Here is a 72,089-nt window from a genome sequence, read left to right as displayed (position 1 = left end):
ATAATACTACAGAGAAGTTTCTTATATTTTTATTTTGAAATGCTCATTTTCATAGCTTTGGGCTCGCGCTGCCTCTTGCAATACATCGTTGATTGATACCTTCAACACAGAAAAGTTTGACGCATTCGGAGTTTATTTCGAACGATCAAAATAGCCTTTGATCCGCGTCAGGTTTACTTACAACGTTTGTTGTTAGTTTTATGAAATTTTCAACTTCTGCGCTTTTGGCAACATTAAAATGCGTCGCGCTAACAACATCCGTCGTCGTTGCAGAAAGCGAACGATTTTTTTTTCTTTCTTTTTCCCCAATTTCCTAAATCCCTCGTTTCCCTAATTAGTTTTTTTTTTCTTTTTTTTTCTTATCTGCCTAATTGGTAGCGTTATAATCATGCCGAAATTTCAGTGTACAGTATAGCTTTGAACGTGTCGAAAAGAAGAAAAAAAGAATAGTTGGAACCGCTCGAGATCGATTCTTTGACTCTTTTTTCAGACGATTAAAGCAAACAATCCGGCAGAGCAGAAGCAATATGTGGAGCAGAAAAAATAGTCCCGAATCCGCTGCAGGGTTACTTTTACGTGCACAGAGGAGTATTCCATCCGACAATCAACACAATAGTATAGTTATATCACTAGCTGTCAGGTGGGTAAAATGTGTGAACAGACAAATAGTTTAAAAAATTCCAGAGTTTTTTTTTCAGATCAAAAAGCGTTCTTTTAACAGATGATTAAAGCAACCGATTAGATCACTAGCGGTCATATTGTGGAAACGTGTGATCAGACAAAAAGGTTTAAATTCGATCCAGAGTTTCTTTTTAAGTGCAATAAGTTGTCTTTTTTTATCGGACGACAAAAGCAATCGATTCGATTGCAAAAAACGGATGAAATACGTGAACAGAAAAAAATGTCCTGCATCCTCTCCACAGTTTCTTTTTAGTCTATAAGGTGTTCTTTTACCAGATGATGAAAGCAACCGACTAGATCGCCAGCTGTCAAATGGGTGGCCTAATTTACGAGATTAGATCACAAACTTTCAAATGGGCGAAATTAGTAAAGAAAAAAACAAAAAATTCCTGGATCCGCTACAGAGTGACTTTTTAGTCCATAGACTGCTCTTTTGCGAAATGATAGAAAAAATCGACTAGTTGTCAAATGATTGGCCGAGTTTACGTGATCGCCAAGCAAGGCATTTATGGTGCCATTTAAGTTTATAACTAAGCCTCTCTCGTTATATGCTTATTTATATAAACATATATATATATATATATATATATATATATATATTTGCATTTAATTTTTGTTTCATTTTATTTTTATTTTACATTTTTTTCTACTTGTCATCGGTATTTGCATACAAAAAAATGCAGCCTATATGATAGCTAGAACTTGTCTCCAACAAAAAAAATATAGTCGAGTAAAGTTACTGTAAATGCCAGTTTGATAGCCAAATAAGGTTTTAATAACATTAGACAACTAGTTATTTCTGCATCTGTAATCATTTATCATTATTTTGTTTCTCCCCAACGTGGAAACAAGCTACGTTACGCACCGCAGACAAACTCATCTTTGTCACTAGTGATCATATTTGTGGCAATCGCTTGACAAAAAGAAAAAAACAAAATAAAATAATTGCAAAGGGGTTTTATAAAACTGAGATTTTTTCCAGAGTTTTGCCACTCGTGTCGGTTTGAAAGTTTTGTCTTTCTTTGTCTTCTTTTTTTCGGCTCTAACGTTTAAAAGAGACCTGCAGGCCTTAGTTTAAGTAGCATTAGTCTGTTTCAAAAGCGTCGCTTTTGCTAAGTTGATCTAAAAAAATAAAAAATGGCGAAATAGTTCTAAATACAATGCGTTGATGCTCCAAGTGTTATATTTCATTGTCAGCTAAACGGAATTTAGTGCCATAAGATTTTCGGGTTATTCAAGTTGAACTGTCATATTTTTATATCCCAGTGCCTCACCTACATCCCACCGTGGTACAACACGTTTCCCACAACATCGCGTCAACAATAAAAGAATCACAAAAAACAACTTGTCGTTTGGTCATGTTGAGTTTTTTGTTTGTTTGCTCCTTTTGTGTTGATTATTTTTTATTTATTTATGTATTTTTTTGTGCAAAAAATGTCATTATTTTTTTGATGGCATTTCTCTTTTTACATAAGAAATGCTACATTAAAGTTAACGCGACAGATAGATGTCGAATAAAATCAGAGAGTGAAAAGGCTCGGCTGCTTACTGAAACATCCCTCTAGCAGAATGCTTCGATAAACTTCCAAGCAATTGAGTATCAGCTCAATTTCGAATTAGATGCTACAAAATAATCAGTACGCCACTTACGCACCTTCTCGCGGTGACAAGAAGTTGTAAAAGTACACAGGCACGTGATGCAAGTTTAATCATTTTTCTCACTGTCGCGCGTGTTTGTGTCGCTCGGTACTCTGATGTCTAAGCAGCATCTATAGCTTGGCAAACGTAAAACGTTGGTTTTTCTTCTTCCCGTATTGTTCGTCTATCTTTAGAAGCAAATTTAGTTCGATCAAGGTCAACGTTACTCCAGTTTTCTTTCTACGCGCACGCTAGTTTGCTTTGGCAGAGCACGTTTTTGTCGTTTTGAGCAGCATATCTATTGCTAGCGAAACGCTATCGAACGGAAACGAACGAGTTTGTGGAGCGTCACTATTCTACAGAAGATTTTTTGAAGAAATGCAGTTTCTAGCAGCAGAGCTACGTGAACACTGAACGTCTCCCTGTAGACACGAAAACACAATTTGCAGCTCGACGGAGTAGCTGAAATTTTAGGATAGTCCTCTACAGTCCGCACAAACTCGGCTAGAAAAAGGAAAACAACTTAGCGATGCAGCCATTTCAGAGAAAAATTAAGCAAAGCTGCAAAGTTTGAGTGACAACTAGAAAATGAGTGAAGCCGCATCTCCTAAAAAGATCGCTAAGAAATCGGCTCCAAAAAAGCCTGCCGACCATGCTCCGTTCAAGGCCATGATTGTTGATGCCATCAACTCGCTTAAAGAACGCAAAGGATCGTCCAGACAAGCCATCGCCAAGCACGTCAAAGCCAACAACAAGGTAGGCGATAATGTCGATTCGCAAGTGAAGATTAATCTTAAGCGAATGGTTCTTGCCGGTGAGCTGGTACAAGTGAAAGGTGTTGGCGCATCCGGTTCGTTTAGAGTTGCTGCCAAGCCTAAAGCGGCGAAGAAGAGCCCTGTTGCAACCGTTAAAAAAGCCAAGAAAGAAAGCAAAGAAGTAAAGAAAAGCACGCCGAAAAAGAAAGCCGCTCCTACTAAAAAGGTGACAGCAGCCAAAGAAAAAGCGAAAAAACCGAAAGAAAAGGCAAAGAAGACGCCAGTGAAAAAGAGCGCCCAAAAGCCGTTGGCAGCAAAAAAACCTGCTGCGAAAAAAGCCAAAGCAACTCCAAAGAAGAAAGTCGCAGCGAAGAAGACCGCCGCCAAAGTCGAAAAGAAATAAGTTCGGCTTGCCCCGTTTTCATGTTAAACGGCTATTTTCATAGCCACACATCTTTCTAAAAACACGAGCATAGGCATAGAACGTTTTCATCAAAGACTTGAGTTGAAAATAAAAAAGAATCACCCGAGCCAGGGGGATTCAGACATTTGCAAAAAAAAATCAAAGAGTTTTATCAGCGAAAATGGCTCGTCCTAAAACTTACGTGACATGTGCAAGTTGTGTGTGTCGTACTCGTAACAGAAAATTTTATTAGTCTGATTTTTCTTGATACTTTGTTATGTCTGTTGTATGAACGTTGACATTTTTGCAATGAAAGAGCGCATTTCTAAGTCTATTTTTTCTGGAGTTCAATTACAGTAACTTAAAATTGAGGAAAACCAGGAAAAACAGGTAGCCGATCAGGAAAACCCATATTACAATATTGGCAAACACCCGAGAGTAAGTGCGCTAGCTTGCTAGTCTTCAGCAAAGTCTCTAAATCAAAAGACATAGCTTCGTCTCTTTTTTTTTGTGGTCGTCGCAGAATTATTAACATTGTCAGGGTAAGAGAGCTCTAAAACGCACACTAGAAGTGTGGACCGTTTTTTTTGTTGGACGCATTTGGCTCACTGAAAATACGCACTGGGGTAAGTAGCGTAGACACACACTACCGCGGTCGAAGCCGAATACGTTTTTAACAGATTTGTGGCTATGAAAATAGCCGTTTTGTGAACAAGGAAGTTCTTAAGCTCGCTCTCCTCTGATTCTTCTCGCCAACTGAATGTCCTTGGGCATAATGGTGACACGCTTTGCGTGGATGGCGCACAGGTTGGTGTCTTCGAAGAGGCCGACTAAGTAGGCTTCGGACGCCTCCTGAAGGGCCATGACTGCGGTGCTTTGAAAGCGCAAGTCGGTCTTGAAGTCTTGCGCGATTTCGCGTACCAATCGCTGAAACGGCAGTTTTCTGATGAGGAGCTCAGTTGACTTTTGGTATCTTCGGATTTCCCTGAGAGCTACGGTTTTGCAGTACTGCCTATTGGACAACTTTTAGAAGATGTGCAAGAATCCTGTAATAAAGATTATAAAAAATTTCGCCTTTATCATGCCAGGAAATGTTCTAAATTAGCTTCAAATTAGGACGTATTTCACTCTCTTCTGTACATTTCCGATCCCTATATGACCAGCATTAGAGAACCGTTCAGCAAAAATGTCTAAAAACTCGATGGAAGATATTTTGCAACTTTTGAAAGTTGATATAATTTATTCCATAAAAACTCTATAAAACTTGTTATTAATAAACTATTCTGAATATTGCTATAATAAGCATTTTATAAAGTCTTGAAAGTATATGCCGTTTAATCATGTAAATGTTTAAATATATGCGAATTAATTAATTACACGCAACTATTAAAAAATCAAATTAGTAAAGCAATTAAACCTAACATTAGAGATTAGCTAAAAGCTCGTGTTAGTGTTTTTTTATCGTATATATTTAATAATAATATATTTTCCAAATAAATAAGCATTTTTTGTCGTTTCTAATACTTTTAAAGTTTTTAAATAAAATTAAAAAGAACATGTTTAGTTTAAAGTAAAAAAAAAAATGAAAATTTTGAGGTTTTTGATTTTTATTTACGAGTTTCATATTTAATCTTTTTTTTATAAAAAATAATTCCTTAGAAGCTTCATATACTACTCTACAGCGGTGGCCAAAAATTAAAGACCACTCTTTTTTTTTTCAAAATTTATTTTTAACCTTAGTATAATTTTATTTTGGAAAAAGGTATCAAAAAAAGAAAAACATTTTTAGAAAGAATTTGTATAGTATTTTATATTTATTATAAAAGAATTTATAATTTTTTTACAAAATAATGTTAAAAAATTAAAAAACTGACTAGTAAAAAATATAAATGGGAAAAAAAATTGGACAAAATTTTAAGACCAGTTTCAAAAATATTTCAAAAAGCAATAAAAAAATAATTTAGAACCGTGTTGTTCCTCCATTTGATTTCAAGCACTCTTGTACTCGTTCTGGCATTGAATTCATTAAAGTTTTGATTACTTCATCAGGCACATTTTTCAAATGATGAGAGATAGAAGATTTGAAATCTTCCAAATTGTAAAGTTGTTCTTTACCAAGCTTGTGATCAAGCCACGACCATAAATTCTCTATTGGATTCAAGTCTGGACTATTGGCAGGCCATGGAAGCACTTGAATTTTATTAGAATTGAACTAATCGCTAACAACATGCGCTTTATGACACGATGCATTATCTTGCTGGAAAATAAATCCATCTTGCAACTGCCATAAATCAATGCTAGGAATAAGCGAGTTTTCCAAAATTTCGATGTACCTTTCTTTGTTGAGTCTACCATCGAATAAATGAAAAATGCCAACTCCACAGGCACTCATACAGGCCCAAATGCCTATTGAACCACTGCCTTGTTTTGTTCGTTTCAAAATGCATGATTCATCAAACCGTTCGCTTGGAAGTCTACGCAACATTACGCGACCTTTTCTGTTGTCTACCTCAACGTTCATTTCATCACTAAAGACCACACGGCTCCACTGATCTGTTGACCAATTTTTATGTAGTTTGCACCACTCTTTCCTGGCAAATTTTTGTTTTTTATTTAAGCGTGGTTTTTTTACAGCAGCACGTCATAAATAATTTAAATTGTGGAGGACCCTTAGCACAGTTCTAGGGAGGAGGCTGAATAAGTGCGAATTTCATAAGTGCGAACTGGCATAAGTTCGAATCAATTGCAAAAACTGGCTTAAGTGCGCACTTATGCCAATGTTTGCAAATTCTTTCGGCGCACTTATGCTAATTCGCGCTTGTGCCAGTTCGCACTTATGTCAGTTTTTGCAATTGGTTCGCACTTATGCCAGTTCGCACTTATGCCAGTTCGCACTTATGCCAATGTTTGCAAATTCTTTTGGCGCACTTATGCCAGTTCGCGCTTGTCCTAGTTCGCACTTATGCCAGTTTTTGCAAGTGATTCGCACTTATGCCAGTTCGCGCTTGTGCCAGTTCGCACTTATGCCAGTTCGCACTTATGCCAGTCGCACTTATGCAGATACGCAGTTATAAAATTCGCACTTATTCAGTCGCCCCGTTCTAGGGCTTGCTTTCAGACCATTTGACAGTGTCCATTTTGTAGACAAGTCTGTAGATGATGCTTGTCTGTTTTCTTTCATTAATCTCACTAACGAGCGAACATCACGGTCATTTGAAATTTTGTTGCGTCCAGTCCTATGACGATCATTAATTGACCGGGTCTCTTTGTATCGTTAAATTATGTTAATAATGCAAGAGTGAGACCTTCCGAGCTTTTCTGCTATTTGTCTGATGCTATAGCCTTCTTCTTTTAATACAAGAGCCGCGTATCTGTCGTTTTCTTCGATCTTTGCACGCATTTTTGCAATATTTTTATATCCTTATTGCAATTCAAAAAATAAATGTTTATTTGATATCGAAACTCAGGTTTCGACATTTTATTTTAGAGCCAACGTAATAAGCAATTAAGACAGTTAAAAAAAATAATGGATTATTATTTTTAATAAGTGCAAATTAAAGATTTGAAAGTGGTCGTTAAATTTTGTCCAATTTATTTAAAGAAGGTTTATAAGTACTCAACAGTTTTTTAATAAGTTAAACGCTATTTAATTAGAATTAGATTAAAAAAATTATACCACTTTAATCCGTATGTTTTAATTAACAAGATATTAAAAAAAAAATTAATATGTCAATTAGAATCTTCTTAATTTTAATTTAAAGATTAAGAAACCAACTAAAAAATGGGTGGTCTTTAATTTTTGGCCACCGCTGTACATTTGTTCAAAATGTAGAGTAGTATATGACTGATTTTATTTTGATATAGTGATGCAACTATAGCATAAATTTTACTGTAAATTTTTTAGATAGTTGTGCGTGACCAAATGTACACATTACCAAAAAAAAAAAAAACTTTGTTAAGTTCCTTACTTATACTTCACCTTTTGCAGTATAAATGTCACGACCGCGACTATATGGAATGACCCATTAGTAGTTTCCTTTTTATATTTGTATTTTTTAAATATGTTACATAATTTTAAACAATAATGCGGTAAAAAGAAATCGGTCTATTAAATAAAAACAGAAGTTTAAAAAAAAATTAAAAACATACTAGTTCCACCCGGGCTTGAACCGGGGACCTTTCGCGTGTTAGGCGAACGTGATAACCACTACACTATGGAACTGCTTATCTACTATAAATTTATTTGTAATATAAACTAATTTTTTGACAACAATTATAAAAAATTTTTTTTTTTGTTTCTATTGTATTAAGCGTCTTGAAATGATATAAGGAAGGTGCTTCTAAACTTCTGCAACTGTTTTAAAACGCTGATTTTTTCTATCTTCTCAAAACTTGGTTATATTTAAATTCATTTCAAAATAAAATTTCAATTATTTTTTTTTTCTTTGCGTAGACAAATAAAAAATTATTTTATTACTTCATATTAGTATTGCACTACATTTTACATTCGTAATATTTTACAAATATAATAATATTTTGTAATATAGTACAAAAATATTGGGAATGTTCAAGAGCCATTGTAAGAAAATATCTGGCAAAACAGGACATGAACTGAAAGTGGGGCTTTTGATAACATCAATGGCACCGGGTGCGATGATGAATGAAAAATGGCGCTCCTTTTCAAACCAAGAAATTTCGAAATTATAGTTTTGCTAATCTAGCAATTATCAATTTCTGACACAACATACTGTATTTCTTCATTACTATCAGTGCTCTGGATTAAACAGTTCACCAATCAAAACTGACATTTGAATCAACATATTAGTTTTAAGCTAATAAATGAACGGACAACCAACAAAAACTTGAACGAGAAAGATGAATAAGATGCTTAAAGTTTAAATTATCGAACTTTTCTAGCCAAAATTAAAAATATTTACTTCGAACTCTTTCTTTTGGCTGTCTTGTTTGGAGGCGAGCTGTGTTTGATGCCCCATGGTGAAAGCGCTTCGTTTTACACTTCAAATCCTGGAAAAGCTAAAACCTTTCGGAAAATCTGCAACCAATAGCCTCTAGTCTGTTGAAGATCATTCAGTATCTATCAAATCAAACGTCGTTCGTTTACAATTGTGATTAAGATTAAGATTGTAGAAGACAACTAACGTTGTTAACAACACTGACAGTTTTGTACGAAGCTGTAACCAGCAATACAAACACAAAAATAATATTTTTTTAAGGCTCTCGTTTGGTTGAGCTGCCCACTGGACAGATCCATGGTTTTCTATGGCATGTTTAAGATCTGCCGACTCTTCTCTCGACCTCATGCCAAGTGGTCACGGTCATTTCGATGTTAGGAAAATGCGTATGTTTAGATACGCATTTTCCTTTTGATAGTACCAATGTTCTTAAATCGTTTGATAACGCTCTGCAATGTTCTTAAAGCAATCTACAACTCTTTAGAAGTTGTTTTGTTTGATACACCAGGATTATCAACAAGAAAATGCAAAAATTTTACTCGCTTATTATCTTGATTTGATGACATTTCAACTAAAACTAATTGTTTTGATAACAGCGTTGATTAAATTTTGAATAACACTAATACAATGATATTTTAAAACAATTAGCTATATAAAATGGTGCACGGTTTCCGTAAAAAACACATCAGAGCATGCGCAGATTTTTTCTGGTACATGCCTTAAATAATTATAGCAAAAAATTTAATAAAAATGAGCAAACAACTTGTGAGATTTTTGTGAATTGATTTGCAGATTTTTTTTAGATCAGGTTCCTAAATAGAGGTTTTTAATTTTAGACATCTTTCAAGACGCGACTTTTGTTATTAATGTTACTTTTAATAATGTCTAACAATGCGATGCTATGACTTGCTTTTTTGCTACAAAGGTAAAAATATTACTTGAAAAATTAGCTTTTTATCGATGATATCTGTTTGTTACTAATGTTACTTTTAATGATGTCCATGTTGTTAAATTTCTGCTCACAATAGTATGTTGATTCGAAAACTGCAAAGAGACCAAATTCCACGATTGTTACTCTTAGGAAAACTATTTCGTATGTCAAATATATATATATATGTAGTGATACTATATATATATATATATATATATATATATATATATATATATATATATATATATATATATATATATATATATATATATATATATATATATATATATATATATATATATATATATATATATATATATATATATATAAAATATATATGTATGTATTGAGCGTTTCAAAGTTCTTTCTGTTTATGATTTACTGAGAATTTTTTTATTTCCAAGTTTTCTAATTCTACTTGCAAAAGTTTTTTAATTTCAAATGTATTAACTAAAGTTCAAATCGAGCTTTATTGACCTTTTGGAACGATTTAAAATTCATTCTATTGGTATTTACAGTAAATGGATGGGTCAAAACTGATAAAGCAAATTTTACCTTTCTGATCTCGGTAAAATGATTGCCAAAAGAATTCTTGATTTTTTCGATGGTTAAAACTTTACCATAATGATCTCTTTACCTAGAGATTATCATGGTAAATTTGTCCTAGAAATGACTTATTGAGATGACTTATTGTTAAAATAAGCTGTCATAACCGTAGCATAATAATTTTTTTTGAACCAATAAAAAATGTTTTTCGATACCATGACCAAAACATTTAAGAACACCTCCCTAAACTACCAACGGACATTTTTATACAACAATATATATATCTTTCATTAACTTCATTAAGAAGTAAACAAATTCGCAAAGATTTAATGTTTTTAAGACAATTTTTATTGACTATTTATATGTCCAAATCTTATACATCTTGGAAAGAAGTGTTTAGCAAAAATACAATGTTGTTTCAAAAGATATTCATGGCAGGGTTTAGTAAGATTGATTTCCATTTCTAACAATACAGTTTTCACACTCGTTGTATTTTATATTTAAGTAATGCATTCAAACTTTAATATAGTTCTATAACTTAAGTTCATTATTTCATCGCTTTAAGAAAAACTTTTTGAAAAAAATATAATAACTATAATAAACAAATTTTTTTATTTATTTCTTTAAAATTAAAATGTATATAACTCGGAAATACTGAAGAGCCACACAGTTTTTGTAAAAGAACCTCAGGTTTCCGATCCCTGGTTTAGACAAATAAACTCACCATTTAAAATTAAAAAACTCCCAAAACCACGAAGGCAAAGCAACAAACTATTTCGTTAACTTACATGATGCTAGTATGAAATTCCAAGCATGAAAAAATTAGGCTCTTAAAAATAGCCAAACTAAATTCATATAAGATTAAGATTAAGTCAAAATAACTTTCGCGCTTTTTTTGTTGAAATTTTATTTCAAAGTATGTTTTCATAACTACTACCATGACATCTATGTATATATATATAAAAATTAGGTTATATTTAACAATTGATACAAAACTTTCGAGTTAACGCAGTTCTTTAGAACATCTGGCTGAACTCAAGACAAAATGTACAGAAAACATTTTAGTTTTATTCTCAAATTATTCGAAATTTTAATTCGCCTTGAAAAGATTTACCCACTTGTCCAATTAGGTATCCAATATAATATCATCAAACGCGCGTACTTTTTTTTAACAATGGAGTGATATTAAAAACTTGAGTTCAATTGATTTCAGAATTAGGCGCCTATTATGAACCACGTGACGCATGATATGGAGGGCAAAAATGTAAACAAATATTTTATAAACATAAACCACGTGACGCAATGTTAGGGAGGGCAAAAATGTAAACAAATCTTTTATAAACATAAAAACACACAAGTAAATAATAGAACGAACTAGGTATAAAATTTCAAATATTATATGCATTTACTCACACTAATACAATTTAAATATAAGTTAAGAGAAATTTAGATTTATTATTTAAATAAAATCTTCTCTGTAAATCTTTAAGTAAAATAAAAAAGATTTGAGCATATAGTTAAATTGTACTGATTAAGCGGGTGTTTTTGCAATAAGTTTATTTGATTGTTTATTTATTTTCTTGTTGTTTAAATGACAATTTTGTATAATTTAACTTTGGTTATTCTTATGTAACTCTTAAGAGGGTATTAGTTTTTTTTTTTTAATATTTGTTTTTATGGTGAGTTTATCTTGCATTTAAATTTTGTATACCTCCTCGTGCTTCTAAAGGAATACAAATGTTAAAAGAAAAATTTCAAGAAACATCAAACATTGCTAATGTACGCATTAATGTAGAGCAGGCAATAAAAAGGTAAAACACTTCCGTATTTTAAAAATAACACAGCCATTATTATATCTACCAATCATAAATAACATACTGCGTGTATGTGCTGATATATCAAACTTTAGAAAACCTCTAGTTTCTAAATAGTCTTTTAAAAAAAAAATTTGTTTGCTAAACATTTATTTTCTTAATAATATAATATAACGTTTTTATAAAACAATATAAGGTTCCTCAATGATTATAAGAACTTTTTTTTCTGTTTAAACTACTGTTTACTTAATAATTAATACTAAATTAATGGTTGCTTTTTTTAAAATCATATTTACTTTAAATTGAAAATTTTAACCCAGTTTTTTTTTATTGTAAAAATCATTTAAAAACACAACTTTATGTCAAAAACAAAAAAAAAATTAAAAAAATGATTATATTAATCTAATATGTTTTAGATAAAGGGATTGAATGTAATGACTAATAAGAAAGAGTTCAATGTATTGATTGATTTCGTATGAACATATAACACATATAAAGACATACTCTTAAAGTTTAAAACCTAACACAAAGTAGACATGGAGCACGTGTAATAAATTCAGTCTTGATCTGCTTATAATTCAAAATCATCCTTTTTTAAATTTTGCCAAGAACAGTGGAACTAAGCGCAACATATTTCACACGCTAAATTGTTTAAATTCACTAGCACTGATTTCTGACTCTTTAAGTATTAACTTATCACATTTTCCAGAAAATGTTATAGGTTCTAATAGTAATAATGCTGGAGAAACATGTTTTAAAAAATATATCTAAATTTTTTTTTACCTTATCCTAGAGCTCTTGATCAAATTTGACTAATTTAACATATAAGTCCTTAAGTGTCTAAACAATAAAATATGCTGACCTGCAATTAGTGATTTGCCATTTGGGAATTGATTTGAGTGTAATATTTATGACTTTTATATGCTATTTCATCATTTATTATTGCAAAAAAGTTACAATCACTTGCTTCCTCTTTAATTGTCTTATTAAAAATTATAAAATCCGTCTGGTGAACAAGCGAGACATGGTCTTGCATAAAAATAAAGAGTCCACATTTTTCAACTTTCAAATCAGTGTGTTTTGATACATCCTCTGTAAAGAATTTTTTTATAGCATCTTGCTTGTGTTCTATTCCCCATTTGATAGAAGGCTTGATTTCTTGTGTTATATTCTATATTTCATTGTTTTATCTGTCAATGCCATTTTTTCTAAAAAATATTTTGCATAAAGTTGTTTTATCAGCATTAGGATGGTCAGAAAGTATTTTAAAAGATAATTCCTCAAGATCAGGAATACTTTCAATATTTTTATTAAATGTTTTAACTTTTGATTTGAATATTACAGCGGAAGGCTCGGATATATAAAAAGTTTCAAACAAATGTTTATTAAAGTCACAACGACTTTCATTTCTTGGACCAATTTCTTTCAATGCTTTTATTTGCGTTTTTTCCTTATTATTAATACCATTTGTTTCATTACTTGCTATTCTTTTCTAACAACTAGGTCAGTTATTAAACATGGTTTGATATCTTTTTGAGAGGACTTATTCCAGACACGCTTGTTCAGTACATGTTGGATTACACCAACCATTGTTACATGTTGGATTACACCAACGTTGTTAACATTCTCCACTTTATTAAGGGTGGCATATGATATGGTTGCAAACTTTGAAAGCTCCAGCCATGCACGAACACCAAGCATAAAGTATGTCACACTTACTAAAGGCAATCTAAAGTTTTCTTTTTTCCTTGATTTTTTGCGAACCACTTCAGAATATACAAACAAAATATCTTTTTTGAAACTAAAGCACATAATAGGGCCTACAAAACCACTATCAAAATGAAAATGCTTTTTGGTTCTTGTACTTGCCAATAAATTCCGAATTAAAGTTTTTTTCTTCAGGATATACGAAAAAGTATTTTCCACAGTTATACTAAGCCACTCAGCGACTTAGTCTTTTCTGTTTTCCGTAGGTATAGAGTTTGGGTCAATTAGATCTAAAACTTTAAGTTTTTTTCTCCTAATGTCTCAATAACATCTGACTTTAATTCCATTTGCAGTAAATGCTCTGGCAGCTAACTCGACTTTACATCCATTTGTACTTAACCCACGAAAAGTTAAAAAACTAATAAGCTGCCTGACAGATAAATTTAAACAATCTTCATAACTTTTAAGTGGCATGTTAAAACACGACGTATTTTCAAATAAACTATTTGATTTAAAATAAATAATCAGATAAGTTTTCTCAGAATGTTTTGTTTACAATTTTGACCTCCCGATAAAAACATTATACCACGTGATTGTAATTGCCGCTTAATTACGAATAGGTCTATAGTCACAACTCATTTTTTCAATGATTTCGGTTAAGTGATATTAATAAACAAGTATAAATTAAGATACCTAATCAACCTAATTCAAAATTGTTTTAGAATTATTTGTGTAACTTTTGACCATAGGGATAAGAATATTGGGAAGGAGCTGAAAATTGTGCGTAAAAAAATAGAGTTATAATACGTAAATATTTTTGCGTAAAAAATAAAAAATCATTATCGATAAGAAATTAAGAAAACAAATAATATTACAATAATACATAGCTCTGTACTAATAGCGTAATTAAAATTATGTTAATATTTAACAAATATGATACAAAATTATTTTCTAGTATCTTCAGTTCATTAAAAATTTAAATCCAAATACAAGAAATGAGTAAAAGAAAAGTGATTTAAAAGTAATTATTGATGTATTAACACATCTTGATCTTTGTTTGATGTGTTTAAAGAACTTTTATCAATATCGTTTTTTAATAGGTTTTCATTGACAGTTTTTGGTATATCGCATTGTTTCTCTTCACTAAAAGGAAGAACAGATTTTTCAGAAGATTCAATTTTTTCATCGTTAACATGAACCTTCTGTTTGATTTGAGTAATTTTGGTATAAGGTTGTCCATTAACGGCGTTTCCGTTGACATTCGTTGTGTTAGCATTTGAATGACGCACCATCTTACGATGTTCTCTGGGTTGATTTGATTGATTATTAGTAATACGACCAGCAGGATGATTTTTATTGCGACCATGCTGATCTGAAATATTTTGGTTTTGGGAATGCATCATCTTATTTTGTTGTTGGTGTTGTCCTCGAGGTGAATTTGTATTGAATAGCTTTTTATCGGTACCTTTTTGAATATTTTCATTTTTTTCAAAGTACTTGATCTGTTTATTATGATCGTGATGTTGTTCACCTTCGCTCTTTGTTCTCATACGTGGTTTATTTTCATAATCAACTTGACACTTATCACTTAGTTCTTCTAAATGTGCACGCCAGTTAAGATCGACGTTTGCTAAAACACAAAACTAATTTAACCCATGCGCTATATTATATATATTCTATTCTTTAATTAAACATTTAAGTACTTTTTTGGATCTTAAGACCTTTTGAAAGGAAATCCTAAAATAATCATGAGGCACCACTTCAATCTGTTTCACTTATATAAAAATTATTTGCAAAAAAATCATTACAATTAAAAAGTAGTTAAGTACCCTTCTGAACAAAAGTTTGAGGGAAATGGTGTAAACTCCGTCGGTATTACGTAATATTTGATTTTATAGATAGTTTTTATTTCATTTAAAACTAACAGCAATCATTTTACATTGGGTGATTTAAAGCAATTTGTAAATGCTAAAAAAGAATACGGCGTCGGGTTCTTTTTGGCACCAACCATATATATTTTTAAAACATTGACACAATCAACATACAGTGTAAAGCTATTAAATTAAGCTTAAATATATTACAGTATTATTGTTAACAACGCTGAAAACTAGAAATCCCAACAAACTGTTTTGAAAAAAAGTCTAGAAATGTTTAACCATGTTTTGGCGCTTTTTTTTTTTTTTGGGTGTGGCTGATCATGTTGAAGCATGCAACAAAATTTAGCAAGCATAGAGACGATTTGCTTTTATACCTGCTTACTATTTGTGCAATGTCCTGATAAAACCTTTCATCATGTTTATTCCTCACAACCTCGATAGTCATTAAAAAAAGAAAGGTGGGAATGGAGGTATTCTGACAGAACATTTGGATTTTCAATGCTGTGCTTGTTCTTGCCATTAAAGTCTTCAGTGACAGTTAAATAAAAGTATATCTGCAAAGTGGCCATATTATTCTTTTCATATTGGCACAAAACAAAAGTCCTGGACTAAAACAATTGGATCATTTAGACAAGGAGTCGGAATAATTTATGCAGCAAAAATGAGAAAATTTTACAGTCAAAATTAGGATAGTATAACTTCTTAAAACGTTATGTAATATTTCAGTAATTCTTTTTTAAAGTCAATTCAACACAGATTTAGCAGAAAAAAGTTGCTAAATCTGTGTTGAATTGACTAAGAAAAGTTTAATAGTGCTATTAAGATATGCACGAGGCACCTTTCATACAAAATAAACAAATTAATTACTTTATTTAGTCACAAAAATATAAAAACTGTAAACAATCGCATCTTTATAAATTATAGAAGCTTTATTTAAAAAACCAAATCTAAAAAAATTAAAAAAAAAAAAAAAAATGGAAAAAGACATTCCTGGATAATTAGATAGTTTGATAATAAGTTTGGAATCGCCCATTGATTGCACTCACAATAATATAAAACCCCAGAGAACAAAGTATTTCTCGTCTCTCAGAGACAGAAAAGTCAAAAAAGTTCTTTTGGAGCACTAAACAAAGTGAAAAAAAAAAAGCATACAAAGGAGAGACAGAAGGCAAAATTGCGAAGAACGGAAAGTCTGTTTAAATCAGGTTATTCTAAAAGGTAATTCTTTATTATCTTAAATGATCCAGAAAACACAGATAAAAATATAACTCCCGACAGTAACGATAAAACAACCAAACAAAAAAAGCGCCTGAACTAATTCATTATATCTTGAACTAAGATTTGCTTTAAAGAGAACAAAGACTCAAAAAATAAAACTTTTTTGTTACAATCAAAAAACCAAAAAATAAAATGTTCAATGACAATCAGCCTTAAAGACAATGTGAGAACATTAAACATCAATCAATACTCAATACAGTGTGCATAAGAAAACATTCAAACCAATTCAGGTAATTTGCAACAGGAATTTTCAACAGATGTGTTTTTAATTTTTTATTGGGATGGCAAACTGACAGAGGCTTGACATCTCATGAACATATGGGCTGCCTCTGTCCAAATATTAGGTTTTAGAGTTGTGAAGTTGCCAAAACTTTTATTTGGAACAGGCGAAGTACAAACACCTGCAGCTGTTCAGTGTCTATTGGTGAATTCGTAGGCTTGAGTCAAAAGGCAGTCTACAAGATAAAGCAGAGGTTATCTCCACAATGCTCCACATCAGGGAGTAAAAAAATCATCACTCCACATGTCAAAAGAATTCTCGTCTCTGAATGCTGGACACAAGAAACAGCAAACTACTGCATGTGATGGACCAACATGTCAAGAAAGTTTCTGCAAGCTGCATTTGTCGCCACCTCAAGGTAGTGTATTCAAAGCTGGGTACACTGCCTGCCGACCATACAAGAAGCCATTGCTTAATGAGAAGCAGAAGGACTGCGGTTTACAGTGGGCAGTCCAGCGCAAGAGTTGGAGTGAAGAAGATTAGAAAAAAGTAACCAAGTAATTTTTAATGGATTAGAACTCTTCTAGATATAATTTTTGCTCAAAGAGTTTAAATTATAAAATCAAAAATAAATAGACAATGAATACATTGTTAAATTATCTCTCAGAGTATGATTATGGTGAAACTAGCTGTCTTCCTGTTACCTTTCGGGTAAATTTCATGACTTTTTCTTTCCTATTTATTTATTTATGTGTTTTAGGTTGTCTTCAGTGATGAGTCAACATTCCAAGTCCTTGATAATAAGTGCCAGTACGCTTGACATTGTTCTAGTGAGGAATATTTTCCTGACTATATGGTGAAAACTGTGACACATCCGACATCAGTGATAATATAGTCTATTATTTGCAAGGCTGTATATAATGGAGGACATAATGAGACAGTAACACTATATTAAGGTGTCAGAAAAAAACCCTGTTACCCAAGCTGTTAATTGACTTTCTAACAGGTGGAGCAATATTCTAACAAGACAGTGCATCTTATCACACTTGTTCTGTCAAGTAATATCTGCAACGAAACAACATATTGGATTGACTGGCCTCATCACCTGACATGAATCCTATTAAAAATTTGCGGATGATTGTTATGCACAGAACTGCAATCAGAAAGCCCACAACAAGAGTGGCACTAATCGATGCACTAACACACGTCTGGGTACATGACCAAGAAGTACAGGAAATATGCAAAAGATTTCTGATTTCTGGAATGCCCATAAGAGTTGAAGCACTAGTTAGCGCAAAAGGGGTTCTACTAAATACAGATGGTGGTTTATTTCTAACATTTTAAATAAACAGTGGTTTGATTCTAATACTTTGAATAAAACTGTGAATTAGCGTAAATTTTTTGCTTTGATTCTAATATTTTTAATACCACAGTGTGTGCGTGCGTGTATACATATATATATAAAAAACACAAACATGTGTGTAAACAACTATGCATACGCGCATGAGTATAACATATAATACTTACCTAGACTCTTTTCTTTTTCATTTTCACTGTTTTGTCTTACTCGAGAAGAACGTGTTCCTATACAAGCTCCTCTGCCATTTCCTTTACCACGATTTGTATGAGATTGTTTTTTTGTTTCTTGATTTTCATTTTCTACCTCAAGAATTGTTTGCGGAACACCATCAGGTGAAACTTTTTCGGCCTGAAAAGTTTTAATAATAATATTAAAATAATAATAAAATTAAAGCAATAATAAAAAAGTTATTAGTGTAACTTGTTATTAACAAGCTACATGATAGATTGCCATTTATTACAACGAATTACAAACATGCAAAACAAAGGGTTAGCTAGAAATAAATTTTATATGGTGTTTTTGCAATATTGAGAATTTATATTGTTGTTGTACTTTCTCCTCTCTCCCATTCTACCCCGCTTTCTGATTCCAGTGAAGGCAACTATGGTTGGGCTGCAAAGAGAATTTTTTTTTAGTTTTTTATCTCAAGCATTAAGTTCATGTAATAACAATTATGCATTGTAATAATTATAAAAAGTCTTTGTAATAATTACACTTAGATACTTTTCTAATGACACAACACTTTTCAAAATGTGCTTAGCAACCTATTGCAAATTTAAAGTAGTTGGTTATTTAAAAAAATAGGTTTCTTTGTTGATTGAAAAACATTTTATTAGAAAAATAACTAATACTTATTGAAACCAATTAAAATCTAAAATATCACCAATGGAAAAACAGTAGAAATAAAAAACTTCAAAAATAATATACTTTTTACATTACACACACAAAAAAATTTCAATACACACAAAATCTTCTTTTTAAAGCATAACAAAAGCTAACTGTAAAGAAAGTTTTATTATCAAATAGTCTGCTGTACAAGTTATTTCTTAGAACTGTTTAAATGCAAATCTTGGCATGTGTTGTAAAAACATTTCAATCTCAGATTTACGTTTTTAAAACTTTATTATTATCTTTTAAGTTTAATTTAATCCTTTAATTCTTATTTTAAAACTTGTTAATGAAGTCTCTAAAAAGTACGTTCTATAACAAAGTGTCATTAAAACACTCCTTAAGACCTGTTGCTGCATCAATCATTAACTATATAATAAACTTATTTGATTATAATAAATTTATATAAATAACTTATTTGATTATAAAAAAAATCAAAAAGGTATATTTTGCTAAAATAATGTACATTTATAAATGAGCTTGTGTTTACATTTTAATATACTAACCTCATTTTTTATTATTTTTAACTTATTTTAAAGTAATAATGAGGTCAGCAATAATTTTCCAACCTAGATCTTTAGAGGTCGGCATCAGGTCGGCAAAAAAAAAAAAAATTGATACAAAGGTCTTGCCTTAAAACATTGAAAAGAGGTCAGCAATTTTTGCCAACCTCAAACACTTTGAGGTCAGCAATTTGGTCATCATTACCGAATGCCGACCCTAATTCCAAGGGTTAAACTTGTGTAACAAAATTATTACTATTTATGAATAGCTCACACACAAAGTTTTTATTTTTTTAAACCTCAATCCGGGCAAAAGAAGAGCCAATCTATGGAACTCACAGCAACAAATCCAACTTATATAACTTATATACCACATATTATATATTTCTATTTTTAACTTACGTTACATACACAACAACTATATCAAATATTTGCCTATTTAAACTGTAAATTAAACTTTTAGCTATTTTGTATGAAAGCTGTTAGTCTAAAGCAGTGGTCGGCACCATATTTCCAAAGGGGCCCACTTGCAAAATTCTTGTTTTAGTTGCGGCCCACAGGAATAAATAAATTATATATAAAATAGGTTATATTACCTTTATAACAGAATATAGTATAGAATTAGATTATAGAACTAATAATTGTATCAACACAAAATACATACTTAAGAAAAAAAACACATAAAACACAATTAAAAATTTGGTGAGTATTTTGTTGTTGCAGCTAGCACAAGGTCATTCAAATGAGTGTCAGTCAGTCTTGTTCTGTAAACATTTTTTATTATTTTCATGGCTGAGAATGTTTGTTCGCATTGGTAACTAGTGCCATACATACAGATAAGTCTATTTGCATGTTTTTTAAGAACTGGAAAACGTTCCTTCATGACAGCATGCCAGAAAATAATTAAATTTTCACCAAAAGTGCCATCTTCATCTTTTTTTGGTGCCTTTCTTCTCAACTCGTCGTCACATTGAAAATTAATTAGTTCATCCTCTGCTTTTAAAATATCAGCTTCTTCAAAGTCCTTTAGAATACTAATATCATTAATATCAAAGTCAAATGGATAACACAAAAAAACCATATGCTTTTTTAAGTCTTCAAATTCATTAAATCTGTTTTCAAATTGATCATACAGAGCAGTCACTATTAATGAAAATGACGATAACATTTCCTTTGATGGTTGACATTAATTTAAAGTAGGAAAATGAGTACAACTACCAGATGCAAATTGAGTTTTGTACAAATTAAGTTTTGCCTTCATCACAGTGATGTGGTTGATCAAATCACAAACCAGCACACGGCGGCCTTGTAATCTCTTATTCAGAACATTGAATTGTGCTGTGATGTCGCAAAGGATAGCCAGTTTACACTTAAACTCTTCAATAGAAATTGTAATGAATAAAAATTTTTGAGTTACCATGAACTGCAATTACACTTGGCAAACACTCCCAAAATCTGTTAAAAATATTTCCTCTTGATAGCCACCTAACCTGCAAAAAATAAACAAACATTTATTTTTGATTGTAATGGTAAATTATTTATTTTTTGTCTATATACCTCTGAATGAAGAAGATCACCATGTTCATCTTCATTTTGTTCCATTAGCGCACGAAATTGACGCCGTTTGAGTGCATTGGAACGTATATGATTGATTGTTTTTACTACAGCTGTCATTACATTATCATTTGTCGCAACTTTAGCGCACAGTGCTTCCTGGTGTATCACACAGTGATATGACATAAATTTGTTAGGAAACTCACCACTATTTCTCAGCAAAGTAACAACTCGAATTCTTTTAATCATAACAGGAGCGCCATCTGTGACAACTAAAGATATTTTTTGAAGAGGCACTTTCCTATTTTTTAATATTTTTAACAATATGTCATAAATGTCTTGTCCAGTTGTAGTTGTTTCCAGTGGTTCAATTCCAAGCAGTTCTTCAAATAAACAACAATTCTTAGTGATAAAACGTGCATAAACACAGAGTTGTGCTTTACCGACAAGGTCAGTAGACTCATCGATAGCGATACTCACAAATTCAGCTTCTGACAGATTGCCATTTTTTCAATTTTTCGAGTAACTGTACGCGCGGACAAGTGCATACTTTGAAATTTGTCATGAATTTTTTTATCATTTGGGAAAAGAAATTTTGATGCTTCAATCATGCATTCTTTGATTATTTCACCATAAGTAAATGGTTTCAGGTTTTTTGCTAATATCCATGACACCATATTAGAGGCACGAGTTTCACAATCAACACTGGTAGACATTTCATTTGTTGAAACAAATTTTTATGTTTTTCTAAACAGCTTTTCAATGAGTCATATTTTATTTTTCTGGTTGTTGAATCAAGAGGATATTTAGTATTGTACAATTCATGTTTTGATACGAAATGACGTTCAAGCTTGGTTCCTTTCAGTTCACTCACAGTCTCATTACATATTAAATATAGGTTGGTCCCTCAGTGAAGAAATAAATCAGCTCCCATTTTTCATTCTACTGACATGCATATTTACGCTTTGCTTCATGTTTACCTGGCATATCTTTGCAAGTTAATGTGTGTATTTATCAGAGTTGCAACTTCTGAGTAAAGCATCCAAACTCGATAACCGGTTACTCGATAACTGGTTATACTGGAGTAATTTTTGGTTACTCAATTTCCAAATATTGCGTTTAAAAAAACCGGTTATTTAAAACATTAAAGATTTGCCGACTATTTCTTTTTTAATACTTATTTTGTAAAAAATCTAAACAATGTAGTATTTTTATTCAAGAAAAGTACGAAAAACATTCTAAAGACGATAACTTTTACCACTGGTATATTTGATATGAAATAGTTTTTACAGCGTTAAATTAATTAAATTGTTGTTTGAGTTACTTCATCTGAACAAATTCGAATGTTCTAATTATTTTTGACGTGCTTTTCGAATGTTTTTATTTTTGTAAAGTAATTTTTTAGCATGATTTAACTTTTAAGTATAAGGATCTTATTTGAAGTCTTAAAGTGCTACAGTGTTAGAGTGCATTAAAATTATTTTTTTACTATGTCTAAAATGACAAGATCTGGTGTTAGGGAGTATTTTATAAGGAGGCTTTATAATTTTTACAGCCTGGAAAACAACTAAAAGGCCCACAACTACACTACTTTGTATATTATGGAGTTAGGTGGCTTGGGACCCACAAATTATGTAGCAAAGGCCTACAATTGGGCCCCGGCCCACAATTTGCCGACCTCTGGTCTAAAGAATAAAATAAGCTAAAAAGTTTTGAGTCTGGCCAAATGAGGGCGAAGTTATTGCTAAAAATGCCAATTAACTTATGTTACATGGAAATTAAAGTAAAAACAGAATTGCAAAAGTATTAAACTCATTCATTAAAATAATTAATAAAGGAAAATTTAAAAAACTGGTGGCACTCTTCCTGAATGATTTTTCATAACATTTATGAAAGTTATCAAATCGAAAACAAATTTTACACAAAACCAAGAGCAACTTAAAAAATTATTTTAGAATTACAACTTTATTAATATTTGAGTCATTTAAATAAAAAAGTCTTTGGTTTGTTGAAGTTTTTACTTACAATTCTTAAATTTATGTGTATTGCCTTATTTTCATTAGGTTGAATTTTTAAATTGCTGCAAAGTATTTACATTTAAATCTTTTTAAATTTTTATGACGGAAAAACTGTTATCACCATTTAGAAGGAAGAGGGTATATGTGATCGTTTGTGATAGGAGGGAAGGGGTTAAGAATCGACTAATATAGGGTGATGTACTTCATGGATGACCCCCCCCCCCCCGATAATTGCATATACAAACAATTTGTTTTACGGAAAAAAAAAAAAAAAAAAAAAATAATAAAGGTTATGATTTTTTTATATTAGGAGAATAGCAAATAAATCTTTCTTATTTTTTTTAATGTCTAAATAAAAATATTTATACAATTCTTATTTTTATTTGTTTATGTATATTTATATGTCAACCAAAATAAGAATACATAAACAAAAAAACAAATAATAATATGAATAATTTTAATTAAACATTAAATAAAAGAGAGTTTTGTTTTCTAAATTCTAAATTATATAAAAAGTTTTAATTAGAATTTTGTCGACGTAATAAGAAATTTTGTTAACGAAAAAGCGCCAGAACTTTAGTAAATGCATGTAGTTTGAACTTAGGTTACAAATTTAAAATAAAAATGTGCTTTAACTAAACATTGTTATTAAAAACTTTAAATGCAAAAACATAACATTTAATATTCTTTCGCATATGTTATTAAATTTATTTTTAGAAAAAACAAAACTTTATCATGTTTTTGTTAACTTACGTTAAATGAAAATTGTAAAAGTTCTTTTGTTATTTTCTTGAAATATATATATATTTTTTAAACATCTTCGCTTCCAACAAGGCTGCTAACAGCCACTAATTAAAGTTGGAATTTACTGAAAGAGAAAAGATGAAGATTGTAGAGCAAGATAACTATTGACGGACGACTTAAAGGATTGCAAATTATATGAATCAGGAAAGCAAGATTAAGAAAGCGAATTCCAAAGAACATTACGACGATGTGATAATGGTTGGAGGTTGGCTGCAAGAGCATATCCAACTATGTTTGCAATGCATTTTTGCACCTTGTCTAAAAGAGAAAGGGCATCATTAGAAGATCCGCTCCAGATATAGCAACAGTATTCCATACAAGGCCGGATTTGAGATTTATAGAGATAGAGAATAGAATCCGAAGTAAGAAAGTGACAAACTCGATAAAGAGATGCAACCTTAGCAGATGCTAATTTTGCAACTGATTTGATATATGTTTTCCAAGAAAGATTGGAAGTAAGAGTTAATCCTAGAAGATGAAGAGTAGGTGACTTATCGAGTACATCACCGTTCATAAATATAGGAAGATCTAAATTATTGCGATAACACTTGGCTGAAAAAAATTGAGTTTTATCTGATTTAAAGTTCACCAGCCACTGTGAGCCCCATGCTGTAGCAGAAGTGAGATCCTTTTCAAGCTCAAATGCCCCCTCAAAGCAATCAGAGAGTGTTGGTTTCTTATCACGACAAGAATAAATGGTAGTATCATCAGCAAACAATGCCACCTTAGATGTGAGAATATCTGGAAGATCATTAATGTAAATTAAAAAGAGTATAGGGCCAAAGATAAATCCTTGAGGAACCGCTGAAGTTACAGAATAAGAAGAAGAGTGTTGTCCATCGAGGACAACTTTTATTCTACGATTGGAAAGAAAGGATTCAATAATCTTAAAGATGTTGCCTGATACACCATAAGAAGAAAGCTTATGGAGAAGACCAGCATGCCAAACTTTATCAAAAGCTTTTGACATGTCAAAAGCTTTTGATAAAGTTTGTGATGCTGGAGTGATGGCCTTAACCTATCCACCTTCATCTAATGCACGATAAAACCTGTCAGTTATTACTGTTAGCAAATTAGCTGTAGAACGAGAAGATCGAAATCCATATTGATGGTCAGAAAGTAAGTTATTAGATTCAAGATGAGAAATTAAGTGTTTGTTAATTAAAGATTCAAAAACCTTGCTTATGATAGGAAGAAGAAAGTTTATGGGACGGTAGTTAGACAAATCAGATCGCTCTCCTGAATTTTTGAAGATAGGGATAACAGATGCCGCTTTCCAGCAGGCTGGAAAACAAGACTCTAATAAGCACTTGTTGAATAGTTTTGAGAGTATAGACGACAGCTCCGGAGAACACTTCTGCAAGACAATAACAGGTATGTTGTCCGGGCCCGGGATATGAATGTCAAGCAATGGATCAACCTGTTTGTTGGCAATATCAGGTAGAACGCAACTAGTGGAATCAAGAGATGATATTGATGAAAAGTTTTTAGCAAACAATTCGGCTTTGTCTTTAGTTGAGGTGACAAAGTCTGAACCATACAAGAGAGGTGGAATTATAGATTTACTCTTATTATTAATATTATTAAAGAGCCTCTAGAAGTCACGAGAGCCTAATTTTTGAGATGAGATACGAGATTTCATGACCTGAGGATAGCGGGTTTTGGCGTTAGACAAAACCTTTTTACAATTGTTTCTAGCAGTAATAAACAGACGTCTGTTTTCTGGAGAATTGTTTTGCTGAAAAATGTGGAAGTAACGGTTTTGATTGGCAATCGCAGCAGCACAGTGTGAGGAAAACTATGAAGGAGAGTGAGGCTTGACCTGGAATCGTCGAGAGGGAATAAAAGATTCCATGCCAGCCTAAATTTACGAAGTTATGTAAGAAGCACATTTGTCGACAGGAAGACAAAAGATTTCTACCCAAGGGCCATCACAAAGAAAATCAGGGAAAGAATCCCATCAGCTTAGGGGGATTCAGGTGATGAAGAAGAATGAGATATTAGTTTTAGAGAGATAAAACTGTGATCAGAAGCACCTAAGGGTGAATGTGGAGAAACTGAGCAATGACTAGGATCAGAAACAAGACATAAGTCAAGGAGAGAAGGTAGATGATTCGGGTTGTCAGGAAAGCGAGTTGGAAAGTTAACTATTTGAGTTAGGGATTGAGAAAGGCAAAAGTTGTGGGCTTTAATGCCTGCAGAGTCACAGACACTAGAGCCAAGCCATTCAGAGTGGTGAGCATTCACTGACAACAACTATATTAGCTGATGGATAAAGAGAGAGGGCTTGGTCAATATGATCAGAAATAACGTCAAAACGAGTGCAGTCTTGAGATGAAGGAGAGCGATATAAAACAAAGAGAAAGGTAATAGAGTGAAGTGATGCTAAACGAAAGCACATGAAAGAATAGTCTGTGGATTCAAACCTAGTTTCACGACAAATCGGTGAATTTTTACGAATGTAAATGCCTAGGCCAAGCATGTGACTATTGGAGTCTTTACGAATTAGAGGAAGATAACCGTCAACACTAAGATAGCAAGATGAGACAGCCGAACTCAAATTAGTCTCACAAAGAGCAAGTAGGTCTGGTGAACTTTGCAAGAGATAAGACTCAACAGAAGAAAAGTTATTTTGAAGACCACAAATTTTAGTGAATGATAGGTTTAGAGAACTTGGTGATGATGATGGTTTTTTGTGTTTTATAGCTTTTGGCACTTTATTCATTTTTAAATTAGATTGAAGAACTTGACTCAAAGCCTAGATAGTACTCAGAACTTGACTCAAAGCATAGATAGTACTAAGCCGTAACAAAGGGTTCCAAATGTGGCCTCCACAATGCACACCAAAAGTACAAACAGGGACACCATCCATGCGCAACATGGCACTGTTAATTCTTTGATATTCTTCAGCTGTTGATGGGATCAGCCTCTCTGAGAGCTACCACAGAGTTCGGGAAACCTGACTACCAGCCAGCCTCAGAACCATAAAACTGAGTTTTAGAGCTGTACCCTCATTAGGAGATAATAGAATGAGTTGCCTAGTCATAAAAACAGAGACACAAGCAAAACCCATGCATTGAGTCAAGAAGATCCAGCATTAAAATGTCTTAAAAGTACATCTGCGCTAGCCTAATAGACGAAGAAGGGATGCGAGGCTGGTCAACAGATAGAATCTGTTTACCCCTTAAGTCTTTGCCTAAGAGCCTTCTACAAGACAGCAGCCGAGTGCATTTAACATCTGCCCAAGATGAGTATTTTTATCAAGACACCATCTCTAGCCTTTACTCAACCAAGAGCCCCAAGGCAGGGGGTGTTTTAAATCGAAGTTGGCATCTCCTAGCCTTTGCCTAAAAAGGCGTATCCTACAAGGCAGCAGGACATAAAGCAGATTGTACTGGGTTACATGTTACCAGTAGCAGGATAACCTGATCTGACATTATAAAGTATAAAATCTGATAAACAACAATTTGAACATATTAGCTCCATTTTCACACTAAATTAATTCCGATTATGCAAATGAATTCATGGTTAAAATACAATTTTACAATGGTACTTTTTTTATCATGTGACAATCAGAAAAACCGTAACTTTCTGAAGCATAAAAATGACTTAAATAAATTAATTTTAGTACTAAAGGTATATTTTAAATTAACTTTCATGTGTCTACATCAATACTCATTTGCTAAAATTTGACGAAAAAGAGAATAAAATTTAACTACTTTTTTATTTTCCGTCATGGAATTGCCCATATATATATATATATATATATATATATATATATATATATATATATATATATATATACACACACACACACACACATATACATACATATATGTAAATATATATATGTATATAAAGCTCTCTCAGGAAAGGCGTGCAGTTGCATGCTTTTCCTGAGAAATTTTCACTCGGATGAAACATATGAGCTTCAATTAAGCACACGTCTTCTGATTGACTTTTTTTTGAAAACACTCAACTTTTATGTTTTTAGAAAGAAACCTGATAACACACATTAAATCTGTTTCCAGCTTACAACGTTTGATCTTTAATAGGAACATTTTAATACTTCCTATGAAGTTTATTTACAATTTTCTCTGTTAGATAAATGAAATTATTTTGAACTGCATTTAGCAGTTGAGCTAAACAATACATGACAAAATGTGAGAGATAAGCACAATTTATGCAAATTTCTTACTTAATTACATGAAGTTATATATATCTATATATAATAAGATATACCATATATATATATATATATATATATATATATATATATATATATATATATATATATATATATATATATATATATATATATATATATATATATATATATATATATATATATATACACACACACACCAGGGCTCAAATTAAGTGTATTGTGATCGCGATTGCTTTCCACACCTTCACAATTAGATTTTTCTTTCAAGTAGATTTTTTTGCAATTTCTTTTTTAATATAGCTCTTTTTTTTGCCATTCTTAAAAATAATGTTTTTGTCTAAGTTTTTCATTAGTGGTCATAAATTATGTCATGCTAAATTTATCTTTTAGCCATTCTTATTAACATAAAATACTTTTGAATTTAAATTACTATAAATCTCTGCGTGGAAGCCAATATTTTAAACCTATATTTAGTTTGATTTAATCAATGGATAAAGTACATCATAGTAAAAAACAAAAAAAACGAGTCTTCTAAAATACTTTTATTCAATTAATTTTACAATTGAAATTTGAAATTAAAAAAAATAAGTAAAAAACCTAATATTAAATTGTAAGGCTCAATAATTATAAATTTAATTGCAGCGACGCCTGTAATTCCCAGTGGCATAGCGAGGAGAGTTAAACATAGATCTAGCTACAGTAACAATATCAGATTTAGAACATAATGCAAAGTGAGAAAGTTTTATTTAAATCATAAACATTTTGAATAGCTAATTATTTTTTGTTTCTTGAAAATAATTTTAAAAGTAAAAACTTTCTATTGCAAACATTAAACCAAAAATTTAATTTAATTTGAAAAAAAAAATCATTTTATTTCTTATTTGAACCCCCTCCCATCATCCCCAGCTACGATTGGCGATAAGGGGGAAAGGGTTGTGTTAGTATAAAATAATATCTTTGTACTTTAGTTCCTAATTGTTTTAACACAATATCTCTCATATTTAATTACCATCTTATAATTTCCTTGTTTAGCAAAGTTTAAAATAGCATAAATTACTGTTATAGTTTACAGCTCGAGTCATAATTTAAATTTAAGTTATATAATGTAATGAACAAGTAATGTATTTAATATCACTTTTAGTAATTGTTTTTACTAAAGTTTTAGTAATGTATTTAATATCACTAATGTTTTAGTAATGTATTTAATATCTCTAATGTTTTAGTAATGTATTTAATATCACACACATAAAATTGTTTTTACTAATGTTTTAGTATTTAATATGTTTTAGTAATGTATTTAATATCACTTTTAGTAATTGTTTTTACTTAATATGATACTTAAAAAAGTAAAAGTAGAAACGCAAATATTACAACATTTAAACCACATTAAACTAGTTATAGAAAACTATTTAATATGTTCATGCTGACGATAAAAGGTGTTATTTTTGAAGAGTATCGAATTGTTATTGTAAAACAGCAATAAAACAATACTTAAAAGTTGTTTTGACAATATTATATGTAAGAGCTTGTGATGCAAGCTCTTTATATTGTTTTAGATTGACACAAGTTGTGTTAATCTAAAACAACTTCATGACGCTGTTTTATAGTTTTATAACACGTTGATAACATATGTGTTTAAAATAAAACAAAGTAATTAAAAAGAACTGTTTTAATTAATAAAAATATCATCGTCATAAAACTTCAAACATCATTTCCACTTTGAATTTTTTTAAGTATATGCTTAAACTGATTTCTTAAAAAAAATTTCTTTGAACACATTCGAGCCTTGTATACACACAAATGGGGCAAACTGTGGTCGGCCAAAGCCATTTAGTATAAACATTTCAACTAAAAAAAGTTTCATCAGCTTTTAAGACAATTATGACACAAAATAACATGGTAGGACGTATATTACTGTTGTTTATTTGTCCATCAGGTCAAGAGTAGCCAAATTTAAAATACTTTTCGGACCACAGTTATCACCTAGAAATGCTTGTCTTTGTTTTTTTGTATACATTTTTTCAAAAAATTTTGCGATCTGGTAAATTTGAGTAAATTTAATATTACACAAATGCTCAAAATTTTAGAGCTCTAGCTGGTCTAGAAGTTAGTAAAAAATCAGCAGCACAATTTTGGGACAACAGACCAACAGGGAAGGCACATTTTGCTTTAGGTATTATCAGCCCTTAAAACAATTAGTAAGTGATAGGAGCCCCCAGGAATATATGGAACTTTTAACAAACCTGGCCCCAGCAAAATGAGCTAGGAAAAATTTATAACGCATTATATATCATAAATTTATGCATATATTTACTATTTATTAAATACATACATGTAATATGGATATATATGGTTATAATTATATGTTCTGCTATTGATTTATACAGGGATTATCCAGTTCATAATTTAAAAGTCCTGAAAATTTTTTCCTGAAAATATCCGGAAAATATTTTAAAGAAATATCCAGAAAAAATGCGGAAATATAAATCCATTACATGTAACTAAGAATATCTCATATGTTTGAAAAGAAATTCATTATTTGTAAGTGCTTACAAATAATGTGCATATAAACATAATTTGCATGCTAAAAATGTTTCAATACTTAAATTTTTTAAACAAGTAAGGTAGTGGCTTAGTGTTGTGAATGTTACAACCGATTTTTAAAAAAAAAGTTATATTTCAAAGTATTTGTATGTTTTTTAACTATTATTGTTGTTTGCAATTTTTTTTGTGCAAAGTTTTATAGAATAAGTGCATCAATGTGTACATAAATCAACTGACTTAAATAGGGATAAGTGCAGTGGAGTGTACATATATCGACTGATGGTTTTGGATTTGGCATTTTTTATATAAAAGAAAAACTTCAATACTTGTTTAAATATGGTTTATAAATTAATTTAATATTTCTAACTTGTACTTCCAGAAAACTATTTGGATATTAAAAAATAAATGATATTTTAAAGAAATATCCGGAAAAAGATAATCCCTGATTTATATGCTGGCATTCAATATCCTTATATATTTAGACAAACTTTAATAGGGAAGAGTTGCTGAAATCGGATGAACTAAAGGAAAAATATTTTTTAACCAAAACTATTTTAACTATGAAAACATTCATACTTATACATTTTTATATCTACTATACTTTTCTAACTGTACAATACTTTTAACCATAGTTCAACTTAATTGATTGCACTATTATCGAAAATAAATTGGATTTTGTAAAGCCACAATTTTTTTCCTATAGAGCTTGATTTTTTTCCTATCTTTAAGGAAAACTTTGATTCCTAAATTGGAACAGCTTGCTTTTTAAAAAAATACCTAGTAAATTCAACAGAAATCAATTAAAAATCATTTGCAATTTGAATGAATTGTTTATATTTTCATCTTTACAGTGAAAATATAAACAATTCATTCAAAACTTATAGTAGGATTAAAATTGCCAGGGAAAAAATGAAATTCTACAAATAAATTTTACAAAAGCCTTAACAAGGATGTTCTTTTATTTTATTATTAAAAATTACTAAATAAAGTACTATTTTTGAGGTTTATGATTGCAACTATTCATTTTTAAATTGTGCCTGAACTATTTCTTCAATCCTTTGATTATATCACTGACTAAGTATAGAAAACTTATCAGTTCCTATGAAGGAACTATGAAGTTTTTAACTATATTATTATATCACTGCAATATCATGCTTGCAGCAACTTATAATGTAAAATTATGTTATTACTTGCATTTAAATCCCATCACATTAAGCATAAAAAGTTGTATAACCAACAGCAGTATAGTTTACCTGGTGCAATCAATATAGTGTGATTAAAAAAGATCACCTAAGAAATTTTTTTGATTAAAAATAATAATTTTTGCATAATTATATAACATTAAAAAGTTTTTATAAAGTGCTTAGAGCAACTCCATAAAAACAACCACAAAAACAACAAAAAAAAGCATGTAAAAATAAAAACAAATGCCAATGCAACACTGCACGACTTAAAGAAATTGGTAACTCATTAGACTTACTTTATCACTTTTAGTTAAGCATTCTGTTTCACTAGTAGTGCGCAGCCTTAGTAAAGGATTTTTGTTGTTGAAACTGCTGGTGTATACTGGTAATTCAGCTAAATCGCCAATATAACTTTCAATAGTCTGAGTTCGATCACGAACATCATTTTGTGAAGTTATACTTAATGCATGTTGACGACGCATCTCAGCAGGAGGAGGAAAAAATGGACCTGTACTTGGATGTATTCCATAAGCTCTTAACTCTTGATCAATGTTGTCTTTCTGTTTTCGCAGATCCTCAACATCCTATATAAAAAGTTTTAAACAATAATTTTTATAAGGAACTTAATGAGATGTTGAATCACTTTAATCAAAATTAGCTCGAAAGAAACTAATAAAATCTCATTAAGTATAAAAAACTTAATAAATTGTAAAGTTCATTGTTTTTTTTCGGAAATGAAAATTTCACACGAGCCTGAAGAAATTCATTTATGAATTGACTGATATAATAAAGGACAACCCAGATTAAATCAATGAAAAAAGATTTAACTTTTCTTCAGTCAGTTAAGTTAAACCTTTTAACAAATAAAAATATTAAATTGTTAAAAGTTAAATTGACTGCAATGCATTTTTTTAATTTATTGTTGGAAACCTGTTAGCTCCATTAGTTTAAAGAGTTTAATTTCCAAATTATTTACAAAATTGTACTTGTAGAAGTACAATTTTGTAACTAAAAACAACAAATATAACAAATACTAAAAGTATTTTTTATATTTGTCATTTGTTTTTGTTGACTGCGTGCACTATCATATTTGTATACAATCTTCATAATTTTTTTATTGCAGGCACCATTTCAACAATTTAATTTATTAAAAAGTTTTTTTTGCATTATTTAAAATAAAAACTGTAGTAGTTATTAAAAATTTCATAAAAAATTCCAACTTAGTAAGTGAAAATAAATAACTTAAAAAATAATACCTTAAGATGACAAAGATGGTACTGCAACATCATTTTTGCATTCTCAATATTGTCTTTTGTACCAATAAATAAAAACGGAACATCTTTCTAAAATATTAAAAGATGAATAATTAGATAGATTAGGGTCAGGTTAATGTAAATAAAACTTTAACAAATTAAAAATACCTGTTTTTCTTCATCAGTCTTACTATCTTCTGGCTCTGGATCAATCTTTACACGTACAACACCTGACTTGTCAACAATATCCTGGACAATGCGCCCATTTCTTCCAATCACTTTTCCAACATACATTCTGGGCACCAATACTACTTCTTCAGCAAACTCAAGAAGTCTTCTGGCCTCCTTTACACAAGCCATATTCTAATTAAAAAAAAAAGTTTAGATAAAGTATTTAATTTACAATTTTTCTGGAACATATAAAAAAAAAAAAAAAAAAAAAAAATTAACAAAAATGTAAAAAAGTAAATTCATTGTTTTTCTTAATGTTAATTCATCTCCCAAGGCCAAGAAGGCCATTACAGTCGAGGAGGCTACTTTTGTTATGGTTAAAACCCCCTCTCAACTCTATAACTCCAACACTTGACAAAGAAGGCTGCTGCACAGAAAAACAAGTTAAGCGCGGTACTCAGGGGCGTGGTGGCTGTAAAAGACCCATGCGGGACTTTTACAAAAAAAGCCTATATATGCAGGATTTTACCATATATGATTAGACCTGTAAATTGAGCCAAACGAGCCAAGCTTGGCAGGGCTCGGCTTGGCTCATTTATATATTAAGAGTGTGCAGGCTCGGCTTGTTAAGGACTAATATTGTTTGGGCTCGGCTCATTTAACATGTTGCTCGAGCTTGACTGGTTTAAAACTCGAAATAATTATTGTAACCTGTTAGTTTAAAGCTTGTTTAGTAAAAAAAAATTGTTCGTTAAAGGCTCGTCTGTAAATAATTTTTATTATATATTAATATGTATAATATCACAATTTTATTTATTACATATATATTATTATAATATAAATAAATATATATATTCGAGCTTTAATCGAGCCTATATAAACGAGCCTATGATGTTCAAGCTCGGCTCGTTTAATAAACGAGCCTAATTTTTTGTTCAAGCTCGGCTCGCTTACCATTCAAGCCAAACATGAACGAGCTCTTGTCGAGCCGATCACCGAGCCGTTCACGAACACGAGTCCGGATTTACAGCCCTATATATGATGGATGTCGGCAAAGGCAAAAAAACGTTTTTTGCTCAACATACATGTCGGGCAAAAAACGACATTTATCTGTCATTTTGTCCAACCCATATTTTGTGCGCATTTATTTTATAACTATTTTAGTTGTTTCAAAATTATTAATAAATTCCAGTTATATATATAAACTTCATTTTTTGATTTTTTTAGTTTTTATACAAAACAGAAAATGAAGCTATGTTAATAAAATACATTATTTTTTTAAGCTAATTCATTTTTTAAAGGATGCCTAAGCATTAAATTTTTTTTTCGAATTAAGCAGCCTAGTTTTTATCATTTAATTGCAATTAATTATTAATTTAAATTTATATTTCAGTCTTATTTTTTGCCTGATGGTGTTTATAAATTTCAAACAAATATTTTAGCTTTAAAAACCTTTTTAAATTTATTTTATAAAAACTTTAACGTAATAGTTTTTTTAATGCTTATAGAAACCAGTATTTTTTATTACACTATTAAATTTAAGTTATGTTATGTAACGTTTGCTTTCGCGCTAAAGTTTTTAGCTTTTAAAATTGTGTTTTAATAGTAATCATAGAAGTTTAAAAAAAATTTCTTAAAAATACATTAGGGGAGAGTGGTGTACCTTGGAGGTATTTTCAAACTTTTACAAATATTAAAAAAAAAATACTCACAATATGTTTTTGTAATATATTTTCATTAACTTAATGATATTAGTTACTCTAGGATTTTTTATTAATCATCCAGTCATATTTTTTCATCCCTTTATTTAAGTTTAAAAAACAGCTTACATTACAGCCAAGGTACACCACCGGTGGTGTACCTTGGAGGTATGTATTTTGTACATTGGAGGTATTATTGTTTTAACAGATTAAGTACTCAACATGGTAGAAGTTTGATATAATGTTTGTTTATAGGATAACTGGACTTCACATCAGAGATCATATTAATCTATCTAGTTAGATTTATATAAACTATATATTAATTGATAACTTTATTTAAATTTATACCTAGAAGTATTAAAACTTACAAAAGAAATAATGTTGATTAGGAAAAGAGTAATAACAAATATCTACATTAAAGTTTAGTAATAATGAGTATTTCACTTTGATTTAGCATTTGTCTACTCTACATTCAGGTAATCAAAGTTAAAGCCAAATGATTTTTTCCAGCTGTCGTGCTGAACCTCCTGTAATAGAAGGATGTGGCAACTAAAAGACCATGTCTAATTTGTCTAACTCATACACAGTTTTATAATCTCTTTGATAATTCAAGAAAATTATCAAAGAGAAAATAACAATTTGAAAAAAATAATTACAATTTAACAAAGAATTACAAACATATTATACTAAAGAAATTCTTAATAAACAAAAAAAATATCATAATAAACTATAACAATATATTACATTAAAAAAACACTTTCATAAGAAATATTACTTATAAAAGTATATGTTTATAGGTTAGGAGTTAAGCAGTTTTAAGCATGCATAAATGCAGCTGAAAACATGTTTTACAATTTTTGATAATCAGTTTTAAAACAAAGTTTATACCGACAGTTGTAGAAAAAAAAGAATGCGCTCTAAAAAAATTACTTTTTGGTACCGGAAACATACTTTTATTTTTATTGCAACAACAAATGTGTTACACCATTATAAAACAACTTATTATTTAGTTGCATGTATTGAGCCTTTAGAGGCCAATACATGCAACTAAAATTTCAGTTTGAATTCATCACTCAAGATGGCAGCACAATTGATGTGCCTCCAAGGTACACCACTTTCCCCTATATATTTCTTAGAATATTATACGTAATTACTTTTATATAAATATGTCATATTTATATAAAAGTAATAAAGTATAATATTTTTTGATAATTTAAATAAAATGAGTTTATTGTAAACAATTATTAAAATTAATTTGTTACTTTATTTAAAAAAGTATTAAGTTAACATAATTATTTATGTATTTAATATATTTATAATAATTTACAAAGCATTTCGCATAATATAGTATTTTTTTTTTTAAAATCTTAAAGAAAAAGAATTTTTCTTTTTCTTTAAGATTTTCTTTCTTTATATAAATTAACTTTTAAATTTTCTTTTTATTTTGCGCATTTTTGAAATGTCTTAAGTTGTCAAAACAAACAACCGTGGTCAAGTTGAAAAAACAAAATATTTTAGGCATGGTCAGAATTCCCGCATGGCCCCTGGGGCCACCATGCCCTTGGCGGTACTACCAGGGGTGTGGTGGGGATCGAACTCAGAACCTTTCGCTAATGAGGTGTTTGCTCTACAACTACACCAATACCACATTTATTAACCAATATTTGTTATTAAAAAACTTTTTACCTTATTTTTTCTAACCAATTAAAAAACAAAAGTGAACTTAAATTTTAATTCATTTCCTAATTAAACCTATTTCTTTCTGTATTGATAACTAAATTGTTACTGAGTCATTGATTTTCGCTTCTTTTATACTCTACTTTGCTTTTTTACTATTTTAATGCTACTAAATATTAGTTAAAAAGATTATTTTTTCAAATTTATTTTATTAAACTTTTTTTTGAATTTTGTTATTGTTTTGTTTTGAATTATTGTTTTTTTTGAATTTTGTTATTTGAAGTTTGTTTTATGATCCTTTGTTTAACTTTTTATTATTCGTTGTAGCAAAAAAAATTTTTTTAAGTTTTCTTTTGCTTTTTTATTGAAAATAGGAAAAAATCTTCCTAAGTTAATTCAGGTCAGTTTGGTCAAAATCTTTAAACGTAACAAAATCTTATATTTAATCCTAAAACTATTCTCTGAAAAGATTTGCTATGAAATGTAACATTAGTTCAACAATATAACAAAATAATTTACCATTTTTGAGGCAACTGAAATTCATGGAATGAAACTGTTCCATTTTTTAATGAAAAATTTTGAATACTAAATTAAGGATATTTAATATTCTTTTAAAAATTAAATCATAATATTAAGCCCATTACCAAAATAAAATTATCCTAGAAAAAAAAAATATTTTTAACTAATATTTTTTACTTAATGCTCCACTGATTCATTCACTTTTCCATTAGATTGCTTATTGTTAAAGTCTGTTTGGACCTATTATTGATAACTTTTATTCCAAATTGAAATAAACTGTTCAACACAATTATTTTAACCAAGACAGTCGATATTTTCAAAAACAGATAGGATAACTACAAAACAAACAATTAGGCAATTGGCAATTATAAGCAGGGTTTCGAAAGTTGTTTCACAAAACCCACAACCTACTCTTCTTATTACTATTATTATAACAAACAGCTTTTAAAACAGTTTAAACATTATTCTTTCAAATATACTAATGGCTAATCAGAAAGTTACGCATACTGCAGGTCTTGTTTTGGCTTTTCTTTGCATAACGTCATAGTGTTTGGTATTTTTAATAGCTTTAATAAAAAAAAAGTTTTTATTGGGAAAAAATTACTCATCGTTTTTCCCCTCTGATAATGTTGGGTTATTTGCTGATTTTAGCATGCTAACACATAAGAGATTAAAGCTGGCACTTTTATGTTGTAGTAAAGCTGAGATTAAGATAAAGGTTGGTTTTTATGATAACATTGCTAAATGCCAACCTAGATTTTGAGGGCTGTGTGTATGTGTGTGTGTGTATACATACATGCACATATATATGTATAAACAATCTTTTGTCTAGCTTTCAAATAGTTTTTTCAATAACAGTTGTTATATATATATATATATATATATACATATATATATATATATATATATATATATATATATATATATATATATATATATATATATATATATATACACACACACACACACACACATATATATATACATATGTATGTGTATATATACACACATACATATGTACACACACACACACAACCATAAATGCGTGTTTAATTAAGCACTGTGACATCACTCTGAAATAGCCTGCTGCCGGGTGCTTCAGTATATACATCCACTATCTTATAGTTGTATATAGATGTGTATACTGAAGCTACATTGACTGAGGATTTGGCATCGGGCAGCAATCTTTTCTTTATTACTCTTAATTTTTTTTTCTTTTTCTGAAAAAAGGTGTATGCAACTGTAGTAAAAAGGTGTTATTTTTAAATTATAATTGCTAAACATTTTGCGCTTTGTGTCCTTCATTAAGATTCTTTTATAGAAAATAAAATGTTGAGAATATTCTAAATGTTTTATTTAAAAAAAAAACACTTTCAAAATTTTTTTTCATAAAAAATTTTGTTTTGGTAACAAAACTTAATTTAAAAAGAAGTTTATATAATATATGGAGGATATTTAGTACCCATATAATGGATATTATTCTTTAAAAAATATTTCTTTGAAATATTGAGTACTTTCGAATACTGAGTATACTCTGTTTCACTTTATATAAATACATATTATTATTATAATTTTCATGCTATAACAATACCTTGCCAATTTGGCAACAATGGTACCAAACTACTGAAGTAAGAAATATTTTGCCAATTTCAGGAATTTGGCAAGTTTGGCGTAAATAATATAAAATATTATCATAACATCTTGCACATTATTAAATTTTATTTTACTTTTTAAACTTTTAACTGATAGGTTTTATCGTGCATTAGATGGAGGTGGAGAGGTTAAGGCTATCGCATTTCTAAGACTTTTAAAAAAGTTTGGCATGCTGTTCTTCTCCATAAGCTTTCTTCTTACAGTGTATCAGATGACATCTTTAAGATTATTGAATACTTCCTTTCCAATTGTAGTATAAAAGTTCCTCGATGGAAAACACTCTTCTTCTTATCATGTAACTTCAAAGGGTCCTCAAAGTTCTATCCTTGGCCCTATACTCTTTTTAATTTACATTGTTATCTTCCAGATATTCTTACATCTAAGGTAGCCTTGTTCGCTGATGGTACTACCATTTATTCTTGTCTTGATAAGAAGCCAACACTCTCTGATTGTTTGGAGGTGGCATTTGAGCTTGAAAAGGATCTCACTTCTGCTACAGCATGGGGCTCACAGTGGCTGGTGAACTTTAATTCAGATAAAAACCAATTTTCTTCAGCCAATCATTATTGCAATAATTTCTTCCTATATTTATGAATGGTAATGCACTCGATGAGTCATCTACTCTTTATTTTCTAGGATTAACTCTTAACTCTGATCTTTCTTGAAAAATATGTATCAAATCCATTGCAAAATTAGCATCTGCTAAGGTTGCAACTCTTTATCACGCTCGACACTTTCTTACTCCAGATTCTACTCGTTATCTCTATAAATCTCAAACCTGTCCCTGTATGGAATACTGTTGCCATGTCTGGGGCAGATCTTTTAATAATGCCTATTTTCTTTAAGACAAGGTGCAAAAATGCATATTAAACATAGTTGGACCTGCTCTTGCAGCCAACCTCCAACCATTATCACATTGTTGTAATGTTGCTTCTCTTTCTCTTTTCTATAAATACTATAATGGGCACTGCTCTAAATTCATTCTTGTGTTACTCGTCATTCAATTAAGTCCCATACTTTTACTGTGACTGTTTCTAAGTACTCCAAAATATTTTATTTATCTAATTTTTTTCTTTTCTTTTCCTTGAACATCAGTTCTTTGGAATTTACTTCTTTCAATTCTTTTTCCTGATTCATATAACTTGCAATCTTTCAAGTCGTCTGTCAATCGTTATCTTGCTCTATAAACTTCATCTTTTCTCTTCAAGTAACTTCCAACTCTAATAGTGGTTGCTTGCAGCCTTGCTGGAAGTGAAGATGTTAAAAATAATAAAAAAAACAATACTTTATTAATTATAATTTATAATTTTAAACAACTTTTTAAAAACTTAAAAACCTTAAAATAATTACCAAAGATTTAGAAAAAATAAAATAAATCAAGTTATCATCATGATAAAAAAAAAAATTAACACTTGGAATAGTTAATAAATATTTTAAATATAATAAAAGTTATAATAGTTATAAAATCTTTTAATAATTTATTGAGCAAACTAATTTTAATTGGTCTAAATATGGAAAATAATGTACAAAATAATAAAATATATAAATAGATTAAATTTTTTTAGCTGCATCAAAAAATTAAAAAATTGAAAATTACCTCCCCTAAAATATTAAAAGTACAAGTTGGTTCATCTACTTCAACTGACATTATTCCAGGAATTCTACGAGCAGCCTGAATATTGGCACCTTGTGCACCTATGGCTAAACCTAAAAGGTCTTCAGGTAAAATCAGTTGCTCATAAATAGGTGCTTGCTCAGATTGCTTTTGTGCCAATTCTAATTGTCGCAAGCTTTCTTCATTGCGTGACTGCAAAAGTAATTTTGTACGAAGACTGCGAAAATGCATTTCACTTAAGATTGCGGCTCTTTTAATAGAATCTTCACATGATGAAAGTATAACTAATACATTCAGATCATTAAGATAAAAGATAGAAAGTGCCTTAGTCATCTCCCGAAATGTTTCATGAACATCCCCTGCACACCTATAAAAATCATTTTTAAATACACAATAATGAATGTATATTAAAAAAAAAAGAACAATTGTAAAAATGTATTATAAATATATTATAGAATATGATATAATATAATATAAATATAGTAATAATAGTAATGAAAAATAACAATTATAAAATTGTTCATAAATTAATATTTAAACATGTTAACATTTGAAGATGTCTTACATGATCCGCAAATCTTGTGGAACATCTATCATGCATTTAAAATACATTGATCTTGTCACTGGTTGACTAAAACGTTTATTAAAAAAATGCAGAATTTAACTACAGTAGAAAATGAAAAAATAATATAAAAACTATAAAAGAAGAAAAATCAATAAAAAAAAGAACTCAATAATAAATATAGCAATAATAATATACAAACAATATATAAACAATAATAAAAAAATACTCAAACTTAATTATTTTTTATTAAAAAAAAAAATAATGCAATTGAAATACTCTTAAAATAAATAAAGAAATAAGATTAACAAAAAATATTTGATAATTTTTGAAAAATTACTTTATTTTACAAATTTATTACTAGACACTCTATTCAAAAACTTAATATAACTTTAAAATAAACATAACATTTTTGTATGTGAAGTCCTAATGCAAAACTTAATGATCTTGATAAAAATAAATTATTAATAAGATATATTCATATTACTACAAAAACAACTAAAATTGCTAACTCTCTTTAATTTCTCAAATTACAATCATACAAAAACTACTTTAACAAAACTCATAAATACACTGTTATGTATATACCATTAACAACTACAGCATTAATCTGTTGCTCAGCCTTTAACAAATTTTATTGAACAAGACCTTGGTGTCTAAAAAAATTGAAATCTTAAATCTTAAATATTTTTAATGAATCATGTAATCTTTTGACTTCTAAAAAATCCTAGTACTGCAAATAAAAAGAAAAACAATCAACTAGTTTAAACTTGAGATTAAAATTGCACAGAACAATAAAATAAAAAATCCTGCACTGAAAATTTTTCAAGCAATCACAACAATAGCTTTAAAAGTCAATTGTCTAAAGTAATATAGAGATAAAATAAAAACTTGATTATTGATATCGAAAAAAAAAAAAAAACCAGCTGAGAAAGCTGGTTGCTCATAATTTGCTCATTCATAAAAAGGAAGAGTTTAAAATTGTTTCAAAAATCTTACAAATTTAAAAAATATTAGTTTTCAGATCTTTTCTGCAATTAAAGTAATCAAAATGATAACAAGTAGGGCTGTTTTAATAACTTAAGTATTTAAGTAATTGTTTGAAAGATTCTATTACCTAAGTAAATTTACTAGATATTACTAAAGTAATATTATATTACTTAAGTAATATCTAGTAATTTTTTTTCAAGTTAATAAACAGAAAATTGGTATTTTATTAAAATTTATATAAAAGTAGCCTGATTTTCAATTGTATATACAGCAACCCTAATCCTATATGGTACAATATTGTTTTAATAGCATTACCATAGTAAAAGATAACTGCTATTTTATATTGTTTTAAAATAATATCAACTTTGCAGTGGTTTCTTTTTAATCAACTTTGCTTGCATTTGACATTAAAACTTGTGTTCAATTTTTAAACAACCAATGCAATCGAATTTTAAACAAAGTTTTTTTATATTTCATTGATATAGAAAAATAAAAACATTTTTTTAATTTTATAACAATTTTAAAATTAATGTGTGCAATTAATATTGTAAGCTCATCATAAGTGTATGTATATATATATATATATATATATATATATATATATATATATATATATACACACACACACGCACACATTATATTTGTGTATCAAACCTTCCTGAGAAGCGCATGCAGTCGCACACCTTGTTTGTTCACGTTTAAAGTAATTTTTTTAGACTAACTGACAATGGCAGCTCGCATCTTTTAATAACGTTTCAGTAATTCGCGGCAAAAAGCTAAACTTATTTACTATGAAAAAAAAAAAAAAAAAAAAACTCTTAAATAAGGAAACAAAATTGTAACAAAATATCAAGTTTAATTAAATAAACTCGAAAACTTATTAATCAAAAAAAGTATAAAAAAAAAATTTTTTTTTATAAAATTTTTATACAACTTTTAATTCTTTTTTAAGAGTTGTTATTGAAAAAAAATCTTTTATAACGATTTAACAACAATTGAAAGTTTTAATATGCAATTTATTCACGATTTTTATCAGTCCATATAATTAAGAAACTAATTTGCCGTGAACACTAGAACTATAAGAAATTTTGTTAATTTTTTTTCTTACATTTATTTGTTTATTACATTTATTTGTTTTTGTCTTTTCGCTTTTAAAAAAGTGTTTGCTATATTTGACGCCTTTTCTCAATACTTATATAATAGGAAAATAAGAAAATAAATTGTTATTTATTTGTAAAAAAATATTATTTGATTAATAAATTTTGTTAATGACAGAATAAGTTAAATAAAAGAATAACTTCTTTAAATGTATTTACTATATTTGATGCATTTATGAAATTGTTTCTTTTATATTACCCAATTTCCTATGTTAATACAAATTACTGGAGATAATGAACATAATTTATCTTATCTCATACAATATCTTCATAAAGGAGATAAAGCCCAAAATAATTTTGGTTCAGATATTATATTTGATCGGCTAACTAAAACTGCTTTGGTAAATTTAATTGTGCATCTTATCCAGCGGCTCTCATCCGTACAAACTGAAACTACAGCAATCCCTACAGAAAAAGATGATGACGAAGATACCATAATGTAGGAAGACGAACCTTTGAGCTTGACATTAAAGGAGCAGCTAAACATCGCCATAAATAATGAGATGAAAATGAAAACAGTACCAAAAACATAGCGAAATATTAACGATTTGACTAAAATGGTACGAAAAGAACTTTCTATATTTGAGGAAGACGGTACACGTGGTACCAACTTGACGTTGGTCTACGATTATATTTTAACTATTTCCCCAACGAGTGTAGAAGCTGAACAGGCTTTCTCTTCATCGGGAATGTTATGTACGAAAATTCGATCATCTTTAAATGACGAAACTTTAAATAATTTATGTTTTTTGCGGGCCTATTTTAATAATAAATAACTTTTTTATGTTTTTTGTTTCAAATTAATTAATTATATATATTATTTTAACTTAAAAAATAAAGTTTTGGAACTGTTTAATTGTTGCTTTGGGTTTTACTTAATTTTTTTTTAGTAATTGATAGTAAATAATTAATACCAATATTTCGGTTTTCACTTAACCTAATACCGAAAAACCGGTATTCCATTTTTGGTCTGGTATTGGATGCCCTAATCAAAATACTAAGTCCTGATCTGCAAAACAGGTATTAGTCAGTTAAAAAAAATTTATACTTAAACTGTAAAACAATATGATTCTTTCAACTATTTCATTTCTGGAAATTAAAGAAATGTAGACTTATGGACAACAAATAACAATAACAAAAATTAAAAAAAAGTGGTTAATTTGTTCATTCAGCAGCAGACTTATTTTAAGTTGGAAAAATGTTGAGAAAAAATTATTTTGAAACTGTGCGAAAGCTTACATTAAGGTTGACAGAAAAATTTAACATTTTCAGAGGGCAAAAAACAGAAAATATTAATAGTAAATCTTTTAATACTTTTTAATAATTATGAATTAAAATTTAAAAAGTTAAAAACTTTCTTTCAATTTTCTTAATTTTATTATGTATAACATATTGTGCTATTGTGTTTCAAAGTGAAAACTCTTAACAAGAACTGGCAATAATATTTTATACCAAAACAAATAAGAACTTTGTGCCTGAGACTAACATCAATAATTTAGAATTTAAAAACACTAAAATACATTTTAAAAGATATTATATTAAGCTTTTAGGTTTTTATACATTTTATTAAACAAGACCTTTATCTATTATAAAATACTCACATAAGCCAGAGTGGCTTCTAGTAAAGGAGATGTTTTGAAAAGTTACTTGTTGCCTATTATTGATCAAAAAATAAAAGCCATAATACTATTATTTATAATTCATTTTGAACTCAATTACTTACAAGACATAACAAAATTTAAATCCACTATTTAGCTGCTAAAGACTATTAGTAAACTAAACAGATACAGAAACAATATTTCACAAGTACTATAGATAAGACATAGTACTTACTGTGAGAACTAACCATGATGTTAAATCATATTTACAAAAAACAATACAAAATTACTTCAGAAGACCAGGAAAAGTTTTCCAGGAAAAGTTTTTGTTTTTTTTATTTTGTCTTCGTTGAGTTTTATAAAAAAATTTATTTGGAATAAATTTTTTAATAATAGATTTAGAAACATACCATCGTCCCATTGGTCGAATTCTCTCAAATGGTACAATTTCGTTGAATGTCTCATCCAGCCCTTTAAACTTGACAACAAAAAACCCTCCACGACGTTGAACTATTTTACCTTCCCACCAACCCATTGGCTCAGTATCATCTTCCTTAGAAAATATTTCTATGTCTTCATTATCATGGTACTTTAAAGCTTCTTTTACTTCATTAGTCTTTACATATCTACGAACATCTGAAAGTGGAACACGAACCCAGTTATCAGGACTAAAAAAAGTTTTATAAAACTTATAACTCTTATCAATTTAAAATTGTGTATATATATATATATATATATATATATATATATATATATAAACAAATATATATATATATATATATATATATATATATATATATATATATATATATATATATATATATATATATATAATACTCAGAAATAATCACTATAATATAAAACTCAAAATAATCAGAAATCAGATTTCTGATGAGTCTTAATTGATGAAACATAGTGTAAAATAAAAAGTTTGACAAGTGATTTTCTATTAATTTATTATAACTCTGTTCTTTTAAGAACATTGAGCAGCCTATCTTGTAGAACATATTTAAAATTATTTGTGTGTCTGTGTGTCTATATATATATATATATATATATATATATATATATATATATATATATATATATATATATATATATATATATATATATATATATATATATATATATATATATATATATATATATATATATATATATATATATGCATAGATATATTTATAATACATTGTTTCCAGTTCAGGATGTTGAATGCTGGATCTTTTTGATTTTATGCATGGCTTTTGCTAGTGTCACTGTTTTTATGACTAGGCAACTCATTCTGTTATCTCCTAATGAGGTTACAACTTTAAAATCCCAATTTCATGGCTCTGAGGCCGGCTGGTAGTCAGGTTTCCCGAACTCTGTGGTAACTTTCAAACTTCAATTTTTTCCATCAACAGCTTCAAAATATCAAAGTACTAATAGCGCCATGTTGCGCATGGTGTGCAACATGGCACTGTTAGTAAAGCTTTGATTATTAACCATGAAAATTTTATATACAATTAACTTTGAAACTTCAATTTTTCCTGAATTCTTTGAGGTGAAACACTTTTTAATTAAAATAAAAGCATATATTAAATTCACACTTATTTTTTTTGGTTTATTTTTTATTCATTTCATCATTCATTAAGATTATTATTTTTTAAATTTAGTTTTGTATTTTTTTTAGTTTTTCTTTTCTTTCTTAGCTTATAGTTTTTTTATTTTTAATTTTTGTTTAAATTTACATTTGTTTATTCAGCGCATTTTTTAAACATGCTAACGAAAAACACTCAAGGAGCGATGGCCAAGTTGTCAAAATAAAATATTATATGCCTAGTCATAAAAAAAATAGGACCATATGCATCTCCTGAGAAACCTTGTTATATATCAGGCTTTGTTTTAAAGTGTAAACTGCCGCACCATTTATGTATGCGCTAAGTCATTTATTGTAAACGGTAAGCCATTTTTATCATTTTTAGATAAAAATGATAAAAATGGCTTACCGTTAAGATAAGCCATTTTTATCATTTTTATAGCGGTATAGATAAAAGAAGTAACTAACATTATAAAAAAAAAAATTTGAAATTGATGATGATTATGTAAAAAAGTTTGCATAAAAATAATGTTTGATATTCGTGCCATTTACAAACATAATAAGTTAGGAAAAAACAAATAAAATTTTATTTTTATTTTTCTAACTTTTCCATCCAAAATGTTCAGCAAAAGAAAAAAAAAAGTTATACGACACTTAAAAAAATAATCATACAAGAAACATATTTAAAATTTTTTTTATTTATCTCACAATATAGCAAGAATATTTATTTAGACAACTTCTCATAACAAACAATAACAAAAATAATTAATGAAATTTTTTAAAAAAACTGAAAAACAAACCAAAAATATATTAGCTAAAAAATAGTTTGTGTTAAACTTTTTCTTATATTAGGGCCACTTTTGATATTTTAATTTTTTGTTTGTTTGTTTTGTTATAATGATTGATTTTATCCAAAAAATGAAAAAACATTACAAACTTTAAGTAACATCTTATAAAGAGTTAACTTTTTTTATGATTAAAAAAACCTTCTTTATGGATATAACTCTATTATTAATTTTTTTACTTAAACTTATGCTCAAAGCATAAATCAAAAGCATATTTAATTTCAAAGGATCAACATGGCTTTGTTAAGAGAAAATAATGCACAACAAACTTGCTTGAATCATTTGATGTAATTACAAAAGTTACGGAGAACGGCATTCCAGTTGATATAATAATGAAAGACTAGCAAAGCACTCGATCGAGTACCACACACAGGACTTTGTTTAAAAAAATTAATAGCATACAGAATAGTAAATAAAATGCTCAATTGGATAATTAACTATTTAAAAGATCGAAAACAGCATGTCATACTAGGAGACGCCATTTCAGCGAAATGTAAAGTAATTCACATTGGCAAATCAAATCCAAAGTTCAATTATCAGGTAAATGGGCATCAGTTATCAAAGGTAGAACTTGAGAAAGACTTGGGAGAGATTATCAGCTCTGACTTAAAGTGGGACCGGCAAATCAACTCTATAATAGCAACGTCTAATCGCATATTGGGTCAGCTTAAAAACTCATTCAAATACTTTAATATAACCACTTTTAAGATGCTCTTCACGTCAATGGTGAGGCTGCATCTAGAGTAAGGTGCTTCAGTATGGAATCCAAATAGAATAAAAAACATCAAAGCGATTGAAGCAGTCCAAAGAAGGGCAACTAAACTAGTCCGAGAAGTTAGATGTAAAACATATGAGGAAAGGATCTGCTGCCTTGGTCTGAAAACACTTGAAGAAAGACATATAAGAGGAGACCAAATACAACAATTCAAAATTAAAAATGGACTAAATAAAGTAAACTTTTATTCAAGTTTAAACCAAAAAAAATATGATCACGGCACAAGACAACAAAACTATTTAAGCAGAGAACAAAACAAGTCTGATATCCGGTACAACTTCTTCTCAAATAGGATGTTAAACAATGAAATCAACTACCAGTAAACTATAAAACCTCAAAAACAACAGACATTTTTAAGAAGAATTATGACAAATTTACAAAAAATGAATATTTACAACTACCATAAATGGTCTTTATATAGCCATTTCTCACAGCTTTGTCGTTGTAGTTTGACATTAATAACACTGGGCAACAAAACATTTTTGTTTTTGTATCTTTAGCATTTTTATTCAAATTATACTAATTTTGGGCTGAGAAAAAAGAAAATGACAACGAAAATTTTATTTGCTCTAGTTTCTGAGATATACAATAGCAACAAAGTTTTATTTCAGTTAATTTGTAACAGAGCAATATGACATATAATTTACATATTCTAATAATATTTAAGGTGCATTTGGTTTTTTTATAACAGATATATTCTAACAGTTTTAAACAAAGAAATCATGATCATAGAGCTAATAGGTATAAAGATGATTATGGGGTATTGTCACAAGATCATGATCTTTTTGCTTTCCTTTTATAGACTAGTTCCGAAGCATCCCTACACACAAACCAACTGTAATCTGCAAGCATAGCTTTATTCTAACGACCCTGATATCTTTGTTCCATTACAGAAATAACTTGGTGAAACCTTTCCCCATGTTCATCATTAACAGCTCCACAACTGAGGGAGGGGGGGGGGAAGGAGGAGAAGAAGTCTAGCTGTGAGTTGAGGAAATGATTCTCAAAGGATATGTTACATCCAAGTTAATGGTATTTTTGCAGAAGTACTGTTACCAGTTGAATGTAGTTATCACCTCTTTTGTAGTCTAAAATTCCACTTCCTTAGGAGCTTTTCAAGTATCCCTTTCTTGCCCTTTAAAAACTTTGTCAAATGCAGGATCCTTCATAAGTTGACGTAATTGTGGCCCAACAAAAATACCCTCTTTAACTTTCGCATCACTTGTTTTTGGAAATTTGTTTATTAAATACCTAAAAACCTGTCCTTCTTTGTTCATACCTTTGACAAGATTTTTCATTAAACCCAACTTAATATGTAATGGTGGAAGAAGAACATCTTTTGGATCCACGAGTGATTCAGTAATTACATTTTTTTCATCTGTGTTGAGATTTCTTGCAGGCCAGTCTTCTTTTATTCGATCTGAACTTCTGTCTCTACTGTCCCACATACATAAAAAGCAGCAGTATTTAGTTTACCCTTCTGCATTCCTAAAACTATACCAATGACTTAGATCACCACAAGTTTTCCATTTGTGTTCATTGTAATTAATTGAGTTAAGGAGAACTTTCATGTTTATATAAGTTTCTTTCATGTGAACTGCATGGCTAATAGGAACAGAAGGAAGACGGTTTCCATTGTGCAGTAATATAGCTTTCAAGCTTAGCTTAGATGAGTCTATAAATAATCTCCATTCAGTTGGATCATAGTTAAAATTAAGACAATTCATTAATACAAAAACATCAATGCAAACAACAAGATTATTTTTCTTCTCAAAAAAAGAAAGCAGATACTGTGATGTGAAATCTTGACATCAATTGGAAAAGATTCTACTGTTCTAGTCTTAACCCTAGAAGTTCTGGCTTTTCCTGTGACAAGTTCAGATCTCGAACAAGATCACTTAATTCTGCTTGATGCAATCTGTGTGGCACATCACCTGTTAACACAAAATTAGAATCATTTGATGTAGAAGGCTTTTTTTTTCTTTTTCTTCTATTTCTACTTCATTTCTGCTTCTATCTCACAACTTTATTGTGGAATAGGAACAGGTAAACTATCTGAATGTAAAATAGGTCGAATGGAAGATTTGGATATTTTACTGTTCCTATTTTCTTCATTGACAAACCTGCCTAAATGAATGGGATCAAGCAGAAATAGCAGTCATCAGTATGGTTTTTAGGCTCCATCCATACCATAGGAACAGCAAAAGCCAAAGATCTTTTTAATTTTTCAACCATTCTTGTAGTGTAACCGAACAAAAGCTACAGCATATATGTGGAGCCCATGACTTATCCTGGTCCCCTAACTTCATACCAAAGTAATGCTGGTAAACAGCCTTCGCTAGAGGTGTAATAGCTCTTTTCTATAAGGAAAATGTTAATTCACTACAAATAAAAAAATTGTCTACTAAATTTACACACTTCCTTGGCATGTTGATTTGTCAAATTTTACATTAGTAAATGAAAAAAAAAACAAAACAACTAAAAATGGATTGGACCAGAAACTTTATCAAACACACATAGCTAATATCGCAAGTTTTAAACATGAGTAAAACATGGATAGTTAAAAACAAATTTTTTTTTCTTGTTTCAAAAAATGAAAATTTAAACCCTTAAAATATTTGCTTTTTAACTATTTCTTAAACTGAAGCTTGTATGTTATTTTTAATGTCATTTTAGAATTCAGAAGGTGGAAATACATAAGAAATGACTAATTTTGGTTCTGAAACAAAATCACTGTTGGGCAGGGTAATAAAGCAATATAACTCTTGCAATGTCATTGTTTATATTTCTAATTTAATAAGTTTTATTTTGCGAAAAATAATAGTTTTGAAAAATAATATTTTATAATAATTACATCAGCTTTATGTAATTAACAGATTGTGCGAAAGAATTTAGAAAAAAAAAGTTATATAAATTAAAAAAAAGATTAGACTTTTTTCTCTGTATTCCTTTTCCTTTTTATTTTTTTTTACAAAAAATTAAGTTCCTTGTAAACATGTTATAACTTATAACACTGCATCAAAAATATTCATAAAGCGTACATCTAACTTTTTTGTCGTAAGACAAGTAAAAGCACAACGGTATGTACTTTTTAATAAATGGTACTTGGAAACTTAAATCTTTATCACAAAAAAAAAGCGCTGGTAAAGTGACTAACTTGAGTTTTTTTTCATTGGAACAAGTTATATTTTTTGTTGGTTAATAACTTTTTAAAAGTAAAAAATCATTATTATTTGCAAAGCCGAAATTAAAAAAAAAAAGAAAAAAAAATGAAAATATTTTAATTCATTTATACAAATGCCCAGAAATAAAAGAAATGAATGTATGTTAAATGATAATAAAAAATGTAATACTAAATTTATTTACTTAATATTAAAAAGCAAACAAACAAAAAATTGGGTAGCCAAATAAATTTTTACCGCTGTTTTAAATTAAAATATTGTTTGATATTGGTTTGTGAAGTTCTAAAGTGGTGATTTCGACCTCAAGAACGCATCTTGATCGGGGCAACCAATTGAGTTTGATGAATAGCGTTTGAATCAACTTCTGCACAAAGATGTGTCAAACAACCAGAGAGTTGGCAGAGCACACAGGATCCAACAGTAGCAGAACATCTCTACTCAATGGGATAGGTTCAAAAACTTAGAGTTTTTGGTGCCACATGCATTGAGCGAAAACAATAAAAATCAACAATCCACCATTGCCAGTTTGCGTGCTCATCATATCTCAACTTATGGGAATAAGCAACGATTTCTATTAACATTATTAAAAATAATGTTAATAACTCTCGTTAGCAGATATTATAAAATACAGCTCACAGATTTAAACTGAATATTTAATACTAAGAAGAAGATTGTTTTGTGAAACTACAAAAACTACCAATGTAACATAAAACACGATTTTTACTAAATATATATTTTTTCAATCTGATTATTTATTAAACCTTTTAAAAATCGTTTTAAAGTCATTTGAAACTCCAATTAAGCTTTTTAAAACTCTGATTTTCTGATTTAAACTGGTTAAACATGACCGGCAAGAAATCATTTTTGGAGGTTAAAACAGCAATTTTAGCCATTTTGGGTGTCGTTGCTAATTGACCAGCCATTATTTTCCATGCTGTTTGTGTATATATACATATACATACACAGCGAGAATATAGGGCTATTCCACGAGAAAGAGGAGGAAAAAAAAGCAAAAAAATTATGAAAACACATCCTAAACTCCATAACTCTTTTTTTTAACAGTTTAATACATTCAAGCAAAAAAGTTATTTAAAAAAATCATTTTATTTTACCATAGCATGGTTTAAAGGTGTAAAGGTTATAAAAATGTGTTTTGACGTTTATTTACAGCCCTGTTGTGTAGCATTAAAAATCTTATCGTATAACCATAATTGATAACTTTGATAACGTTATAGTGCATTTTTAAAATATAATTTACATGGTTTTAAATAATCATATATATCTTTTTTCTTAAATCATTGATTGGGTTGTTTTATATGTTGTTTTTAATATTGGATTTTTCGTTACGACTGTCACGACAAAAAAAAAAACAACATAAAAATGCTTGTAAAACTTCAAGCAAAAACTATGAAACTCGACATATAATATTATCAATATGTGCTAAATACACACACCTAATGAATTTTTTTAACCACGCTGTTCGCAGCATCAAGTCTGAAAAAGTTGCTTTGTTCAGAAATGGTAAAAAGTAAATGTTACAACCGTCACGCTACATAGAGTTATATTTTGAAAAAAGTTTAAGACTTTAATGATGTAACTTTTACACACTAAATTTTATGATAGTATTTCACATTTCTAGTAACTTTCAAGTTATTTCCATTTTCGGTTCATATTCAATAGCTTTAAGAATGTCAAATTTTATGACCGCCCCTCTTATATATATCTCCCCTGTTATATATATATTTATCTTGCCTATATATATCTATATATATATATATATATATATATATATATATATATATATATATATATATATATATATATATATATATATATATATATCTATATCTATATCTATATATATATATATCTATATCTATATCTATATCTATATCTATATATATATATATATATATATATATATATATATATATATATATATATAAAGAAAAAAACAAAAAAATTATCAATATTTGAAAAACTATGTGAAGAATTTTATTAATATTAAATTATACTTATAATCATATGCAATAGTTGCTTCTTTTGAATGAATGTTCTTCAAACGAGCCTAAATAAAAATTTTAATGATCAATTTTAAAAATATCAAAAAAAACAAACAAACAAACAAAAAAACAAAAAAATAATAAATTCATCAAAATTTCCAACTTTTAAAAATGTTAAAAATTCCCAATTTTTAATAATCTTTTCTTTTTTCTATTTGTTTCACATCAGCTTTTACTTTACAATCTCTTTATATTAATGCTAAACTTAATGCTGTTGCTGCCATTATTCATTTGTATGTGTTTGTACAGAACTCATGGAAGCCATAAAAGCTGAGTTAATGGCGAGAAAGAGGCGCAACATTTTTTTAACAAGAAAATGATTATACTAGAGTAAGAGTTAGCTACAAACTATTAAAAGGTTTTGAGTAGATGTCCAGTATAAAAGCACAAAATTCAAGCAAAGATTTATTATTATTAATTGTTTATTTCACCAATAACACAGCAGACCAAAAAAGAGAGACGATAAGGGCGGGTAGTTTTACAAAATTACAAAGCACTAAAAGATTGGGGATACAAAGCATACAGAAATAGAAGATGAAGAGATGTGTATCATTCAAAAACATAAAAAAGAAAGATTTTTTATATACAAAAAAAGAAAAGATAAATGGTTACAAACATTTGAGCACCAGTATTTAAAAGAAAAACAATAAAAAGTTGGATAATGGTAGGATTCGAACCACAGACATTTCGTTTATGAGGTAAACAACTCATCTAAATTAGCTAAATGCGCATTTACAAATGAACAAATAAATATAATTATATAATGAAAAATGTAATATAATGCGTATATACGTATCTACTTATGAGGTACAAACATATATATGCATACATGAACAAACCAACATATGTGTGTATATAAACATATACACATGCATTACATAGATGTATTCATATAGGGACAATATATACTTGTAACATAATTATACAAATATATTTTACAAACAGATAACAATTTATATTTTTGCTTTCTTTATTTTATTTTTTTTTTAAATATAGGAAAATCATTATTTTTAATGTTGACTTAAAACTGTTTATTTTTGCTTTGATTTATCCAATTTTGTTGCTGAAACTAACAACCACCCTAAAGAGAAAAAAATAAAAACAGTATACAAATTATTTAAGTTATTAATTTTTTCCTATTTAAATTTATTTTAATTTCCAATTTTGTTAGTTTTGCTTTATTTATTTTAGAAACTTAAATTTTTTCCACAAAATATTGAAATGCTTTATCTAATAAAACTTGCAAACAGCCATGACCAAGCTGCATAAAATAAAAATTTATGCGTGGACATACAAGAGAGAAAACCGCTCCTGGGAAGGATTGAGTAAAGAAATCTCTAGTGAAGCAACTAAACAAACTTTTTTAACTCATATATTTAGTTTCTCACCTATATATACCAGTTTCTCACCTTTAAATATATGATCAGACTCATATTTAAAGGTGAGAAACCGAGAGTTACTGATCACATGATTTTTATACAAGTATTATACTAATATAGTATGCTATATTTAAAGTCACCAACATCATCCTGCTTTTTGTGAGAGCTAAATAAAAGTAGGATTTTTAAGCCAAGCTCCTTCATAACAATAAGATGTTTGTTGCATTGTATAATCTGAGAAAAATGGTTGAAAATTGTGACAATTTAAGGACAAACCTATGGATAAAAAGCTTGTTTTTTTTTGCATTTGCATTTTGAAAACTAAAAATGTGAAACTTATTTGAATTTTTCTTTACAGAAAATGACAAGCAAAACATTTAATACAAAAAATGAAATAGACTTGGTGTTTCCAAATTTATATTGTAATTTTAAAGTGTTTTATATTAAAACCTTTTTAAAAACTCTTTGCATTTAAAGTAAAAAACTACCAAGATTGACAAACACATGTTATGTAATAAATACAAACTAATTTTTTTATTGGCATTTTGATAAAGATATATACATAAAAGTATTTAACTTTTTTTTTTTTTTGTTCACCTCCTCAAGGCCAAGAAGGCCACTACAGATGAGGAGGCTACTTAATAGTGGTTATAACCCTCTCTTAACTCTATAACTCCGAAACCCTAACCTAACGAACAAGGCCGCTGCGCAGAGAAACAAGTTGAGCGCGGTACTACCAGGGACGTGGCGGGGATCGAACTCGGAACCTCTCGCTTATGAAGCGCTTTACCACTACATCACTACCACAAACTTCATTTAAAATATTAAATATCAGTGATCACAATCCCTTTAAACCTTAATACTAATTTTTATATTTAATACGACAAGTATTTTTAAGAATTTAATAGATCAGCAAATCCTTTAGTAGACTAAAGGATTTTGAAAAGAGCCAGATATTTTTAAAGGAGCTAGAATGTTAAAAAAGAACATTAAAAAGCTGCCGGCTCCTTTCAGTTGTTATTAAACTGTTTAATAGATTTCTGGAATGATCTTCCATTCCTTTATAAAATCTAGAAAATAATAGCTTACTAAACATTTTAAAGGTAGTTAATAATTGTGAATGTCCTGATTTTTCGGTCCAACTGTCCCTTAAGTCCTGGTATGATTTTACATGACACATAATAATGATACATGATTCTTGCACGCCATTAAATGAGGCGGAAACTAATTAAGATTTGAGACATGAGTATTGAGAGCAAACCTTCCCGGGAAGGGCCTGCGGTCAGACGCCTTGTACGTCCACGGTTAAAGTTATTTTTTTAGACAACTTGACCACGTTTTTATATAGTAAGCAGTTAAGAATTCGCGGCATAACAAAGCGATAAGAAACTAGAGAATAATACAGCAATACTCAAAGAGAAGAACTAAAGACTATGCAAAATATAAAATCTTAATAAAATAAGCTAAAAAAAATTTAATAATAAAAAAAGAAAATTGTTTTCAAATAATAATATACCTAAATATTTTACTTTTTGTTTTCTTATTTTTTAGGCGTTTGTTATTTTCCACTACTTAAATTGATACAAGTCAAGGAAAAAAGTAGATAAGAATATAACAAAAATAAAAATACTTTTTGATTTACAATTTTTCCACAACTTTTTTCAGTCAGTATATATAGGTAATACTTTATAAATTGCACTAGAAACACAGTTTTTAATTTTGTTTTTTAAATGTCTGTGCTTAATTTTACTGTTTTTATCAATGCACAGGAAAGGAAGAAAACTAATTGCTATTTATTTGTGAAAAATTTTATTTTATTTTTAATAGGATTTTCATGTAAAAAAATCAAATTTTGTCGGCTAGCGCATTGTTAATTTACTGAACTTTCTTAATGAAATTTTTAGGAGCCTATTTAAAACTTTTGTTTAAGTTTAAAAAAAAAATTATTTTAAACAGCGCAATCGTTATGTTCATAATCTCTAGTCATTCGTATTAACATTGCAAATTGGGCAATATAAAAGATACGATTTCAGACATGCATCAAATGCAGTAAATATATTTTATTAAAGAAATTATGTTATTCTTTTATTCAACTTATTCCATCATTAACAAAATTTATTAATCATATAATATTTTTTACAAATAATTAACAAATTATTTTCTTATTATATAAGTATTGAAAAAAAGCGTCAAATATAGCAAAAACTTTTTTAAAAGCGAAAAGACGTAAAACAGTCTCTATTTAATTGGATTATATACAGAAATACCTAACTGTAATAGGAGACCTGAAATTTCATTACAGAAAACAAATTAATAAACTTCTGAAAAAATTTAAACAAATGTTGTTCTGAAGTAGGAAACTTTTGCAAAGCTGTCCTGAAGCTTTTTTCAAATAATTGAGAGACTAATAATTCTGCTGCTTGCTTAGAAAGTCCTGAATCACACACTAAATCATTCAGCCCTAACTGACTAAAACACTGAGGCAATTTTAATTATTTTGCATAAGAGAAGTATTCCAAATCTGATATAAGTTCTCCTGTTACTGTAGCAGACATGCTTTGTTTATTACCTGACAAAAATAAACTTTTAAAAATCGGAAGAGGAATATTTTCAGAGTGTTAAATTGATATAATAGCTTAAGGAATGTTGGGGTAGCTATTTTTTGCCGCTTTGTTCTTCCAATACCAGAGGTATTAACAAGACAAAAATAGCAATCGCCAATATGGTTTAGTAGCGCTCACTTTTTTTCTTGGTCACCAAGTTTAATATCGAAATACAATTTAAAGGGTAGTTTTATAAACTTAGTAATTTTTTGTCTTTGTCTGACAAGTGTGTAGCAGCCAGATATATGAATGATATACGAATGAGTTAGAATTATGTTTATACCTATGATAATTTGAAAAAGCCATCATACTACATATTTGATCTTAAAAAAAAATAATGACATGGTTAGTTTTTACATTACAATTTAATTAAAGTGCCTATAAAAAACCTTATTTTTGAAAAATTAAAAAATTGGAAATCGCAAAAAAACTTGAGCTTGCTGATAAAAACAAGTTTAGATTTAAAATCAGCATTAAAAAATACAAAAAAACAAATCAGTTTAAATATCTCAATGGAAACAGTGTATAAAAATCCACCATTATGTCAATCGTGAAACTCTTTTCAATACCACTTAATCTTTAAATCATTTCTTGGATATGCTTGGCCAGATTAGGAACAAATTTCTATGCTTCGGAATCATGTGCTAGTTTGATTTTTCATTTAACTAAATGGTTCTGCAAGGGAAAACTTTTGATCTTTTTTGTTTTGTTTACCAGTGAAATTTAGCATTGCATAATTTATAGATGATCCCATTTTTAGGATTATTCAACTTTTCTATCCAAAATAATTAAATTATGAGACCTTGCTCATCTAAAAAACAGCATACTATTTTGGTGTCATCAAATTGTTTTTTTGAATATCAATTCCACAACCATTTGTGTTTTTAAGAAATTCTATTGTTTCTGTGCAATGTTTGCCTGAATATCAAATGTAAAATACCCCTTATGTTTCTTAAAAAAAACTTTTTTTAGAGCGCAGACTTTACTAGACTTTATTGTTTATTTATTTAAAAGCATAAACAAGTAGATAAGATTTGCTCATTCTATAATTTTTATCACTTAAGAACGTTTTCATTATTTTTATTTTTTTGCAGCCTTAAATTATTTACCCTAAATCATTGCCCTGTTAATTACAGCAATAATTCTTTAGGAAATTAATTAAAGTATTTTTAAACATTTTTTTTCCATATTTGTTAAAGAAATAAAAAATGTTAAATGTTTGTGAATTTATCCTGCTTCTCTAAATTTATTTTATAACTGAGAGTAATTTTTAAATACGGTGAGGTTTATAGGAATGGATCAGAGTTTTAAGAGGGGTTTTCTTATCGATGAAGAGAAAATTTAGTTTACTTTTAATTTTCATGAAAAAGATATATTGTCATACTTAACAGAGCAACGATCAATTATTTATAATAATTATTACTACTTATATTTATTATTACTGTTATAATTATTTTACAAATTAATTCATTGCTGCTATTAAAAAAGTTGTTGTTGTTATTATTATTATCATCAGTATTAGTATATTCCTACTATTACTTTTTAATAGTATCTTTTTTATATTATAATCATTAATTTTATTATTATAGTTATCATTATTGTTATTTTTATTATCATTACTTCTTTTATACTGATTTGTTAGTTTTTACTTTATATTAGTACTTGTGGCATTTGTAATTGTCACAAAATGTAACAACTTTTAGACCATACTTGATTTAATAACTTTTTTCCCCTTATTTTGCATATGCCTATAGGAAAAAACTTTGCTTATATTATATAGTTAATTGTATATTTTTAAAGATAAAATTGTATATATGTTATACCCAATTTTAACTTTAAAAATCGAAATTATTTTCATTATTGATTGCTCTACATTGTTTTTGATCTAAAACAGTTCTGTAAAAAACGTTTTTTAGTGTGAAAACAAGTCAAAAAAAAAAAGAAAAAAAGTTCAAATTTGGTGATATTTACGAGCATATAATCTGATTGCATTTGACTTTTATGGTGACAGATACACATATTCTACACTTTACAAATTTTAGATTACCGGGAAAAAAGCACCACTCAAATTGTTTCTAACTTCAACTTGTGTCTCATCCATAATTTTTGAAGAAACCTACACGCTGATTTTGTAGGTCAATACGCTGCTGATGATTGCGACTGAAATTTGGTCTTGATAAGAAACGATTTTAAACCTATTTCACATTGATAGTTAACTGTAAGAAAACTAAAAATGAAAAAACGTGATCAAAACATAACCCACGGGATCACAAACATATCAATTATTAAAAAAGAGCCTTTTAAGCTCTAGCAGTTTTAATGTTTTTGTAATGCAAAAAAAGCATTTGTAGATAAAGTCTTTTAAAAATAAACTTTTCAAGCCACAAATCGTTAATCAAAATCACAAATAATTATTACATTAGAAAAAAAATATTTTAAACTTATTTTTTGGAGCTTTTTTATGTTGTTACAACCAGTGATGTTTTGCCAAAATAATAAGTTTATTACCTTATTTATTCGTCCTAACCTAACGCGTGCCGGGCGTTAGGTTAGGACGAATAAATAAGGTAATATTAAAATAAGTAACAATAACGCAGATAATAAATAAGTAGATAAGACGTGCAAAGATAAATGTTACACAAATTTTGAAATTAATAAACTGATATACAAAATAAAGTTGTTTATCTTTAATAAAAACTATAAAAACATACATTTTGTCACAAATATGATTAAACAAAATCAGAGTATGCAAATATAAATAGATTGCACTTTATAAGCATTATATATTAAACATTGTAAAAACTACCATAAAAGATTTACAACCATAGATGTTCACAGAGGCGATTCTACGAATAAAATAAGGGATGGGAGGGGGGTGAATCCTCAAAAAGTATCGATTGGCTTCTATAAAAAAAAGGTCTTCAAAACAAAAATTTAACCGACTGAATTGTGTCAAATACTCGACTAGTCGACTAAATTCGTAAAAAAACCAACTATAATTAAAAATCACCTTTTTTGGGGGGATAGGGGGCGTAACACTCCCCCGTACCCACACACACATAAAATCGCCTCTGGGTGTTCTTGCTGCTATCTTGGTTGAAGTATCGTCAGCTGAACAATGTAATCGCAACCAACTTTTGACTTATTCTTCTGATTTAAAATAATTGAGTGGTGGACCATAAACAATATATTTAATACATGTTCTACTAAAATTTGTGACCTTAAATTAGTTACTATTAAACTCATGCTGCTAAAGCCACGTTCACATTCAGCTAAGATGCAAGCAATAATTCTATGGTAAGAAATTATTTCATTTAAATCTTTTGGTATAAATCAACCACGGATCATTGTTTTGATTCTCATTGTAGCTCAAGTTTTCTTACTTTTCATCAAAAAAGTTTTTTTCTGAAAAAACTTTTCTTCTCTTGCTTTCTCTTTTTCTTTCGTTTCTTACTAACTTAAAAAATGGAATTAATGAATTTTAGTTGTAATTAGCCAAACTAGTTTTAGATTAACAATACTATGAATAATGAAACTATTTTCAAATATAATAATTCGTAATAAATAAAAGTCAATTCATTTACAGTATTCTGTTGCAGTATGCAGTAATCTATATTAGAACTAACAGTTCGATTAGAACGCTATCAGCATTGTTTTAGAATTAGAACTGTATCAACTGTATGTTTTGTAACCTCTAACACAGTTATAAGAGTTAAAGGAAATTGTTTTGTTATCATACACTTTAATATTACCTTTTATAAGTCAGTTTTGTTCATAAAATATAATACCTACTGAAATTCCAATTATGCGAGAAAGTAAGGAGTATTGGGGCGCAGTAGAAGCAAACATCCTTAAAATTTTAATTTAGAGTGGTCTCTAATCATTGTTATCAAGTGTAAACAATAAGATTTCTTCCCTTCTATTTAGCGGGCATTGTCTTCCTGCGTGCGGTAAAAATTTAATTTTTTTAAAGTATCCCCAAACAAACAATTTTTTGAGGGCTATGGTAGGAAAAAATAAAATAAATTTTTCATAACGCAGCCGTGGTGACGTCGTTAAAGGTCTGGCTCTCGGGCTCTTGGTCCGTAGTTCAATGCCGGCTCTGGCCATTTATGCTACATTGGTAACAAAGGAGGCGTGACTTTCCTGGTTGAATGCCATTCTGAGATCTTTTGTAATAATATCGTAAAGAATGTTTGGAGCACCTAAATAACTAAATTTAAAAATAAAAGTTAATCTCCACTTTTCCCCCATCACTTTTGAGTAAGTATATTGTGAAAACCTCTAGAATATAAAGAATATATGGTTTACGGTTTTAATATTTGTTAAGTAATAATTTTTGTTTATATGTTGTTAACTATTCGTTTGTTCCACTTTGCCCCACAACTGTGCCAGTTTACCCCAATAACATGGTTCCTATAAAAATTAAAAAAAAAAAATCAGTGTTTAAAATGCTTTATTAAAATTTATTTACTTCAGTAAATACTTTGTATAAAAAAGATACTAAAATTATTCTAAAAAAATTTTTAAATATTCTACTTTTCCCCACTCTCCCACAATTTTTAAGCTCTTGCAATTTTTTTTTCCATCTTGCTTCAAAGTGTCACAAAGTTGCATGCTTGTAAAGAGCCCTAAAAATTCATCGATGCAACACAGTTTTTTTCATAATTTCTAAGTATTTTAAATCAGTTGCTTATGTCTAAAGCTAATGGAAAAACTAATAAATTCAGCACAATTTTTGATTTTATGACAAAATCCCAGATAAATAAGATATTTGTTGTTATACTTATTGTTAAACAAGTATGTTGTTATAAAAAAAAATACACGATGTATAGAAAGAGAGTAAAAGTTTATTCAAAAGTTCAAAAATGTTTTTGGTTTTGATTTTGATTTGAAAGTGATTGCTGAAAGTGTTTTATGAAAGAAGAGGCCAAAATCTAATTCTCCATCATGATTTTGTTGCCCTCTCCGTGATAGCAATATTCATCGTATTATCTCTTTATTGAAGATGTTTTTTATAAAAGTTGTAATAACTAAAAAATTTGAAAATGTTTAACGATGCTTCCCCTAATCAATGTCTTATAAGCTGCTGGTCAAAAATTTTCATTGCTTGAGCTTGGGCGTCAGAAGCTAGGCTTTAGGTTTCGTATGGCCAAATCTCTGGTCCAATTGTATTTTTCGCATTTGACTCTGAAAAGATATGGGCCAAAAAATACCACCGTAATCATTTCAAAGGGTTCTTCCGTACCATAATAAAGTTCAAATATAGTTTCTTGTGTAAATAAATTGATTTAAAAATTTAATTCATGATTTTTAAACTAAAAAATAGTCACAAATCAATAATATTTTAAAAATTTTAAAATTAAAAACCTTGTGAGAATCATTTCACATAGTTTAAAATATAGTTTTTTGTTCCAAAGTGGAATGAGTTTAATAAATTTTTAAATTGATTTCGTAATTTAATAATTATAACTGATGACGCACGAGAGTTCGTCTTGTTTATAGAAGCCGTTAGGGCCCGGCCCTACGTAATTTTTGTTAAAGTTTATTATACAGAACAAGATTGTTTAGTTTGAAATTTTTTAATTAAACACACGCCATTCTTCAATACTTTAAGTTATCAATTTAAAAAGTGTTTAGATTTGTTGCTAGATTACCTTCAAACGTTTTGTTGACTCAATAAGGTACCAATAACAAGACATAATAGGTACCTTTAAAATATTTAAGTATAAAATACTTTTTTTTATTAATTTAGGATTGTAAACATATTATATATTTGTAGCTATGGTTTCAATATTATTTTTTAATTTAGAATACAAAGTTTTTAAGTTACCAATATTAACTAAAAATCTTTAGATATTAAGAGTCTGGAAACAAAAATACCCTAAAGAATAAGCACCACCCGTTTAAATGTGAGGGAAATGATTTTTCCAAAAAAATTTCTCAAAAAAAAAAATCATTCAACATTGAAAAACTGTTATGTAAAGATCACTACCTCCTAAAAACAACGGAAGTGTTAATTTTATATAAGTACAATATCTGATCATAATATTATTTTTAAACAAAATTTTAAATCCTTCATCTAGTTTACGAAATTAAAAGTAATATTTTCCCGACATTTTCGCAGATGATGCTTATATTAACAGGGTTTTACCATAAACTATTATAAAGAAGTTCTCTAAAATTAATTTATTTTTAAAGATCTGCTAAAACAAATATCGTAAAACGAGGTGACTTTGGCCCTCGGGGTGACTTTAGCCCAAGCCAAATTTTTTATTTTAAATAGTTTAAATTCGGTACCGCAAGAAACCGAATTTAAACCATTAAACCATAAAAGAAACATAAAGCGAAAGAGTGCAGAAACGTTGTAACAGATCAAAAAGTGGTTGGTTTGACACAATGTGTTTGAGGACTGGCTTTTCTCTTTACTTCTTCCAAGAATTAGGAAGGCTCAAGGAGGAATGTCATTATTGGTGATAACGTATCTTAACTGTGACGCCGTAAAACCTTGTTATTTGCGAACAAACAGTAAAAGTGTTTTTATATATACGTGGCGATAGTATATAATGAATATATATAAAGATGGCTTACATATACAAAATGTTGTATATTGTTATTTTTCTATCAGTTGTGATTTATTAACGATACAACAATGGGGCTGTGAGTAAGATCCAATTTGACTTTAGATAATCCAGACAATGCTGAAGCATGGCTTATATGCTTCTCAGCTTCCGCACGTTCAAAGAAATTAGGAGATGAGATAAACGGTAGCTACTAGATAACAGATTTATTTCTGGAAAAGCAGGCATTGAAGCAGTTAAAAAGATTTCCCTTTTAGTATATTCAGAAAAATTAGAAAATATGATGATTGATAATATTAAAACTGTTGCTATGTCCCATTTGAAACCTCAAAAACGACTAATCATTGCTGAGAGAGTTCAATTTTTAGCATTAAAAAAACAAAACAATAAAAACATCGTTTCAAATGTACAAAGATTACGCAAGGCTTTACGTTTTTGCAACTTCGAAAAATTGGGAAATAATGGCCGAAGTGCGGAAGATAATTTAATTCAAATGAGATTGATTGATAGCGTGCAATCTTCTGATCAGAGAATTAAAGCTCTAGAAATGCTAGAGAGTGGAGAGTCACCTAAACTAGGAGCATGTGTTGATATTATTTGGCAAATTGAACAAATATTATCTTTTAGTATACAAGGCAACATTGAAAACAGCTTAGACTTCCCTTCAGGTAATTATATCAATAAAATTAAAGAAAAAACAAATAAATGCAAATATTGTGGTCTTCAACACTTACCTAGGAAGTGCCTAGCATTTGGGAAAAGTTGTAAAAAATGTGGAAAATTAAACCACTTTCAAAACGTATGCAAAGCAAACATTAACTATAAAAGAACTGTAAAGAATATAGAGAACGATGATGCTAGTGTATATTCCATTAAAATGAATGATACAAACTCAGAGATTTATGTAAAAATAAATGGTTAAATTATAAAAAGGCAAGTTGATACTGGAAGTCAGGTCATAATCATTTCTAAAATTTTTTGGGAATTAATATCTAAACCTAAATTACAATGTTATCTCCGTCTGAAACAATTTGGTGGTACAATTATTTAAGTCCAAGGCGAGTTTGAGGCAACTTTGGAAACTAAATCGAAAATGAATGTTATACGAACTAGCGTTGCAGACTGTGCAAAAAATTATGGTTTAATTGGCATGCATACATTAAATATTATAGAACCTATTGTTCATGGGCGTTTCATTAATTACAAAGCAAACATACTGTTAAAAAGTGGCATAAAACCAACTTATTTTGAATCTCGACCTTTCCTCGTCACATAAGACCACTGGTGATAGATAAACTCAATGAATAGATACAGCAAGGGTTGCTTCAACGGTTTCCTCCTCGTGGAAGTAAATGGGGCTCACTATTTGTGATTTACGCATTTGTGCAGATTCAAAAATAGGTGTTGACCAAAAAATATTCTCAGATACCCTATTCCAAATATTGAGACTGTATTTCATAAATATATATACATATTTAAAAAATCGAATTTCAAAAGAAATAATAATTCTGTGCACCTATCGGAATTTTTAAAAACAAATCAATTAGAACTAGTAGATGTAACTAAAGGTTCTGGCCCTACATACACATATTGACACCAGACACTACCAAATTTGTCATATATTGATCACATCGCTGTATCAAAATATACAAATTTTCTAAACCTTAAATGCACTGTTTATCCTGAGTGCTCAAATAATTTGAGCGATCACCTACCACTATCAATATCAGTTGAAGAGGTAAGCAAATGAAATACAATAGCGTTGAAATAGCAGCAGATACTAATATTCCTAACTACGCTTGGAACAGTTCTAACTTTATAAATTCATATAATGATCATTAAACCAATTCCTTCAACAATTTTAATTTTAGTAATGACTATGAATACAACCTTGACCAAATCTATAAAATAATTACTGGCAGCGCTCAAATAGCTTTTAAGGAAACTCTAAGTAATAAAAAGCAATGTTTGCATTCAAAATCTTGGTGGGCACCTGAATTAACTCGCTCTAAAATAATTCTTTCGATACATTTAAAAAAATAAAGAGAGATTCTGGTTTTTTAAAAGATTTAAACGCTGTAACTTTCAATTGTTACAATGGCTCGTAAAAACTTTTGCAAAGCCGTCAAGTTGGCTCAAAATATTAAAATTTGCGCACACTATATTAAAATTGAAAAGATAAAAAATACTAAGCCAAAAAACTTTTGGAATGCATTCAGATGTTTAAACAAAGACATAAATTCTAGGCTATTAACCATAAATAATAAAAAAAGACAAAGAATCTATTACTTCAGAATTCGCAAACCACTTCGAAAAAGAACTGAATACTCCAAAAATAACACATCGTAATAAAAATCGAAAAATTCCCCCGTGTACACGACATGACGATGTAACAATAACGGAAGAAAATATAATTACGGCTATTTCGAAACTAAAATTAAAAAAATCTCCTGACTCTTTCGGTATTTCAGCAGAAAATTTGAAGTACGCAAATTGTGATACTTTAACAAAATGGCTAATCAAATTTTTTAATTATTCTATTAACTATGGATCGACACAATTTCAATGTCGACGTCAATTATTGTACCCCTTGTTAAATCTTACAAAAAATCTTTAAATAGCCCAAGCAACTATCGCGGTTTCAGCATTATACCAATCTTTACAAATGTTCTAGAATACCTAATTTTATTTATTTGTCCGGATATTAGAGATACTCACCTTCTACAAATTGGATTCAATACTAACGGTTCAACATTAAATGCAGAATTTATAAGAAGCGAAACAATTAAACATTACAACAGCAACAATTCTCCTGTGTACTTGTGCTCTTTAGATGCAGAAAAAGCTTTTGAATGCTGTAACTGGGATATCCTCTTTGATAAATTATATTTTGATAAAAAATTACCACTCTGTATAGTTAACACTATCTCTTCGTTATATAACAATAGTAGCGCAACAGTCTTATATCAAGGTTGTAAATCAAACTCTTTTCTTCTCAGACAAAGGAGTAAGATAAGGATCGATTCTTTCGCCTCATCTTTATAACCTTTACACTAAAAGTCTTCTCGAAAATATTAAAAATCAAGGTATTGTCAGCACATCTACATACAGTAACTTTACTGGTATGGTAGCATAATCGGATGATATCATACTTTTAAGCTCTACCTTCTCTTGTCTCGAAAAGATTATAAAAGCATGCAACATTTACTGTAATATTAATTGTAGTAAACTAAATGCCGAAAAAAATGTGTTCTTGATTTCAGGTAAAGCACAAATACAAACCAACTCCGATGTTAATAAACATTGAAATATGCAATAGAGTGCTGGAATGCAAAAGAACAAAAACGAATTTTCAAAGATATTCTTGAAGAAAAAATTCTGAAGTAAAAATCACTGGAAATATTTTTCTGTTTTTTCTTTTTACCTTGTAAATCACATTGGGGGTTAAATAAAATTAAATAATAACAGTTATCTTAAAATGGCAGGTATGAAATATCTTTTTTTTTTAAACTATTTTAGGTGCCCCAAGAAGTCATTACGGTCTTATCACAGAACACCGCGAATAAGCACTTAATCGAAAGTTCACGCCTCCTTCCAAACCGATGTCGCAAAACTTTTCCAGAGGTGGGGTTTGAATCACTGATCCTTTGGTTCTGAGGCAAGTACGCAACCACTGCACCACGACTACTTTTTTGCTAAAATTGACCTCAAAGGAGTTTATCATCAAATTGAAATAGACATAGAGGCACAAGAAATAAAAACAATTAATATCACTATTAGATTGTTACATGATGACATGGTTAGATGGACAGGGTTACTTTTTGGAATAAAAACTGCAAGTTCGATATTTCAAAGAGCAATAGAATCAGGTCTTATTGATATTATTTCTAATATGATTATGTTTTAAGATGATACATGTGTCGGTGGTAAAAATGCTGAAGAACTCAAATTGAATTTAAGTAAATTTTCGAGCAAATTGAAGGAATCGGGAATAAGTATAAATAAAAGAAAATCAGTGAACGAAACAAAAAGTCTTTTATTTTCAGGATACAAACTGTCAGAAAAGGGAGTTACCCCTGATCGTAATTTGGTGAGCAAAATTCTCAAAACAAATCATCCTAATGATAAAAAGGAACTTGAGTCGTTTATAGGACTAATAAACTTTTATGGTCGGCTTATTAAAAGATATGCTGAAAAAAAGTTACCTTTAAATAATTTAAGTAAGAAAGGAGTAACATTTGAGTGGAGGAAAAAATATCAACATGCATTTGAGTTGCTAAAATAAAATATTTGCGAAGAACCTGTGGTAAAAGTTTATGATATCAATCAAGATCTAGAATTAAAAACTGATGCCAGTAAAAAAAGCATTATCTGGAACACTTTCACAAAATGGCCATCCTGTATTGTATCTCTCACTATCTTTATCAGATGCTGAGACAAGATACTCCAAAATAGTTAGAGAAGCGTTGGCTATTGTATGGTCTACTCACAGAGCTAGGCATTTTTTGTTGGGTAGGAAATTTAAATTGATATCAGATCACAGACCATTAGAGTTTATATTTGATTGTAATAAAGAACTGCCTAAAGTGGCATCTGCAAGAATTAAGATGGGCCTTGCAAATGATGGCATTTGACAAGATGCTCTGAAGCAGAAAGACCTTATAAATCTAATAGAAATAAATTGAATATTGATTAGGGAATAGTATATAAGGGTGATCTTATTGTACCTCCGAAAACAATGAGAAGGAAATTCATCAAATTAGTCCATGATGATGAAATACATTGTGGCACAATGCAAACTTTATGTAGATTAAAGTTAGAAGCTTGGTAGTCTGGCTATTGTCAAGATGTTAAAGAATATATGAAAAACTATGAAAAATGTGCGGAGATTAAGATAAAGAAAGAGAGGACGTTACATAAATGGCTGAAAGAAATAGGTGGCTTACCTTATAAGACCCCGCCTTACCACCCTCAATCTAATGGAACAGATGAAAGAATGGTACAGTCAAAATGGGTTTAAAAGCCTATTTATCGGATATTGGTATATTAGTGGATATTTAAGTAGAATGCTTTTAAGTTACAGAAAAATACCTCATGCGGGAAGATCAAGGAGTCCTTCCGAAATGATGGGAGGCTGTTAAGACCTCCTCTCACTATGAGCTTTGAAAGTAGATAACCCTTATTGTATCGCTAAAGAACAGATTCAAATTCTGAACCTGCTTCATTTATATCTCAGGCGAGGTAAAACACTGCAGCTATATTGAGGAATAACTCTAAAGGTACATTAACACACTGTCACCAAATAAACAAATGCCTAACTGAGTCTAGTTTAGTTATGAATAAAAAATTCCATCAATAATGAGAAACTCGATCCTATCAATGGTTATAAGTTTGATATATTCGAACAACTTGTAAATGAAGAAGAGCGTACCCAGAATCAAAGAAGTACGCGGTTAACAAGGGGCAAAAGCAAATACGTTTCATGGATGTAAAGCCGTAAAGCTTTGTTATTTGCGGACGAACAGTAACAGTATTTGTATATATACAGTGATTGTATATAATGAATATATAAAGATGGTTTACATACAAAAGATGTTATATATTGCTATTTTTCCATTAGTTGTAATTTAATAAGGATACAACATTAACATTTTCGCATTGCATTGTTGGATGCATGTCATAGCAATAACATAGCATTAATAACATTGCCAGCAAAATCTACGCAGCCATTTGATGCTGACTACTTTAGACCAATAAAGATAAACTGGCTTGAAATATCATCTGAAGAGAAGGAGAAATAAAAGAGAGTTGCTTCTCTTCCTAAAGATGAATTTCCTCGACTTTTAGATAATTTTTATTTACCAACTTAAATGAAAATGGGAATAATAAACTTATAGCTGATTTTTTCAAGACTGGAATTTTTCAATTAGACAAGTCTCAAGTGCTTTTACGACTACCATGTAGTAATATAAGGTTAGACTCAACTACTGATTTAGTATGCCAATCATTTTTAGATCATTTAAGTGAGTCACTGAATGATCACCCAGATGGTTCAAAAAAACCAAAGCGACATAAAATATGTGCGGCCCTAGGTAAAAGCATTTGTTCAGCAGATATATCCTTTTGTGTTATAAATAAAAATAGTAGATTAAAAACAAATAAATGTAGATACACCTAGCAGTATTATAAATACAATTTCAACCACGAACATTGACTTTGCTGACCAAAGTACCTTTCCTGGAACTACTGAGACTTCTAATCTAATCTTTCCATATGTAAGTTTAGGCGTAGAAAGTCATACAGAATCTTTAGGTCATTCAGAATTAAGCAAAAAGAACTTATAAAAGCTCGATATTGATAAATCAAAAAATGTAATAAAAAGACAAAATTTTTACAAAATCCTTTAGAGAATTGTTAAGTAATTGCTAATTGCAAGGGAGAGTTAAATCACGGACAGGTTTGTTTAGTCATTATGAACTATTTATATACATTTAGCTAAACAGTTAGTAAAATTTTATTACTAATTGTTAATTAATTTAATCAATAATATTATTTATGTATTAACTATTGAATAATTTTAAAGTAACTAATGAGTAATTTCTTTTATGCAGTTGAAAAATTAGAAACTAATAAAGCAGAAATTTCCATCATTAAAAAAAAAAACAAAAAACAACTAGAAATGGTCACTACCAGCTATGAAACCTTTTTTTCCCAGACAGAAATAATCAATTTTATTAAGGAACCAAAAAACTTGAAAAAAGGAATTTTCCAGAACTTTTACAATAAATTTTGTTTCAAAACTTTATTTTTGTCATTTTTGTTAACTTTATATCTTAACGTTATACCTAAATTGTTTGTTTACTTGGTACCTATACTTGTATAGTTAGTACCTATATTTTATTTACTGTATACAAGAACTTTATTACTAAATCTATTTTTATTACTTTATTTTTTTTAATTTATTTTCTTTGAATTAACATTTTTGTTTTTATTCATTTCATGCTTCCTTTAGGCCATCTTTACTGGGTTGGGCTAAGCCTACACACACGGGGTAAAGTCTTTATTTCACAAAGAATAAATTTTTTTATTCATTACTTATGATGATTTATGTATTATTATATTGCTTGAAAAGAGCGTGAATCTGCTTATCAAATTCTGATTTGAGAAAAAGTGCTCAATTAGGAAAAGCCTTTAAACTAAAAAGCAAAAGAAAACATGTAAGAACAACCAATTTAGAATAGTGTACACACTGGACCCAATAATGTCACACATACTATAATATTGTGAAAAAAATCAATTAATATCCAATCGTAATTTTATTCTTTAATCGTTGTCTACAGGTCCTATCTTACTATTCAAGTCATAATCTATTAAGGTGTAAATAATAAAATACACGTAAACGCTAACTATTATTAAATTTGCAATTTTTATATATATAAAAGAACATACAAACAAAAATTGATACAAAATGTCACTTTTAAATAAAATGAATACCATTAACATTGATAGTAATGAAATTGGGCAACTAGCAATTATGCTTTATTCTTATTGTATATTAATTTTTTTTTTTAACTTATTTTACAAAAAAGAGTCACGATAACTGACATTTAATGGAAAAATCTGCGGAGTATTCAAAAGGTATATTATCTTCCTGACTTTATCGACAAAATAATATTTATTTCCTGACTTTATTGACAAAATAATATTTCTTTTGAGCCTCCTATAAAATTAAACATCTTTAAATTATAAAACATAACTGACTTATTATTTAAATCATTTTATCGCACAAAATAAAAAGAGCATTCATTGTATCGTTATCGGAGGGGAGACCGGGGCTAGTTGGCACAGTCTATAGATCCTGAAAAACGGTAGCTTTGAAAAAAAGTCTGACTGGATAAAGTAAACCAATTGTGACTGGAACTTTTACAATAATTTTTTTTTCATCTGACCAACTATTTTCTTTGTAAAGTAAAAAGAAAATGATGTTCCAAAAGTTACGTTTTTGTCTAAAAAACACATAAATTTTAATATCTCCCATGCGCACGCGCGAATCCTGACAATACTGTAGCGAATGATGAAATGGTCTATTAGGAAGGTTCTGTGTCATTTTTGCCACTTTCTGATAAAAGGCTCTAATAATAAACGCAGTTCGTCAACTTACCCCTGCGGCCAACTAGCCCCGGTCTCCCCTATATGACATGCATTATATATCACATAAAATAATGATTGGCATTCTTTCTAATTTGTTTAAAACTTGTAAGTAAGTTTATATAATAAGCTATATGTATAAATATAGGACGCTATAATTATGCATTTTAAATAATATTATTTTATTTATATA

General features: G+C 29.2%; 2 protein-coding genes and 1 non-coding gene across 3 annotated transcripts; 1 reads left to right on the top strand and 2 right to left on the bottom strand.

Annotated features, from left to right (window-relative positions):
* Positions 1-2,851: 2,851 nt before the first annotated feature.
* On the top strand, positions 2,852-3,539 carry LOC136075415 (histone H1-delta-like). Its single transcript, XM_065788501.1, has one exon. The coding sequence runs from the start codon at positions 2,908-2,910 to the stop codon at positions 3,475-3,477; it is 570 nt and encodes a 189-aa protein (XP_065644573.1). The 5' UTR covers positions 2,852-2,907; the 3' UTR covers positions 3,478-3,539.
* Positions 3,540-7,626: 4,087 nt separating this feature from the next.
* trnav-aac (transfer RNA valine (anticodon AAC)) lies at positions 7,627-7,699 on the bottom strand. Its single transcript has one exon. It is a non-coding gene; the product is annotated as a tRNA-Val (tRNA).
* Positions 7,700-14,246: 6,547 nt separating this feature from the next.
* LOC100212973 (FMR1 autosomal homolog 1-like) lies at positions 14,247-59,454 on the bottom strand. The gene is made up of 10 exons (XM_065788500.1): positions 59,215-59,454; positions 53,138-53,190; positions 45,152-45,409; positions 41,000-41,065; positions 40,417-40,801; positions 33,268-33,462; positions 33,103-33,189; positions 32,143-32,430; positions 18,351-18,531; positions 14,247-15,078 (listed from the first exon to the last, which is right to left on the bottom strand). Exons 1-10 carry the CDS (start codon positions 59,266-59,268, stop codon positions 14,474-14,476), a joined length of 2,172 nt encoding a protein of 723 aa, XP_065644572.1. The 5' UTR covers positions 59,269-59,454; the 3' UTR covers positions 14,247-14,473.
* Between the last annotated feature and the right edge of the window lie 12,635 nt (positions 59,455-72,089).

This window comes from Hydra vulgaris, chromosome 01 (assembly GCF_038396675.1).
Source record: "Hydra vulgaris chromosome 01, alternate assembly HydraT2T_AEP".
NCBI classification, from domain to species: domain Eukaryota; kingdom Metazoa; phylum Cnidaria; class Hydrozoa; order Anthoathecata; family Hydridae; genus Hydra; species Hydra vulgaris.
The sequence above is the reverse complement of the archived record's forward strand: the minus strand, read 5'-3'. Positions and strand labels throughout refer to the sequence as shown.

Coding starts and splice junctions, on each gene's coding strand:
- LOC136075415 (XM_065788501.1), top strand. CDS start 2,908: ATGAGTGAAGCCGCATCTCCTAAAAAGATCGCTAAGAAATCGGCTCCA.
- LOC100212973 (XM_065788500.1), bottom strand. CDS start 59,268: ATGGATGAGACACAAGTTGAAGTTAGAAACAATTTGAGTGGTGCTTTT. Junction 45,410..53,137: donor ACTATTGCATATGATTATAA/GTATAATTTAAT, acceptor AACTTTTTTTAG/TCCTGATAACTGGGTTCGTG. Junction 33,463..40,416: donor CTTTTAATATTTTAGGGGAG/GTAATTTTCAAT, acceptor TTTTTTAATTAG/AATATGGCTTGTGTAAAGGA.